The following is a 72089-nucleotide window of genomic DNA, read 5'->3' as shown; positions in this document are numbered from 1 at the left end:
GTGGTTGGTTAGTAGTAGGAATTGTTACTGATTTTTGCATTGGTTTTCATAGATAGCCATTGCTGAAACAAGGAGGCAAGCCCATGGAAGTCTTTGCAAATGTCTCCAGTATAGATTTTAGAGTAATAAATCTATCTAGAAAGTATAGTTTATGCATATGTGAATTTTGAAACAAACTGCATTCAGTAACTGGGGAAACACTCATATATTTGGTGGTAGCCTTTTAGGCAAACAAAATGCCTGGCCTACACTGGGTCCACTCTTGGCAGATCCAAAGACATTTGTATTCTATACCTAAGTAATATATTGATACAATGTATTGAACAATACTATTATCAGACAAATAAGAGTCCAGATTCCAAGAATGTACTCCGCAGTCTTCTGAAACACCTTATTGGAAAATTTCCAGAGATGAAATAAATATCAAGTATATGATCCTTTCTGACCTTTAGAACTCATAAATAGCCCAGGTATATCTTAAAAGGTCCTTGATTTGACCCTGAGTTACCCTGGACTTTGGGGTTTGAAATCTTTAATTTATATGATAAGAGAATGTTTGTTCTTCTTATAACATGGTCAAAGGCTGGACTCAAAAGTTTTTTTTTAGAAAAGCAAGATAAATTCCTGGTCTCCAAGTGACTCTCTTGGTGTTTCAGGAGCTCAAGGTAATAACCAAGAGTCCACTCTCTTGGGGTCTACTATCTTGGAAGTCTGCCAGCTTGAATTGCTATAAGCATGTGGCTATAACACTTCTGTAAAAATCTGGAGTAGGGGGCCAGAAATATGGGGTCGAATGTCAGAACACTTGCTACTAAATCTGATGACCCAAGTTCAATATCCAGGGCCCTCATCATGGAAGAACAGAACCAGCTCATACAAGTTGTTCTCTAGTCTTCTGACCTTTAAATACACACACACACACACACACACACACACACACACACTACCGAAAATAAATATTAAAAATATAAATGATTATCTTCAGTGGGAGAACTATCAGGAATCAATTTCAGGTATAATAAAGCTATCCTTTTGTCATAAGGACTTTATTAATACTTTTTGCAAGGTTATTCTTAAAAGTAATCATAAAGCCTCTGGGAACTCCTCCTAAAAAGATACTCAGACCATTATTAAGCAGCTATTGCAGTCTTTTGTATGTCTCTATTCTCCTTCCCTGCAAAAGGCTCTGGGAATTTAATGAGATGTTACAGGATTATTTTGTCTCAAGCAGTTCCATCACCTGACCTGTCCTTTCTCAGATATCCAAATCAAGTCAGCCAGTAATGGGCTTGCCATCTGTTTCCACCACAGGAATCCCCAGTTATCTAACTAGCACCAATGGATCTTGCAGACCTCTTTGATTATCACATGGTGCCCGATGCCAATCATTGCAATCACATACATCTTTTCTTCTGATGATTGAGTGTGATCAATTGGTTTCTGTCACCCCGGGAACTTCCTTTGCCCATTGAAATTAGGGAGTATGTTCACTTGCAACATCTTCCTGCAGCTTCGACCGCAATCAGTCAGGAGAGGTCACGGCTCTCAGCAGTATAGTTACCATGGCAGTGATGGATAGATGCTGTTTCTTCATAACTTTCTGCAGATCAAAGTGCAGTGGGGAGAAGCCAGGCACCCATGTTAAATTTACTCTGTTTTACCGACTGATGTTTTGGGGGTTCCTTTACGGTTATTACTCCAAAAAGGTTTGCCTTCTCAGTGTGATTTAGCAAGAGTTGGTTGATGCCAAACAATTATAATTACTTCCAACTGTCGAGATCATGTCAGATCTAGAATTCTGGTACTCATATGGATAAATTTAACCCAGTCTAAATCCATGCTTTTCCCTCTTTGCCAAATAAATTTCCTCCAAGTCTTGCTAAATTTCCCCAATTTTTTGCTGGTATGAATTTGAAAACCGTTTTAGTTCCTTTGGTGGGTAAGTCACAGCCTTCTAGTCTTTATTATAATTTCTTCTCCCTGTCTTTACTCCTACTCCCAGGCAACAACTGGATGTATTTCACTTGAGATCTCTATTCAGCTTAGTGCAGTAGGGTTAACTGCTTCCTATTGAAATGAAACCCCCTGTAGCCAGAGGGATTCCGAGTTTTTAAGCAAGACATAAGAGCCTCTTAAAATGTGGAAATGGATTCTTTCAACTAATAGAGAAAGTTCACTGGGGTTAGGATACCTGAACTGCTTTTATCTCTAGATACTTCCCCTTTCAAGTCTGGTTAGAAGTTCCCTTACTATTAGCTATTAACCTAATATTCCCACACCCTTTTTGCTGAATCCATAAATTCAACTGTTGTACCAATTGGCAATATTATATATGAATATAAATGTATATTAGTGTGTATGTGTGTGTGCAAGAAACAAAAACCTGCAGAACCCTAATCCAAACAATTTCTTACAATATGTAGAATTGTGAGACTCAGAGCCACTTAATCACACAAAGTAGTCAAGCCACAACCCACATGGTCAGAATATTTCTGTTTTCTTTTGTTTATTCCCACATGATATCTATATTCTAAGGCCATTTCACCTCAAGGCTCTCGGACAGGCATGAATTGTAACAAACACAGGTAAAGTAGGAGAAATAGTGGCTCCCTATAGCCTCTTTCTACCATGTGGATGTTTCAGATAACATGCCTTAACAGTGATGGATTCTGCCTACATTGTCTTTTGCATTTGAACCATTATTCTGCTCTGCAAATTTCTGCTTTTACTCTGGGTCCTTTACTTGGTTTTAGAAGGGTTTAGAAAAGTTCTTTGAAGGCAAGCATGTGGTTTTACAGTCCTTTATTGTTGTCTTTCTAGTTTTCCTTGGTACTCAAAATCTATGGGTAGAGCAAGTGAGAAAAACTGCTACTTGGAGAGGTAAGTTACTGTGACAGTGAAAATCGAAAATAACCTGGAAGGTCTATATTAGTGAATAACTTCCCATCATACAATGTAAAATGCTTTTGGTATATCATTATCCAAGTTATCTATCCCTTGGTACAATTTTGGTAGGCATATTTTCTTTTGCATCTCATGGTCCAAGAATCTTCTTATTGGCTAAAGCTTAGATGTGAATGAAAAAGGAGGAAATAGGTTTATTTTTTAATCTAAATGATCCAAGTCTGATTACTTTATGGAAATGAGTTACCATTTCTGGCATGTTTTTAGCAAATGAGAAGTTGATTGTATACAGGAGAACTGTTAAGAGGGAAGCTCTAAAAATATGCATATCCTGATTCTGGCTTTGGCCAGTCATATATCCTCCTCATAACCCCTGGTGTGTGCACCCCTGGCAGAGTAGGAAGTGCTGTACTTTCTTACTAGCTGAACTTTGTGCCAAAGTTAAACTCCAGTGACTTAGGTTGAATCATGTGAATCTACTTTACTTTTCCCACATTTGCCAAGATCTACATAATCCTAAACAAAAGGACCTCTAAGGGCTACTCTTTTTTTTTTTTATCCAAATCTTAAACCAAAGTCTTTGAAGTGATGTAACAGTGATGTGCAAAGCCAGACTTGCCCAGACCAGAATCAGAAGGGATGCCTCCTTCCCAAGTAAGCCACTACAGCCTTTGTAAATGTGACTTCATTTATGGCCCAGGAATCCAGACAATTCTAAGCCTTGTCTTCCCAAGGAGAGAAAAAAAAAGAGAGAGAGAGAGAGAGAGAAGTGGGAAAAAGAAATGAGTTTCTCTCTCTAAATTCAGCGCATAGCTCAGCTAACAAGACAGGCTAGCTCTATCCTCAGTACAGGAAACTCGAGACTTACAATAATTAAATGATTTGGCTTTGATACCATCTCATGTCCACAACATTCTGTACCTCCAAATAACAAAGGAATTGGGGATTCTGGAATTAGAGTTGTCACTATATGGCTATCTTCTTTTATACTTAGACACATGTAAACAGGAGACACAGATTTCCATTGAAGTGCAATTAAAATATATTGTTACATATTTGGAAGTACAATATCAAAGCTTGAGACGAAAGTTAAATGTAAGCAGTTCTTTTTTCCTGCCTTGATAAAAAAAAATTCAAAAACGAAAACACTCCTCAAGTCTCCTTAAAATTACCATCATTGTTAAGTGGTTGGGGAATTTTGGAAAAAGACAATGCCTTGCTTTAGAATTTCTATGTGAAACAGATGCTTTGATTCAAATCAAAGAGCAAGCTGTTGATTTGGGATCTCAAAGGGAAATGGCAAGGCACACAGAGACGTGGCATGGAGGTAAAGCATCTAATAGGGGAAGTCTTTCCACCAGTTGGAGATGCAGAGATGTGCTTGCACCCCTTGGGTCTTCACAGTGGAAAACATAATCAACCATTGTCTGGGGTCTATCTCCACAGTAAGCAGTTTCTCATATGGAGGAATACCAGAGAAAAATCTCTGACCTAAGACTGCAGAAGTCCATATTTAGAAGGCTTAGTCAAGTGTAGGTTGAGAGCCCCAGGAGCACCGAGAACCCATGCCACAAACCTGTAAATGTCTGGTAAAGTTATTCTGGATTAACTGATACTCTTGACTAAGAGAACATCACCTTAAAACCTAACCAGTCCTTTTTGACGACTGTTATACAATATCTGGTGTCTTTCTGAGACTGTAGATGCTCTATGTTAATCTATATCCTAGAAATAGTACTATTTCTTGGTATATTATTCTTACAAATTTCTTACGGTCTGCCCTCATCCTTTGTGGAAACATTTCAAAGGGAGGTAATGAGGGCTCTACTTGTGTTACACCTACATTGTTGGGCAGTCAGCTTGGCAATCTGCCACATTTCACTCCCATTTCCTGGGAAGGGAGCATTACATAATATTTATTGAAAGTTGATTGGGTCTCAGGCATTGTTTTAAGTGTACAAATGTTTTAAATCACAAATTCCTAATAATAATCCTGTCAAATCAACATTATTATTATTATGGTTTGTTTACAGAGGAGGAAATATGGGCCATCAGCACACACGCGCAAGCCGCCATCCCGTGTGTGTGTGTGTGTGTGTGTGTGTGTGTGTGTGTGTGTAGCCTTTCTTTATGCGTGAGCCACAGAGTCTTCCATAGTTAACTGTGACTTAGAAAAGCCAGCCTTTTAGGACTGTATTTGTGTAGACTGATTCCTCTTTGGTCATTTGGTCCTTTCCCTTACATTTTATTTATATCAGACAAGGTTGTCAACACTCTGTTTTTACTGACTTTAATTTTGGTTTTAAATGTGTTTCACATTGGGTCTTTCTATTCTGTAGCAATGATTTAAAAAAGAAAGTCAACAGAAGATTACACTCCTTCTCCAACTGATCTTAAAACATAAGCTGCTGATATCTTAGGACGTTGCACTCAGATAAGAGAGGTAAAGTATTTGCCAAATTGCTCTGTTTCTTATGGATGAATCCCCAGAAACATAGCTAGTTTAGAAGATTCATGGGAATTGATTATTACAAATCCTTGCCTCCAAAGCAGATACTTAGTGCAAGAAATAATAACCTAATATAAAATGTCTCTAAACTATTATATAATTTAAAAAATCATCAATAACAAACATAGAATTACTCTTTAGGACTCAAAAGTTCTTTATATTTTTTAAATTACATTTGTTAAACATCATCTAAATTACCTGTACTATATTGAAAATCAAAGTTGGAAGTTTACAAAATCAAGCATAATTCAAAATAAATAAAATTATCCACTAATCTATTTCTATAATTTAATAATAAAAGTTTTAAACATTTTGGGAGATATCAAATATTTTCAAATTTCAAAATATTCTTGGCAAATGTACTTTAAAATATTTTGAAATCACAAATACTGTCAGTATCATTTTAATTCTGAATTTTTTATTATTCTCATTTTAGACTAAGGGAACATTAAAATTAGTGATATTCTTGACTATTTGTAACAAAACAAAAAAGTTTTAAAAGTTTCTACAGCTACAGAAGAGCAGCTTATAGGGAATTTTATCCTTGTATTTGTTTTCTAACTAGTGACTAAAATCAAAGTTCTGTGCGTTAAAGAGAAGGTAATGTTCAAATGATGATTGGAAAATAAAGTAAAAGTTGTTAAATATGACAAACTCTACAAATATAAATACATAGTCTGATTTTTTTTTAGCAACTCCACTTAGAGATCTTCTCATAAATGTACAAGAGCGTTTGTATGACAATGACCAAGTCTTCAGCTGCAAATGGCTAGCGGATCAGTGTACAGCCTGTGTTCGTTTTGACAACTGTCTTTACTATAGTTCAGCTTTTCAAAACTGCCAGCAATTCTTCAGCTACTCACCAAATATAAGCTGTAAATTATCATTTGTTGTAACATGAGGGCCTGCTCGTTGGGGTTTCTGTCCTGCCTAGTTCGTACAGCCAGTAAATTCCAAAGAAAATCACACAGAGGTCTACATAAGTTATAAACTGATTGGCCCATTAGCTCAGGCTTTGTATTAACTCTCATAATTTACATTAGCCCATTATTCTTTTCTATGTTATCCATATGGCTCAGTACCTTTTTCAGTGGGGTAGGTCACATCCTGTTTCTTCAATATCTGTGGAGAACTGCAGAGTTCCTTCTTTCCAGAATTCTTTTGTTCTCATTGCCCCACCTCTACTTCCTGTCTGGTTGTCCTGCCTATACTTTCTGCCTGGCTACTGGTCAATTGACAGAATACAGAATTGTCCCCCACCAATTTGTAGTGTATCCAATGCTGCCATTCTCTTTTCTTTATGTGTGTGTACTTGCATACAAGGTCTCATTGAGCACAGGCTATCTTCAGAACTTGCTATATAGCCCAGACTGACTTGAACTCCTAATCTTCCTGCCTCTACCTCCCCAAAGCTGAGATTACAGGCATGGTCAAGCACACTGTACCATCCTTTGTTCTATTTCTAGTCAATATTTTCCATTTCAACTTTATCACTCCTCAAAATATTTTCTTATATTTAGGATAATAAATACACTTAAAATACATTACTAATAATAATGGTTTTTAGGAGGCAGACACAATTTGGAAGACTTAGAATAACTACGAACAACTCCCCAAATTCCAAGACAGCCATCCAGGCACAGTAGGGAATGTTTATCAGTTTCTAGACCCAGGCAGAATCCTCCACCTCTAAGTGTTCGACAGCCACAAGTGAGTGCATGGGTCAATGGAGAGAGGAAGTTAAATCTGATATCTGAATAGATTTTATAGCCCTTGCAAGCAACCACTTGAGAAGAAAGGCAACCGGAAAGACAAATCACTCCCTCATTCACTTTGATTATCCTGTAATTATTGAAGCCTATGCTTTACATACTGTTTATTTTATTTTTATGCCTAGAGCACAAGAAGAGTTTTTATAATATTATATTCTGTTCATAGAAAACACCGAAACGCCAGTAATTCATTTACAAACTAGTGACACATACAGAAAAAGCTAACGTTTTTCGTCTTAGATGATTCTTCAAATAAAACTAAATTGACGCATCTATCTATCTCTCTGCATTACCTAGCCCTTCCGCTTTCCAGGCACCGCACATTGATTTTAGTTAAGTTTTCTTGGGGTGAGGAATAACCTACACATTTCCTTTTATCTTTACTGTTTTGTAAAATAGTACATAGTTCTGGAGCCAAAAATAAAAGAAAATTATATTTAGAGTACTTTTTCTGCTAGCCCAACCTCTGCTCTGTGTGCACTCCTTCCCCATATAGTGAGAACTCCATCTGCTTTTTGATTAGCCTTCCGTTATTTCTTTCTGACAGTATGAGCAAGTATATACATTAAATATACAGAGAGATGTGTCTATCTGCACATATACAGCACGATTATTTTACGAACACTTGTGAGGCTTGCATGCATCCTACGGTTATACATGGCACTATATAAAGAGACACATTTCATTTTGTTTTTTATAGCTGTATGGCTGCATCATAATTGACCTTATACAAATCCTAGTAGGGACATTTGAGTTGTTTCTGGCATTTGCTATTACAATTATTGCTGCAAGGAATAATCTGTAAAGATAGCAAGCACATTTTGTTAGTTTTCTGCTAGTTCTACCCTTATTTTAAAGGGTAAACCAAAATTAGCATATAATATATGCAGTTTGCAATTTATCCGTGATAATGATCTTTTCCTGCCTAGAGGGGACATTTCATGATTCTGTTCAGGTATGTCATGAGGAGCCTCACAGGGCCTATTCTGAGTGAGAAAGTGCAAAGCAAACTGAGTACAGAAAGGTAACCAAGACTCTGTGTGATACTCCTCACTGGATAATAAATCCTATGAAATATGGATCATTGGTGGCAGGCTGAAGACACAAGAGAGCTAATAAGCATTAAATAACAATTATTACGGCACAGATGCTGGAAGCCTGTTTGCCTCCTAACAGCCACTGAGTAGCAGACTGAGGTTCTTGGGATGAAATGAAAACTCTGTTGACAGACTGTGCTCGGGGAAGGTTGTAGGATGGCGTCTGAGAGATCCAGTTTATCATATTTCACTTTTACTCACTCCGTTCTGACATGGATTGTCAAGGAAAGCAACATGAGATATATGGCCCCATTTTTAGTGTGTTCTGAAAACAAAACTTCCGTTTCAACCAACCACTGAATTAAAGTGACTGAAATTAAATAACATGAAACTTCATCTAACAATTCGTTTTTTATAAGGTTAGGAAGCAGTTTGACTTGCTGTTTCCTTTTGTTGCCTTGTTTAGATTTAATGTCATTTGTTCTCCCTGAGGACTAGCTTTTGTGGTGCCAATAAATACCATGTAGGATTCCAAGAGAGGGAAGTAATCAATAGTCCTGTCCAACAATGATGCCTATGAACTAACAAGCGCCAGCATGATACCCAATGGTGCAGTAGAAGCACACATATTTTGGCGGTTTGCAACAATCCTCTAACAGGACTTAAGACCTAGAGTAGAAGGGAAAGCATGCTTAGTACTGGAAATGTAGCCCCCAGACTACTGAAGTCATGGGTCTTGGAGGAGAACCAGTAACTACCTCTTTATTAAACCAGCATAATTCCTGGATACACTCTAAATATTTGTGCTCATACAGAAGAGTATCGCTCTCACCTTGCGTTTAAAAAAAAAAGTCTCCTTCCAACAGAGAGAGATCACTACAGAAAAGCACAGCCAGTGAAAATGGAGAGACTTGCTCATTCTCACTGACACCTGCAGCTCAACTCATGCACCTGAGGCTCAGGGACCATAGTAAAAGAGAGGGCAATAAATAAATAAATAAATACGTCGGAAAGACAAGACTGCTATGAGATTTCATCCTCAGGAACATGTCAGAGAAGCTGTGCCTTCTCACCAACATGACTGTTTAAACAAGACCTCAACAAAAAAAAATACCAATTGATTTATTAACATGGAAGGGGGGATATCTCATGGGGCCTCAACCTTAAACAAAAAACAGCCAAAAACAAACAAACAAACAAAAAACAATAAAATACCTACAGGCAGCTAAGAAATGCTGAAAGCGAGAGGGAAAGTCTTCCTCAGAGTACCCCAGCTAATTACTATTGAGTGGTCAGCCCTGAAATTATATACATCTAAGTAACATTACACAAACTGAGCAGGTTGTATTTTTGCATTTAGTGTATGTGCGTGTGTGTGTGTGTGTGTGTGTATGTATGTAAAACAAAGAAATAACTGAGTCCATGAGTTTGAGACAGAGAAATGAGCAAACAAGATACATTGAAAAAGTTAGAGAGAAGAAACAGAAAGGGTAAATAATGTTATATTTAATTTCAAAAACTGAAAAACAAAATGCCACATGCTTGTCAGCCAAGAGAAAATACTCTCCAAAACAGCAACAATACCCTGAAAGGTGGGAAAGGCAAGATGACTAAATTCAATTTATAAATTGTTTATAACCAAACTAGTCTGCTAATACACTCTATTACAAATTAATACAATGGGCTCCAATAAACTAGTTCATGGACCCAGGATAAATCCTGGCCCCACGCCACCCCTCCCCCGCAACAGATCAAGCCACATAACTGTCACCCACATTCAGAGGGCTTAGTTCAGTTCCGTGCGGGATCCCCAGCCGTCATTCCAGAGTCTGTAGGCTCCCACTAGCTCAAATCAGATGTCGCTGTGGTTTTCCCAATCATGATCTTAATGCCTCTTGCTCATATGACCCCTCCTCCCTCTCTTCAGCTAAGCTCCAGGAGCTCAGCCCAGTGCTTGGTTGTGGATCACTGCATCAGCTTCCATCAGTTACTGGATACAGAGGGGAGGGACGTGGTCTGGCCTCAACCTGGTATACCAGACTTTGTTGATTCCCCCATGGAGGCCTTACCTCCTCTGATGAGTGGATGGGGGGTGGGATGCTGGAGGTGGTTGGGTGGGAGAAAGGGTGGAAGGGGAAACTGGGGCTAGTGTGTAAATTTTTTAAATGTCAAAAATTCATTAATTTCAATTAATAATTGATTTATTTATTAATAATTAATTATTAATCAATGCATAGAATGAATGTGGATTCTGAAGCATTAGTGACTCATGTCACAATGTTGTAGTTGTGACTCCCTCCAGTCCCATTCTGAGTGAACTTTCACCTGGATTAACATCCTAGTTTAAGACAATGTGTACCTCACTGTGCTTGCTTCTTCTATGTCAACTCGATACAAGCTACAGTCATGTAGTCTGAAAGTTCATTGAGAAATTGCCTCTCTAAGATAGAAAAGTTTTTAGGGTACGTTTTTAATTAATGATTGATGTGGGAGGGCCCAGCCTACTGTTGGTGGGGCCATCTTTGGGCTGGTGGTCCTAATTCTATAAGAAAGCAGGATGAACAAGTTATAAATCCCAGAAATTGGAGGCAGTGATAGGTGGATCTCTAAGAGTTTGAGGCTGGCTTGGTCTACATAGCAATTTCCAAGCCAGTCAGAGCTACATAGTGAGATAGTGAAACTGTCTCAAATATTAATCGATAGATGATAGATAGATAGATAGATAGATAGATAGATAGATAGATAGATGATAGTAGACACAAACAGACAGGTAGGTAGATGATGGATGGATGGATGGATGGATGGATGGATGGACGGACTGATGGATAGATGATAGGTAGTAAGTAGATAGATAGATAGATAGATAGATAGATAGATAGATAGACAGACAGACAAGCTTGTCTACTGTGAAGGAAAAGATGAACAAGCTAGGAAATTGAAAGTGTTTATTCTTGCTTGCAGAATCATGATAAAGTAGACACTGAAAATCTTAAGACTGATTTTCTTAAGAGATAAGAAGTATATTTTTGTTAGTTCCTATATAAAAGGCACTGGGCATCCTGGAGATTGCCCATGACTGCACCTATAAAAGGAGATTTGGTAAAATTATTAATTGTGGTGATTTATTCTCAAGTTAAAGTAAAATATGTCTTTTTCTACTAAAATGGTTTCTTCTTAAAACCAACAAACTCTCAAAGATTTATAAGCAACTCTTCTGATCACATGTCTTGGTCATTCAGTAGATATTCCTCTCAACATTTGAGAGGCAAAATGGAAATGATTTTTAGAAGAAGTATGATAAGATGGGATCTATTTAGAACTGAAAATTGACTTTAAACCTTTGTGTGAGGGAATCTATTGGCACTAGAATGGTAGGACAAGACAGGAAAATGGGAGGGACCCAGTCCCACCCAGGAAAGGTGCTTTCTGCCACACCTCATTTTGATTTTTCTTTCTTCTTTCCTAACAGCACAATGCCCAGGCATGAGTAGCTACTCTGTTCTATGTTAATTTTCTTACTCTCCCTAGCATGGTCCTAATCGTTAAACTAAAGTCCTCTTAGCTATGGTTTATGTTGCCACAACAAAATGACATGAACAAAACAAGAAGTTGGGGAGGAAAGAATTTATTTGGCTTTACTTCTGCATTGACATCCATCACTGAAGGAAGTCAGGCAGAAACTTTAGGCAGGGCAGGGTACTGGAGACAGGATCTAATGAGAGGTCATGGAGAGGTGCTACTTAATGGCTTGCTTCCCATGCATTGCTCAGTCTGCTTTCTTAAAGAACCCAGGACCACCAACCTAGGGTTGACACCACTCATAATGGTCTGGGCCCTCCCCTCATTGATCACTAAATGAGAAAATTCCTTACAGCTGGATCTCATCGAGACATTTCCTCAACAGAGTCTCCTTTCTCTGATGACTCTAGCTTGTGTCAATTTGACACACAAATCCAGCCAGTACAAGTCCAATAGGTTCTGTGATATTATGTTTATATCTGTTCCTGTAAAGAAACTTACAGGTAATGGCTGCTATGCCAGTTGTCCATGAACATGAAGCAGAAAGGATGTTAATAAAATTTACAAAAAAAATATTTACAGAGAAACCCTGTCTTGAAAAAAAAAGTACAAAAAATATCTGGAATTAAACTGTATGGTAGGTAACTCTCTGAGACCAGGTAACTGCGTAGTGTACACACATTCAAAAGCAACTGTTAAGATTTACCCCACAGTGAAATTTTTTTTGATTTCTCTATCAGTAACCTTTGTTTTTAATGGTAGAAAAATTTTACTTGTTACAGTTTATGTCTTTATTATCTGTAGGCCTATCCATCTATTGCTCAATCTCTCTCTCTCTTTCTCTCTCTCCCTCTCTCCTTCTCTCTCTCTCCTTCTCCATACACACATGTGTGTATATTATATATATATATATATATATATATAGAGAGAGAGAGAGAGAGAGAGATCTTATCTATGACTTATCAATCTACCTATTGATTTCTCTATCTCTCAAAATATAAAATAGCTAGAAATATATCAATGTACTCTTGATCTTCAACCTTCAATAGATACTAGGGTATTTAAAATGGAATGGGGTGTAGTAAATAATTATTTTTATACTATACTCCTTTCATAAAAATAGAAAATAAAGGGGTTAAAATGAAGCAAAAGCAACTCATAGTATTTTAATTAGGAAAGAAGCATATAATGATGACAAAACAGTATTTGCTAATACTAATTGAAGTATTGTGTTTAGCTCTTTTATGCTTGTTTGAAATGTTTATTAGGGATGCCATTTGAGAGTTTGTTTTTAATTTGTGTCTTTAATCATGTATGCCATCTTATCAAGCTAAAAGGCAAGCATAAGATACAAGCAATTCCCAGAAATATTTTCAAATCATAGAGAACTGAATCCATCAGCACTGCTGAAAACAAAAGACAGTCCTAGACTTTTAAGCAAAGAAACATTTTTGGAAAAGTAAACTCCATGGGACTTCAACAAAAAATACTAAAAATGAATTGTCTGCTTTGTGAAGTGATTTGGTTTAATTCAGAAGTGGATTCTAATCTGCATGTGGTTCTGGATACGGGTTCAGGGATCAGTTTCATTTTTCTCCATGAACTGTTTATGTATGTAATACTTCCTAGATGTTTGCTATCATCAGGTAATAGGACTTACTCCATACTTTTCTTCTCTGAGACCAATTAGAGACTTTTGGTTTAAGATTTTATGTATCTCAGGAGCTCCACTTGCATTCTACCTTGTTTTCTGAAGATGTAGCCTTGGTCCTTCAGGCTCTGAATACTTGGGTAAGCCAGGACAGCATCTCGATATTTTGCCAGTGCATAGCTAACCTCTCTGTGTGGATGATTGTTTAAGGCATCAGATACTCAACGAAATGTGCTCTTAATGAAAATCCAAGCCAAGAGTTACCATGAATTTTTTTTGTTATGACCTGGAAATGGTAATCGGATCCTTCTGTGCTGGTTTCCTTGGTAGCTGGGAAAGTAAACCTGGACTACCTCACTCTGTTCCTGACACGGATAATGGCGAATCTTTGTACAAAAAGTACATCTCTGTTTGACATGGTTTTAAAAAAATCAAGGTTAACCTCCATCAGGGTGAGAACACAGAGTTACGACAACCCTATTTTCCAGTGCAACAGTGTACCTTTTCAATTAATTTAACCATCAGCTCACCTCAATTCAATGCTGCTGAGAGCCAAGACTTCTGACCATAGCAATTCAATTTGTCCACTTCTTTTCTCATTTCAATGACACTTTCTCTTTGGCATTTGTCCTCAAGAAACTTTAGGGACATTGTTAAACCTGTGTCACGTCAGATCTCTGTGACTGTCATTAAGGTGGTGCAGTAGACAGATGTGACTCAGCAGCTGGTGAATGCAATGTTTAAAGTCAGCCATTGAGAAAAGAGTTCCAGTGTCATAACCTTGACAACAAATGAGTGTTTAACCATTTATCCTAGAGGACTTTACCTTGATACGTATTGGCTAAATTCATCTCCAGGAAAGAATGGTGAATATCACCATGCTCAAAGTTTAAATATACTGAGTCAGATACCAATTATAGTTCAAGCAGTACAGACTGCAACCCCTTGTAAGTTGACCAGAACCCAGTAGAAGAACGTACATCCAAGAATATTTGTCCAGCCTAAATTGGTCTTGAATATATTTTTAAAGAAAAAGTAGGGTACATAGGGAAGGGGAAGTAGAACTGGGAAGAGTTCATGAGGGAGGTAAATATGACCAAAACAATTATGCAAAACTATATATACAAGAACCAATACGATGTTTACTTGGATTTTCATAGTGTTCATTCTCATAAAATTTAAACAAGCAAACAAAAAAATTTACATATGCAATAGGTTAAAATCAGACTAAATCTCTAATTATATTTTATAATGTTTACAACTATGTTTATGAAGTGCTTTTGAATAATTTGAATTCTGGCATATCAAATTTCTAAATTCAAGTACAGAAGACAATGATGTCTAATGCCTAGACTGAGTGATCTACTTTTCAAAGGACTGCAATAATAAATACTGAAAAATATTTTTTTTAGGAGTAGAAAACTTGATGTTATACATGTATATTCCCAGCATCTAGGGATGCTGAAGGGAGGAGAAGACTTAAACTCAACTATTAGGTGAATAGTGTAAGGAACATAGGACATTGTTTCTGAGACAATAAATGGAAAAGAGAGAGAGAGAGAAAGAAGAACAGGAAGGAAGAAACAGTGGTGATAACTAGGAAGCAAACTGATATATTCCTTGCATTCTCCATATTGATTTTATGGTACATATTTTCCTTTATCCACTACATATTATCAAAATAATGGTACAGAGCAAACAACTATAAATCCTCAGTGAGGTATAACATTAAGCAGTTATTGTTCACATTCGTTAGAGTTTCTTCCTGGCCCGCTGAAGTACCCACAGTGACTTGTCTCTGCATTATCTTCAGATCTGCTCCCTTGGCCATTTCTCAAAGAAGTAGCAAAGCCCTGAGAATCAAAACACTAGTTACAAGTGGACTTTAATTTCTATTTGCCAGTAGCATGTCTACTAAGGCTCCACTGATCATAGTAAATCGCATGACTGAATCAGGATGAGATTCTCTATTCTATTTGGGAATACACTGGGAAGTCATATGAAGTCAGATAACAGAGAAGATGAAGGAATGAAACCATGATTGCTGTCATCTGCAGTAGTCTTAAGACTCATGCTCCAAGTGGGGATGAGACAAACTTTGAATGCTCTTTTTACTTTTAATTGTATAAAGTTCTGCCAGCCAAAGAAACAAAGCATGAAATTTAATTTGATGATGGAAGAACCTAAACTAATTTTTTAATCAGATTGTTATGACTGTTGAGATACTTATAGCTCTTGTCAATGGAGTGCACAAACCACAAACTAAGAGGATGGGCTCTGTCTTCAGAATTCCTGGCTTCTACCGCAGTCTCAGCTTATTCTCTGTGTGGCACTGAAAATTTAATTTAATCTTGGAAGTGCCATTGGTTTGTTTTGTTTACAAACTGGATGATATAGCAGCTTCTTATGTAGACGGCAATGTGTATATGAATATTACTTCTGTGTGTGTGGCATCATTGCAAGCTAGGGTTTGGTAAGCTTTTAAGTAAAAGACTATATTGTAAATATTTTAGGCATTGCCAACTAAGATGCACTGCTATAATATTTAATATGTAATGTAAAAAAAACCACCAAGTAATTAAATGGACAGTCCTGTGTACCAATAAAATGTTTTTTTTTAAATGTCAGTGGGCTAGATTTAGATCATGGATGATAATTTGACAACCAGTGTTATGGATTTTGCTTTTTATTATATCTAATTCCACCTAAAATTCTGGAGAAACCATATTCTTATTTTCTTTAGATTTATTTTATATTTCTTTCTTAAGACTGTCATAAATTTGGGGCTCAATAATTGATGTTGAAAAACGCTTATGTTTCTAACCTTTACAAATATCAAAGCATTAGCAAAATGCCTGCCTGTGTTTTGAGGTCATGTTTGCATAGTCTTGCTTTTTGGCCCATGGAGTCAGAAAAGACAGAAGGAAATGCCAACGCTGAGTGAGGAAGGAGCATATATCCTTTAGTATAGACCGTCCTACTAAGTCATTATATGTTTTTTTTTTCCACCATAGGATCCCTTAGATTTCCTTTGCACCTTGCAGAAGTATGATAACTTATTTATAGTATCAAGAGACCATTTCTAAAACTCTTCATTATCCCCCTCCCATTCTCTAGACAGAACATTTCAGGTTTCCTTGTGTGATCTTTTTACTTTGAACCTAATGGAAGGGCGTGTTCAGTTTACGATACCCTAAGTGTTTGAGCTCGGACAATTTGTGTGACTCACTGAGCTCCTGATGAGGAAAGCAATGTATAATGTTTGATGAAGAGGATATCCTGCCCTGCCCTATCCCCATCCCTGCCTTCACACACCCATCACGCAATTCTGCCACTTCAAGAAACACACCCTGATGGCATTTAAGCTCCCGAGGTTCATCCTCTGCATTGGCACATTTCAGGTGGCAAAGGAGAAAGCCCTCATCACTCTCATGTTTTGCTTTCCTTACAGATTAAGATAGTGAAAATGCCATAACCTATCATGTTAATTCAAGCTGGGAGAAAATGAGAGTCAACATCAAACATCAAATTAATTTTATTATAATTCTGGCTGATAAGACATTGATTTTTAATTCCTTGTAAATACTCTGTGTGTGTTTCTTTTGAAAAGCATAGACAACTAAATTAGGAGAAAACAGTCTTAGTCTAACAGTGCCAGTGTGTGTGTCTGTATATATATATATATATGTATATATCATACACGTGCACAGGCATGTGTATCTGTCTCTCTGCTTGTGCATGAGGGGTGGGAAGGATCTAATATAAACACATTTAAAACGCACCGTATCTTAATTGAGGTCAAGTTAGCACCACTTAACTGATATGAGCCGCGTGGTAAAAATAACTGCTTGCCTTGTTTAAAGGCAGAGCTTCCGGTGTTGGCTGCAGATTCAGATTCCACCTCTTGAAGCAGTAACAGTGACCTGATAGCTGAGACATTAGGGATGGGTGTTGATGAAAAGATTTCCTTGTATTATTTTCATTAGGCTTCCTGTTTGCCTCATCAATGCTTGATGAGCTTAGGTGCCAGAAGGGTAGCGCTTACGCTAATGGAGCGTCTTGCAGATTTATTTCCTCTCCAACCTGATGATGTTTCTCCTCCGTGATACAACAGACTGCAATTAGGAGCAAAAGGGTTGGGATGTGCGTAATCACAGATGCCTCCAGAGACGTGGGAATGAAGTGGGCTGAGATAAGCTCCTGTCCATCTGTGGCCATTGTCTTCCAAGTTCGCAGATGATGCCACCCACGTCTGTAGTGATATTCCTATTATCAGTGTCCCTCGGTGATGTTTGTTCTCTGATAAAAGAACAGGGCATTCATTTTCTGCTCTACATTGGCAGCTTCTGTCTTCACTATTTTCGTGGTGTTGTTCAAGGTACGTTTTCCCGATTGGTCTCATACTAACATCTGAGCAGTGCCGTTTGTTTTATACTTGGTCTTCTCAACTTTCACATTTTTTACATGTTGAGTTGGATAATTCTGTGCTGGAAGGAGAGTATATTGTTTTTTATTTATTTATTTATTTATTTATTTATTTATTTATTTATTAAAGATTTCTGCCTCCTCCCCGCCACCGCCTCTCATTTCCCTCCCCGCCTCCAATCCCCCTCCCTCATCAGCCCCTAGAGCAATCAGGGTTCCCTGCCCTGTGGGAAGTCCAAGGACCACCCACCTCCTTCCAGGTCTAGTTAGGTGAGCATCCAATCTGCCTATGCCCCCAGAGATGCCCTATCATACAACAAAAGTATATGCTCAACTATGTTCATATCAGCATTGTTTGTAATAGCCAGAACCTGGAAACAACCTAGATGCCCTTCAATGGAAGAATGGATGAAGAAAGTATGGAATATATACATATTAGAGTACTACTCAGCAGAGTATATGGTGAATGTTCTGCAGCATCCCTAACCGCTGCCAGTGAGAGATCAGCAACACTCCCCACCTCTGATTTGCAACATCACTGTCTTTAGACATTTCCAGAACTTCTCTGACAGGAGCGGGAGTAGAACATCATCCTTGCTTGAGAACTTATTGATGTCTATCAATTTGACTTTACTGTCAGCCATGTGCATAACCTTATCAACTCTGTCAAATTTTATATCCGTTGTGCCTGTAAGGAAAGAAGCCTTTCATTCAATATACAATTTTATAGAATATACAATGGAGGCTACCCTCAAACTCACTATGCGGATGAGGAGGATGGGATGGATTTACAATGCTTCTTTGCTTCCCTGTCTAGAATGTTGGGATTGCTGGTCCACCAACACACCAGGTTTTATGCAGTGCTGATGACCAAATGTAGTGTCTCACAAACCCCTAGGCTCACCTTAGCTATATCTACATCTCTCCAAAGTTACGAATTCAACAAACAACATAGTTACAAACAAAACAGCATAGCACTCTGATGATCATACCTAGACTTCAGGATGCTTCTCATCTGTCACTGCTCACATTGTTACATCGTGGATGGCACTCAGAACACAGATGTACCACATCTTCTGCTCTATGCTATACAGGAAACTCCCTCCACTAGATGTTTGAATAATTTAGTTGCCCTTGCATTCACATGCTCAATAGTATTTTGAAGGTTTCTCCATAGGGAAAAAACTGCTGTAGATTCACAAACTACTGATACAGAATATTCCTCATATTAAAAACATAAATACACAGAACTTTGTTGGTTTTGCTTTACAATGCAAGTTGTTTGTGTTTCAATGAATAGAAAAATAATGTTTCCAAAGTTGTCTGTCTGTATTTTCTCCCTTTTTTGACCCATTCTCTCTTGAACATAACTAGTAAAGAATTTATTGGAGCATTAATTTGTTCTTCACATTCTCCTACTACAACTTTCATTTGAGATGAATTAATTTACTAAATGAATAAATGAACTAAGGAGTTAGCTTGACATGTGTAAACAGACATGTTTATGCCTGGTAAGAAAAAACAGGGGTGAGGTAGTACCAGTTGTTACAAGAAATTCGATGATCAGTACATAGAGTTTTCAGTAAAATGTTAGCAATGCAAGTCCAGAAACACAAATAAAGATTTATGGGGCTTGCTCACAAAGTGAGGTTCCCTTCTAGTTAAAGAGAAATGTAGCTTATGATTTCAGGCCAGTAATCTCTGATATCTGCATTAATGAGGTCACAGTTTGACATACTGCTAACCTCTCATCTTGAGATGTTATTATTACAATCTCTGTTATTTAAAAAAATCATTAAAATTTGGCAAGAAGCTAGAAACAATGCTGCTGGATTGTACCTCTTTTTAAGTTCTGCTAAGCACCTTTGGTTTCTGTGTTCAGCTGTTTATCGGTATCCAGGTAGTTATTTAATTACCGACTTGGTTTAATGAAGCCACTTATTACTGTCAAGGTAGCCATAATCAAAGGCATAATACAAATAAAGTATGAAAAAGATTAAAATTAATTCATCAGCCAGTATGAATGCTTATTACAAAGAAGACATTTAGTTGTTTGGGGTCTGGTTTTGAGATTAGCCTGATTGACTTTCTGGCGTGGAGTCAATAATCTATTATCTCGTCTTGAAATAAAATAAATCTAGGGAGAAAAAGTCATTCAACTGTTTGTTTTGCAGGCACAATGAGAGGAGGGTGTATTTATTCACCCTTTAAAACACCTGGAAAAAACAAATTACTGAGGCAAGCCAGAATGTGCTATATTGTTATTGCATTCATTAAGTTTAATTCTGCACTAAATTTCTGTGTTGCCGGAGATTTTTAAAGACTAAGGTTTGGAGTTGTCTGATCGTGTTATTTAGCTGGGAAGTCGTTTCCTTTACATTAGAACCAAGGCAATATAGAAGAAGGCTTAGAGACCGCTTACTTATAAGTTTAAGAAGGGTATCCCTTCACTTTTTTCTTGGCTTATTTGTTTGTTTTCAAAAGGAGAAAATGAGAAATAAAGACTGAAGATTTTTTGAATGGTACAGTTTCTTAAGAGTTTTAGAACCACAATACATATATATATACATATATATGTATATATATGACTATAAAGCCAAGTTACCTACAAAATAATCTATATTTATTATTATTATTAGCAGCAGCATTGATATTATCATTATTGTCCTTATTAACTTTTATTGATTTTATTGAGCTATATATTTTTTCTGCCCCCCCTTTCTCTCCCCTCCCCTTCAACCCTCTCCCAAGGTCCCCATGCTCTCAATTTACACAGGAGAGCTTGTCTTCTTCTACTTCTCATGTAGATTAGATTCATGTGTGTCTCTCTTAGGGTCCTCATTGTTGTCTAGGTTCTCTGGGATTGTGAATTGTAGACTGAGTTTCTTTGATTTATGTCTAAAAGCCACTTATGAGTGAGTACATATGATATTTATCTTTCTAGGTCTGGGCTACCTCACTCAATATGATTTTTTTCTAGATCCATCCATTTGCAAAATTTCAAGATGTCATTACTTTTTTCTGCTCCATTGTGTAAATGTACCATGTTTTCATTCTCCATTCTTCAGTCAAGGGGCATTAGGTTGTTTCCAGGTTCTGTCTATGACAAACAATTCTGCTATGAACATAGTTAAGCAAATGTCCTTGTGGCATGATTGAGCATCCCTTGGGTATATACCCAAAAGTGGTATTGCTGGGTCTTGCAGAAGGTTGTTTCCTAATTTTATAAGAAATCGCCATACTGATATCCAAAGGGGCTATACCAATTTACACTACCACCAGCAATGCAGGAGTGTTCCCTTTACCCCACATCCTCACCAGCATAAGTTGTCATCTGTGTTTTTGATCTTGGCCATTCTTACAGGTGTAAGATGGAATCTCAGAGTTGTTTTGACTTGCATTTTTTTGATGGTTAAGGTATTGAACATTTCCTTAAGTGTCTTTCAGTCATTTTAGATCGCTCTGTTGAAAGTTCTCTATTTAGGTTTGTACTTCATTTTTTATTGGATTATTTGTTCTTTTGATGACCAACTTCTTGAGTTCCTTTTATGTTTTGGAGATGAGTCCTCTGTCTGATGTGTGGTTGGTGAAGATCTTTTCCCATTCTGTAAGCTGCCGTTTTGTCTTGTTGATCATGTCCTTTGCTTTACAGAAACTTTTCAGTTTCAGGAGATCCCATTTATTAATTGTTTCTCTCAGTGTCTGTGCTATTGGGTTTATGTTTAGAGAGTGTTCAAGTGTTCTTCCCATTTTCTCTTCTATGAGGTTCAATGTGTTTGGCTTTCTGCTGAGGTGAGGTCTTTGATCCATTTAGACTTGAATTTTGTGCATGGTGATAGATATGGATCCATTTTCATTCTTCTATATGTTGATATCCAGTTATGCCAACACCATTTGATTTTTTTTTTGCTTCTTTATCAAAAATCAGGTGTTCAAAGGTGTGTGGTTTAATATCTGGGTCTTTGATTCAGTTCCATTGGTCCTCTTGTCTGTTTTTATGCCAATACCAGGCTGTTTTCAGTACTGTAGCTCTGTAGTCGAGTTTGAAGTCAGGGATTGTGATGCCTCCAGAAGTTCTTTTATTGTACAGGAATGTTTTGGCTATCCGGGGTTTTTTTGCTTTTCCATATGAAGTTGAGTACCGTTCTTTTGAGGTCTGTGAAGAATTTTGCTGGGATTTAGACTCATGCTCATTATTGTCATCATTATTATTGTCTTGCACACGTTTGTCTCAACCTAACAATAGAACAGTCTGAAAAAGGTTCTCCAAAGAATTATTGTAAATATTTGAATAGAGCAGACCATTGCAAGGGAACTATACTTGACATTATAATAGTAAAACATTAATTTATCCAAAAATTTGTTGTATTATTAAAGACAAAATGAGTAAGATTACACTAGGTATTTTGAAACAATAATCCTACAGTAATTAATAAGAAGAGCATAAGCCCCAGGCTGAATAAATATTCCTGAGTGAATAACCTCACTTCCAGTTGCTAGGCAGATGTCCTTGTAGAATATACTTAAGCATTTTCTGTGTTTGTAATATGCATCATGTCTCTGATCATCTTTTATGATAATCACTATCAAGAAGTCATAAAAGAAAAAAAACTCTATTTATAACTTTGTTTCTTTTTTCTTTCTTTATTCCCCTCTTCTTGTTTCTTTTTTCTTATTTTCTTTCTTGTTCTTAGGTTTGACACAACTGATTCCATTTTGACTCTGGCCATTTCTACATTTCTTTCATATATACTAATCGTTATCCAAAAAGTAACTCTTGGAGATAAATCCTATGGTTATATTGATATATAGTGAGAAAAACAAGGCCTAGAGAAAGTATGAAAAGTGGGCCAGAAAAATATCTCAGCTGCTAAAGGTGTATTCCTCTGACTCTAGTTACCTAAACTCAATCCCCAGAACCAATGTAGTGGAATAAAATAACTCTTTTCTGCAACTCTGACATCCACATACATGCCATGTTAAGCAGGTACACACTCATGTATTTGTGTAAGCATACACCTATGCACACACAAGAAAATTAATAAATATAATTTGGATATTTTCTCCTTTTTATTAAAAAATTTCCACATAACCAGGCAATAGTGGCACACATCTTTAGTCCCAGCACTTGACAGGCAGAGGCAGGTGGATCTCTATGAGTTTGAAGCCAGTCTGTTCTACAGAGCAAGTTTCAGGACAGGCACCAAAGCTACACAGAGAAACCCTGACTCAAAAAACCAAAACCAACAACAACAACAAAAATCTATACGTTTCTATTATGTTTCCCCTCCACCACGAACTTCTCCTAGATCCTCCCCACCTGATTTCTCACTCAATTTTATGTTTTTCCTTTTACTTTCTCTCTCAAAACACGCAAAAAAAAAACACCCAGAAAAACAAAAATCAAAACAAATAAAAAAATAATAATATAAAAAAAAAACACCCAAAGAAATAACAGTTCCACACAAAACAACGGCAAAACCTGGTATGTGATGACAATCTACACCTGTGCATAGGGCCTGCCCTGGCACTGATATGCTCAGGAACATTCCTTAGAAAAGCTGATTTTTCCTTTTGCCAGCAGTTCTCAAATACAGATAGTATTTTGGTTAGGGGTGAGATCTTTTGTCCATTTTCTCTTCTCAATGCTGGCAATCTGACTCTAGATATGCACATTATCTCTAGATATGCATTAGACTGTATCTGTTAAAATTTTAATTTCTCCTCAGTTTCATAATGAATCATCAATATTGGAGTTATTGAAAATAGAAAAGACACCAGAATTTTATTTTTGCAATTAAATCAAATGAGAAGGTCTGCTGAAAATTTGAGAATCGTATTTCTTAATTTTTGTAAGTGGCCAACAAAGTCTATAGCCTTTAGTTAAGATGGGACCCTTCATGCACATCATAAATTATATCCATACAAAGTCTTGTAAAATGGGAGCTACATCGGGATAGGAATGTATTTTAGATATTCAGAGAAGAGCCCCATCCCCTCATTAGGTAGACCTCCATCTGTGAGATATTGAGAGGGAGATACAAATAAAATATAACAGGTCCCAATAAAATAAATGAAGTAAAATCTTTCCTGTCACAACACTTGAAGACTGTACTTCAACCTTAAAGCTCTGAAACATTGAAAAGAAATCATGTAGGTTATGGAGGGGTGATGTCTTTTTGGTCCCTGTTGGTTAATAACAGCCATTCATTTCTCTTCTGTTTTTGAGTTTGTACAATCAGATAGTAATACAATAGAGAAGTCTTCTTTTTGATTCACATTTGTTACTTAACTCTTTAATTTCAAAGTTTAGATTTAAAATTAAATGGATTGGGGAAGGGAATAGAGGGGAAATGGGAAAAGGGATTGGGAGGAGAGAAGGGAGGGAAAACTTCAGCCAGAATATAAAGTAAACAAGCAAACAAATAAACAAATAAAATTTTAATTAGATTCCTCCCAAGATTTTGAGGAACTGGATTTTTAGTGTAAATTTCTTGTGATTGGTGAAATTAAATGGAGGCAGATCAAGTTGGTTTTGGCAACAACATGGATCAAATAAGATACAGTTGATGCATCTGTGTCCAGCTGGAGATATTTATGGTATTTTTGGTTTATATTCATAGGTCATAGGTTCAACTGCATGGATATTGTCTAGATATGTTGGCACACAAAGGGATACGTTGAGATAGTACAGGCAGTAGTGAGACCCTGTCATTACTACTGGGAAATCAGTCAGAATTACTAGTATGGGTCAAGGCATTTATGTGAACAACAATGCACTTGAAACGCCAAAACGGGGGCACTATAAGGTCACAGGATTGAACGTTTCTGACGGAACCCAGAGCATGTTAAATCACAAAAAGCATGTGGTTCACATTTTGAAGAATAAGACGGTCTGCATATTTCAGCATTTTCTCCTTAGATATTTTCCCTGTTAAATGGAACATTGGACACAGCAGGACAACCTGTGCAGGCACAGCACAAACAGAATGCCGTTACTTTGAATTAGCTCTGACAAAGCACACAGTTCTCTTTAGGTGCCCTTCCTGGTTGCTCGAAATATCAGGTCTGGAAACAGAGTTTCATGAAGGCACCAATCGCTTTATCTAATTCAGTTCACTTAAAAAAAAAATCAGTGCCTTTCGTATTCAAGTAACAAACAAAGCATCAAGAGGAGAGCTGTATCGATGAGTTAAGAATCACGGAAATTAGATCCAGAAGTCAATGGTTCAAGGGAAACGAGTGCAGAGGGAACGGTGTGCAATAATTTTCAACTGAGAAATCACAGTGAGAAGTGAGAAAGCTTTTAAAGAGTAAGTGAACTTAAGTGGCTTCATTTATTTATCTACACCACAGTCAATTTAATTAATGAACATTTTGAATTTTGATGCTGCATAAATTATTTTATAGGTGCTGCACTAAAGGATCAATCAATTATGTGGTTAAGGCAGACATAACAATAAACAACACATGAATATGAATTGATATGTTCATTAAGGGAAAATAAATTGGCCGCATGAAATGTAACAGAAAAATAACACAAATGTAAACTCCATTCTCAAAGAATCAAACATTTATGCTTCCAATATATACCATTTTATATCTAAAATATGAATAGATGGGGGAGGGGGAGGGAGGAGGGCTCAGATGCTCATTTCTAGTAAATGTCAAGGAAAATCAAGCTCCGTTTTACACAGCTGGTTTTGAAGCATGGAGGAGAATACATATATGAGAAACTTCCAGATCAATACCCAGACCATGAATTGGTCCTATCATGTTCTTTAATAGTCTTTGTTTTAGACATCAAATTCAAATAACCAGTGTATCGCTGTGGTTCATAAGAATAGTCCAGGACAATGCAAAATAGAGAGACTGAAAACCCTGGTGCCGTGTGCAGTCTGGAAAGGCAATTTGCAGCATAGCTGGGACTATAATCCGGGCAGTTTTTCTGCTTTTCTGCTGTGCTGAATTACGGAGTCCTTCTGGCACATTTGAAAATCGTTCTAAGGGCCTCAATTTTAAAACCTTGTCACATAACCCAGCTTAAACAGACTGGCAACCTGCAATCATTACACAATCGGAATAATTTAAGGCTTACTCTTTTAGATACCATATTATAAGGTACCAAATATTTTTGTTTTAAATATTAGAACATATGATCTGATGTTAACAGAAAGTTCATTCAAGTGTGATACATAATATATCACTCTTTACTCAGTTCAGCGAAGTGGGGCAGTGAAAAAATTTATTTGTGGTTGGAACTTAGAATTTGTGAGTCATTCACCACAGTCTATTCATGTCACACGATGAAAGAAACTGTAGAATGTTATTGTAACAAGCGACAAATAGCGGTGTCTACAGAATCATCTCTTTTCAACCAAGTATAAGAACCACTCTGTCAGCATTAATAATATTTAAAAATCCAAACTGCATTGCGTCACCTTATTTTCCGGTCCTGTAAGAACTGGTGAAAATCACTGGCTATATTATGGTTTGCTTTATCTGTATTCACTGCCATAAACAGATTTCCTTCAGAAAAAAATAAATTAATTAAGCATGGTGGGGATATCTTAAGTATTACAAACTGATTTATGATAAGTTCTCTATGAACTGTTGAGGGAAATATTGGCTGGTATACAAAGGAAGTAAAAAATTAAAAGGCAGCTTCATATTTCCTACTTTATCAGCCAATCAAAATATTTTGGTCATTAAAAATACTTCAAAATTATAAACTCAGAGGTGAAAAAGATTAAAACAAAATTACATAGAAAGTGAATGAATGATAAATATTTTGCTTTTGAACTTTTAATTTTACATACGTATGTTAATGACCAAAACTTAATTTTGATAATGGTTCTGATATAGTTAATCCCAAATTATATGTGTCATTTCGATCAAATGATCTTAGTCAGCCAAATGTCCAAATGATTAGTAGCTACTGAGATCAGGGGCTTTCTTGTATAATTTAGAAATGGCCCATTATCAGATGCTTTGTTTGCAAGTATTTCCTCCAATTCCATGGGCTGACTAAATTTTTTGCTGTACACACTGTTTTAAGGTTGATACAATCCACCTTGATTATTTTCCTTTGGGTGGCTGTGTTTATTGTTATAACTAAAATTCATTCTCAAGAGCAACTTATTTGAGTACTTTTGCTTTCAGGTTTTTTTGAATTTTAATTCATTGAAAGTTGACTTTCATGGGTGATAAAGAACCTGAGTTGATATTTTGCCAGAAAAGAAGTGTATCAGTATACAGAAATAAATGAGCAGCGAATTTTTGAAAAGATATCCAAAATCTCTAACCATCAGGGAAATTGAACCTAAAACTACTGTGAGATATGATCTTACACTTATTAATATGTTTATTATAACAAGGATATTTTAAAATGTGAGTGCTGGCAAGGAGGTGGTGAAATTAAAGCCCCTCTACACTGTTGGTTGAAATGTAAAATGAAGTAGCAATGTAGAGGTTTTTCTAAACATTAAAAATAGAAGTAAGGGTTTGGCTCAGTGACAGAGTGCTTATCGGGCATGCAAGAAGCCACGGTTTAAGCCCCCGTACAGCAAAAAGATCAAGTAAATAATCTACTACAAACTCTAGAAATACCATTCTGTGTATTCAAAAATATTAAATTATTGTAAAGGAATTTTGCATTATTTGATTTATTTAGTCACTTTTCACGATAGATGAAATATGAGAACAGATTAGCTATGAAATGGATAAACATATGAGTATATTTAGATGCCGGAATATTATTCAGCCCCATGAAAGAAGGAAATCCCCCAATTTTCAGCAACGTGAATAAAACTGAAGGTAATGCATGATCTGAAGTCCGTCAGTGATAGAAAGAGAAACACTGTTTGATCACATGAAGTCTCAATAACTGGCAGACTAAGAGGAGCAGAGACTACAGTAGTGGTTTCCAAGGTAGAGAAAATGAAATGCTGTCATTCAGTGGTTCCACTTGTTCGGTTCTGCTATATGAATAAAGTGTAGAGACTTGTCCAACCCAGTGCCTACAGGTTACAGAACAGGATTGCAAATTTGGAAGTCTATTAAGCAAGTTGGCACCATATTAGGCTCCTATCATATAGATGCGCACAAAAAGGAAACTATGGAATGTCATTAAGTCCATCATTTCAGTTGTGGTGACCGTGTCTCAAGTTTTGCATGTGCTCCAGTTCTGTTGAATTTGAACTCTGTACCCTGGCGTACACAAAGCTCTCCGTATTTGAATTCTTTCTTTTTTTAATTTATTTATCTATTTTACATCTTGAGGGAAGTTTTCTCTCCCTCCCCTTTTCCTGTTCCCTCCTACCACCTCCCCTCTGACCCACCCCATCCGCTTCTCCTCCATTTCTCCCCAGAAAATAGCTGCAAGCCTTTTACAGATATCAAACATGTCATATTAAGTTGCAATAAGACTAAATACCTCTCCTCATATTAAGGCTGGAAAAGGTCTTAAGAGCAGGCAAAAGATAGCCGCTACTCACACTGATAGGAAGCCCACAAGAAGACAAGCTACACACAACTGTAACATGTGCAGAAGGCCTAGGTCAGTACCACCGAAGCTCCCTGATTATTGGTTCAGTTTCTGTGATCCCCTATGAGCCCAGGTTAGTTGATTCTGTGAGTTTTCTTGTGTTGTCCTTGACCCCTCTTGTTCCTATAAGCTTTCCTCGCTTCAGAAGGATTCCTCAAGCTCAGCCTAAAGTTTGATGTGGGTCTATGCATATTTTTCCATCAGTTGCTAAATGAAACCTCTCTGGTGACACTTGGGCTAGACACCAATCTATGAGTATAGCATAATATCATTAGGCATCATTACATTGACATTTTTTTCTCAGTTGTGTATGGTTACATTCAAGGTCTCTGGGACGTTCAACCTTTGGGTCCTGGCATTCCAGACAGTGTCAGGAGTGGGCTCACTCTCATGGTATTGATCTGAGACTGGGCCAATTATTGGTTGGCCAGTTCCACAATCTCTGCATCATCCTTACCCTAGCACATCCCATAGGCAGGACAGACTGTATGGTGAAGGTTATATGTCTGTGTTAGTGTCCCAGTCTCTCCTCTGGAAGTTTGGACTGTGTTACGTTCTTAGAAATTGTATTTTTGTTGATCTATAATAAAGTATTGATGCATAACCTTTTCCACAAAGGATGATACCTCTTGTTCTAAAATTAAAACAATGGAATTCAGCAGAAAGCTTTCAGTAATGGCTATTAGTGCCTACATTTCCACATTTTATATATGGTAAATTGATGGAGTAATGAATAATGATAAATATTTAAATGCTCATGGCATTGAAAAAGAAATAGCTCATGGGATACACTGAGAATTAAATGAGATAATATATTTAAGTTTCATGGAAATATCTGCTATATATAGTACTAAATAAATGGTCACAAACATTTTCACTATTTTTTAATTTCATATATTTTATGGCAGATATGCTCAACTGAATGACTAGAAGGAAGGTAGATGTGAAGTAGATCTTAAGACAGAGAAGGAACATTTTCTGTTGGTTTTACCAAAAGGATTTTGTCTATCTCATTGGACTTGAAAAAATCATAAACATATATCCTATAGAATAAACATTTCCAGCTAGATATTAGTCTGCAAAGTCCATATAAAAAGTGAAAAAGGAAAGATAAACTCAAGGAGGAAAGCTGAATAACACGTAAGCAGAATAACCAAAATTTTGTTCAGCAAAAGAAGCAGTCCTATCTTAGACAGTGCTTTATATTTTTTCAGCATGTACCCAAATATATATCATTTAATATCCCCGTGAAAGATCTCTATGAGATATGTGAGCCTGTCTCCACTCAAATATACCACATAAGAGGTGTGGTTGACATTTGGATTCCCCTGAGACTTTCATACTCCCCCAAATGCAACCAGCTTAAAGATAAGAAATAATGACCTGTATTTGGTGAATTTCACTATTGCTAATTCAGTCCAAAAGTTCTGTGTTTATTTGTGACTATCCCAATAATTCATAGCTACATATGACCCATTCTTTAAAAAGTAATACTTAGTATAAACTCTAAGGTGTTATGACTTTGGCATAAAACTCATTCACATCCAACACATGCATATGCTTCTTCCTCTCAGGTCTGGAGAAAGACAAATGTTTCCAAATGCTTTGAGTTTTGTGAAGGAAAGAGAGAACGATGTCAGTAAATTCAGAGAACAGTGAAAGCAATTAGTCACAAATTGTAACTCTGCGATGGGGCATAGGAGACTGGCAAGGGCTTATATAAACATTCCATGAGCATCTTGCTGACAACCTGTCAAGCTTAGCTAGTCACATTGCTATTTAAAATAAACCTGCTCCTAATGTTGATTCAGATCTCTTTTTTTTTTTAAAAAAAGAGACAATTCTTTATGACATCAAATCATCTTCACTTTTAAAACAAAATTTGCTGTTGCAGTTTCTCCTTTAGCAATGGGAGCAGAGATAACACTGAAAATCTTTTCCAAAGAAACGAGATTTCCGCTTATTGTGAAGATGAAAACACTGCCTCTTAGTCATGGTTAAGAGGGGAAAAAAGTCAGTGACTTGATTGTTTCTTGGTTTTAGGTGTGCCTTTAAAACTGGATGACATTCACAGACACTCAGGATGTAAGACAAGGGCTTTCTCTAAACAGTCCTCAAATAGCCAAATGATATAGCCCTCAGAAGATGCAGTTGACCCTTTTGGTTAAAAGATATATGAATAACATTTATAAAGGAGAACAACATTTATAAAAGAGAATGAGCAACATTTATAATGGCTCCTGATAACAGCTATCATTAGTAAACTCATCCCAAAGAACTAAGTGAACTTTACTTTTCTAAGATAGAGTATTAGCACTAAATGTACATTTGCATTTTAAAATATATGGAAGTCAACTCTGCAGAAAAAAGAAACTTTATTTCATAATGTGAAGTAGGCAATAGCAGTAATGAATTACATCAGTTTTAAATTAGCAAATAATACAGACTTATTTCCTAAGCAGAAAATTCTAGCTTCTAGAATTTTTGTGAAGTAATATGTATCTGTACATACATATAGATTTCATAATATATATTTATATCTATATACACATGCATCATATATAATGCTCCTATATGATTTATGAATATGATTTACTTGTGATATATCTTACAGTCACATACTATATTATATATATATATATATTCAGAGAAATCAACAACAGTGCATACATATAGATTGTTTTCTAAAAGGAACAGTGGTTTTGTATTAACTGAGAGAACTGAACAATGGAAACTTGTTTTTAAAATGTATCTTTTGGTCATCACACCCTGGAGCTCACAGCAGCTCTGGCTAACTATATAACATCAAGCCAGTAAAAATTCCAGCATGAGTAGAGGAGGGTTTTATAAGGGTCACCTTCAGCCCAGAAGATATCCACAGTAGATAGATGCTGGGGAAGTGTGGCCACCAGTATACAGCGCATATCCCAGTGGAGGACTCCATTCCTGTCCGTATAATTGGACTCAGGGAAAAGAAAAGGACCTGAAATTTGGAGGAGAGATATGGCAGGGGTGCATAGAGGGAGTTAGGGGAGTGAGTTGTATATGATCATGATACACTGTTTACATGTGTGAAATTTGGAAAGAATAAAGATTATTTTCTAAAAATAACTCTTGCATTTGGTGCTGTCAGTGATACTAGTATCTGTTGGGAGCAATGAGACCCCAGATCCTGAATTTCTTGTAATCCCATGATCTGAGTGCCTACAGCTGCTCTGAGCACCAGACCTTCAGGAGTTCCTGATGGCAGGAGAGTGGTTTCTGGTGGGTTTGGCTGGGGCATGGCTATCTCTATATAATCTACCCCTGAACACAACAACGAGGGCATTCTTGGGGAATTCAAGGATGACCCTTGTCACTGTCTGTCTGTGTGTGTTTGTGTATTTTAACCTATAGCCCCCTTGCCCGAAGCTCAGGAACTGGGTGCCAACGCACAGAGCACAGTGACGTGGTGCACGGCAAGCATCTAATGTGCTAAGGGCCCTGTATTGAATTCTCAGCAATACACACATACTCACAAGCTCCTACCTATTATTTTGCTTATTAAGTGATTTATTTAAATATATACAGTGTGTATGCATGCATATGTGCACTATGCAGTATATGTTTATATGTGAATACAAGTATATGCAGGTGTGTTCCCCTGTTTATGTATGTGCAACGGTGTGCATGCCAGAGGTAGACTTTGGATTTTAAGCCTTTCCGGGTTAACTTTCTTGAAACCAGGTTCTCATCTGGAGTTCACTATTTTGACTAACCTGGATCCAGTGAACACCCACAGTCTATTCTCCATGGATCCTTATCCCATGCCCAGTGATGGATTCCAGACATTTGCCGCTGGGTAAGTTTGATTAAGAGTGCAGGGGATGTGCATGTGAATCCTCTTGTTTGTACCTCAAGCATTTTATCCAATGAGGCATCTCCCATCCCTCAAAATAACTCATTTTTGAAGGGCAATCTGGGGCCAATGAAAAAACACCATTTTCAGGCAGACGATTAGATCTTGATCATTAACTGTGTGACTGTAGCCACATCAGTAATGATTCTGGTCTACTGATCATGAGCCTGCATTGCCACAAGTCTAACTGCAGATGCCTAACACAGATTCATCCTGAGAAGCAAATAAAATGAATGTGGAAAACACTTGAGTCACATCTAGTTTCATAGACTCTTGGCAATTCAAGGATTATTGGAAATACTATTTTCTTTAATATGCAGCAAAGCAGAAAACCAATAGCTCTAAATGATAAAAGTGAGATCAAGAATGCACAGGGATGGGATTGGATTCATCAGGATCTTGGCAGCCTTCATGAAAAGAGGGATCCAGCTTATCAGAGAATCACAAGGTGTCTGATGAGCCACGAGGGCTGTCGAGTTGTGCGCAGCACATCCACACACATGGGTTTCCCTCAACACCTTTGAAGAAACTTGGAACTGTCTCTTTGCTAACATGCTAATTGATAGTGCTTCATTTCCTGCTCTAAAATTGGACCCACTTAATATTTCACTGTGTAGCCTTGATGGCTACTTCAAATGCTATGTAATCTATTGTGATCACAGGCCTCTCGCAGATAAATCAGAAACAACAATTTGCTGAGTCTATCAAATACATTAATGCCATCATTTAAGGAAATATATATATTTACCTAGTAACCATGGATTTTTTAAGCTTAAAGTAACTGGACTTTTTCTAATACTGCTAATAGACACTATGACTCATAATATTTATACTTCCCTGATTTTTAATATAACAGAAAAATTGAAAGGATTCAATGCATTTATTTAGTCATTCATTCAGAAAGAACATTACATACCTAATATAAGATATTTTTCAAAAACCATTTGTACCTACTTTTTTTTGAAGAAATGTTAATACAAAACATAAGGTTTTTATACAATATCAGGGAAAAATACAAATCAGCTTGAGACAAAGATGAAATAACGGTCCTGGTTTGTGTCTCATTTAATGGAAAAGATGTCTAACAGGCAGTCACAAATTCCCCACGTAACCACTGCCCAGGCACAAACCAAAAACACTGTTTTTCTCTATTCAGCACTGGAAAACATTCATGGATTTTTAAACCACCCCAATTTTCTATTCTGGAAATTTCAGGTAAGCAGAATCATGAAAGTGTGAAAACCTCTACTGTCCTCTTTGGTACTCCATCTCCTCACTTCCCTGATCTCAGTTCCTTGTCTCTGCCCTTCCCCCACTAATATGCAGGAATAATGTTTTCTCTGAGACAGAATGTCTCTCTATGCAACCCAAGGTGACCTCAGATTCACATGTACTGATCACGGTAGATACATGCCATCCCACCTAGAAATGGGAATCTACCTTTGTGCACTATAATTTTTCATGTTGATGTGACCGTGTGAAGAATCTATGGGGAGATGAGGATACAGGAGAAGGAAGGCAATGGTCTACTGAGAAGAGAGCAATGACAGGATGCGCTTCAGGCAAACCTTTAAAATGAAATCAGTACTTAGTGCAAGTCTTTTTACTCATAGACATATATCACTCTATATTTTAAAAAAACTGAAAAGATTTTCACAAGTTTTATAAATGACATTAATCTCGGCAGTAAATTAAGGAAGCCTGAGCAAGGCTCTATTTCAAAGTGAGAAGTGTGTATCTGAGCATGTTCTGGATTCAGATGAGCTCTGGTGAATTAGCATGTCCCCTTGTCTGAGGAATTGCCCAGAAGTTCTCGCTATGAAGAATCTTTAGATCCCATAGATACTACTTGTCCTTTTCATCTCGTCCATGAAATGTTGGATGAAGTCCAAGGATGCATCATCATGAGGCCAAAGTTATTAGTGAAGCCATTCTGCTTCCCATTAGAGAACAATGTCAGCCTTATATAGTCACCTGTTTAAGACTTCAAGTAGGAAAATTTTCCAAGGCTCAGTGAGTTAATACCTCTAAAACTACAGTTCAAGAGTTTGTATTATTTCCACCCCTCCTTCAACTCCCTCCAATTTCTCTGGTGTCCCTTTCATCCCCTTCTTCAATTTATGACTTCTTTGTCTTTACTCATTATTGATACATATTTCAATAATATATGACATATATTTACACACATATATATGTACATATGTATGAGTTTATTTAGTGGTGCTAATGTGTGTGCTTGTGCATATATAGGGATTGCCACTTGTAATTGGTTAACATCATGGGACTTGCCCTGGATAAGACCAATTCTCCCTCCCTCAGCAATCATTAATTGCCTGTACCTTTTCATCTAGAGATGGGAGCCTGTGAAAATGTTCCCATCCATGTTGACATAGCAACTGGTGTTGTCATTATGCTCCTATTATTTAGGCTACCATGTTGTTGAGATGTTGCAGATGCGTGTTTCCATGTCATATAGAGAAGACACTCGCTCACCGTTGGCATGCGGGCTCTCTGATTTTTACATTCTTTCAGTCCCCTCTTCCATCATGTTCCCTGAGGCATAGGTTATAGTGCAGATGTACCAATTGTGGTTCAATGCCTCGCTGTCAGTTAGTCTCTGGAATTTTACCAGTAGGAGGTTCCTGTAATGGTCTCAGTTGGCTGCAAAAAGATGTCTCTTTAATGCATGGTGAGAGTTACAGTTGTCTGGGGGTATAAGGACAAGTATTTAGAATATAATTAGAAATTATACTGGTTAAGAAAATGGCACTAGTAAGTTTTTTTTTCTGGAGTCTATGGCATTACTGCCCATTAGCAGTAAGTGGTTAGGTTTATTACATCCTCCCTCCTGTTGAATGGGGCCTTAAGTTCAATTAGACAGTTGTTGGTAATCATCAAGACATTAAGTTCTGCTTATGCACCTCTGAGGGTATATGGCCATGATGGTCATTTTGTGGTTCATAATTTACAGCTGGATAGAACTATTGATTGCTTTTCTCGCTTGGCACCTTGCATACTACCTTTGGATACAGTGAGAGTTAGTCATCAGGTAGGAGGTTTCCATATTGGTTGCAACCCAATTCATCCGTATCTGGTGTTCCAAGTGTATGGTATCTTCAGCAATAGAGTCTTATCTCTAAGTCCTGGAAGGCAAACAAGGGCAATGGCAATAGCATATATGTTTTGGGAAGTCCCTTAGATTCCTCTGACTGGCCACTCAAAGAAGATATTCCATGCCTAGTATTGGAGTTTTTATTAGATAGTCTATGGCTCTTGGGAGAAATCTATTGCAATATTGCTATAACTGAAATAATTTCATTTTATATATGTGTGTACATATGTGCATATAATTTATTTTAAAGTAAACATAAAATATGTTTACTACTGCTTTTTCAAGCATCCTTAACATTATTTATCTCTTCTTCGCTTTCCCTCTGTTTTGTCCTCCTTGTCCCCTAACCAGTTAAGCACCCCTAATGGACTGGGTTACCTCATTTGGGATAACCTTTTCTAGTTCCAAACATGTACCTATAAATTTCAGTCTTTCTTTTTTTTTCTTTAGAGACAAGCAGATTTCCATGGTATATGTGTACTACATGGTCATTATCCAATCATCAATTGGAGAACATTGAAATTGTTTCCATTTATTATATCCTATTTATTATATTTCTATGTGTTGTTTCTGTTTATTCTAGTCCTAGGTACTGTGACTTGAGCAGCAATGGATATGACTCAGCAAACATCTTTGGCATAGAATGTCAAGTCCTTTGGGCACATGCCAAAGAGTGGTATAGCTGGACCATATGGTAGATCTATTTTAGATTTGTGAAAATTTATCACTTAGGTTTCCAGAGTAGCTCATGCAAGTCCAGCAACGGTGGATGAGAATTCTCTTCTCTGCACACCCTTGTCAGCATTTTGTCATTGTTTTTCTTGACTTTCTCCATCCTGACTAGATACGATTAAATTTCAAGATAGTTTAAATTTGTATTTGAAACCCAAAATGTTTTGACTAAGTAGGTTGTGGGGGTACTGAGTTTGGCTTTTTGTTAAGCATAGCCAATGCCAAACAGCCTTCAGCAGGTCACTCTAAGTAACACTGAGTTAACAGGAGTGATGCCAAGAGGAAAGACAGGGAATAGGCCAATGTTGCAAGTGTACTTTGTTCCCAAGCTCTGTGATCAGTTAGGAGAGAGATTATGTACTTCAGAGAACGAAGCTTGGGGGCTTTGCTATCAGAGGTCTTTCTTTGTAAAAGAGGATAGCAAAGTCTGCAAGAGTGACTTTTGCTCTTTAGCCCTCCAGAGACTGTCCTCGCCCACCTTCAGCAAGTGGCCTCTCTGATGCACCATGGAACCACTAGCTTGGTATCTCCCAGAAGCGCCTATTAGGACATGAACATTTTCCCAACAGTTTCACAAAACATTAGAAAACTATGCCTGTTAAATTCGCTTAAAAGAAAACATTTTTCCACAGCCAGGGGCCCGCTCTCTCTTTCTATGTCCTACCCTAAAGCATATGCAGCTTTCTTTCCCAAACAGAAAGGATGGCATAAAGAGACTCTTAGGACAGATAGTGCCAGGTAATCCAGGACAAATTGGTCATCTGCAATGTCATGGAATGACAACAGAAGCATGAGTTGGCCTTGTTTTAATATGAAACTCCAGCTAGTTATCATTCCAAGGAAGAAATTTACCCAAAAAAATAAGAAATAACTTTTAAAAATTTACTCTAGTTCATATAAAACCATGAGTTAAAACTTAAGAAAATTAAGCTCAAAATTTTTCCCCATTTTTATTGCTTGAGAATTTCACACAGTCCTATACTGTTTTAGTCAACTCCACTTCCTAATCCCTTCCTCTAATCCCCCCCCCCATTCCCCTGCCACTTTTCCTTTCAAATACATGTCTTCTTTTTACCCCACTGATTCTTCTTGATGCTTCCATCCACTGGAACAGGATAGTCTCTAAGGGGCTGCATCCTTGAAGAAAACTGACTCTTACTCACCCAGCAACCATCATTTCCCACCTTCCAAATCCATGCTGGGATCTTGTCTGGCTTGGTCCCTCGTTTCATTCTGTGTGAGAAGAGCCCTTAGCGATACCAAGATTTCTTCAGTACACAGAGCCAGAAAAGCTCCCTGCTGGAATGAATCAGAATCCCCAAGAGATTCAGAATTTGTGTTTGCTGATTTCTAAAGCTGTTCTGATGCACTATATAGAGAACCCAGGGATTCACATGATTGCATGTAAGATGAATAATGGAACAGAGCCATGCATCACACACATACAATTTAACAAACAAGATAAGATCCAGACTCAAAAACAATTATATGAAGAGAAAGCATATTCCCCGGACCCAGGAAGTTTGTTGATCAGTATCATAGCAGTATCTTACACTTAGTGCAGGCCAGAATTGTGACCAAATCCTTTTTCTGATATCTTCCTAAAAGAAGGTACATGGAGAAAAGCTAAATGTTACTTTTCTTAGGAGAAAACCCAAGCCTTCAGATAAACTCCTCAGAATTCATAATCTGCAGTCTTGAACTTCACTAAGAGCAAGAGGAAAGTTTTGACAGACAAACACAGTTCCTGAGTGAAAACCCACACAGGTACTGACTTTCCTCTCAGAGAGAAAAAAGGCATTAGTGTTGTATAGCGGGGAGAAAAAGAGACACAGAGGAAGAAATTTGCAAAGAAGTAGTCTGGCTTCTTTTCAGTTGAAGTGCCTTGGTTTTTCTATCCATTACGTTAAAAGTTGTTTAATTTCCCTTTCCTTCTGAGTCCAATGTTACTGGCTCCCCTATAGAGTTAGCATGTACGTTTTGTTGTAATAGGTTTTTAGCAGCATACTGCAAAGACTGTTTCCATCACCCCATGCTGCTGTTGCCTTGGCCTACCACAGCTGTCTGAGGGAAGATTACTCTACTCAAGGGCAATTCACCATCTCTATTTAATTTGAGAATACAGAGCAGTACCTGACTTGAGAGATACCACCCAGATGCAAAGCTAAACTATTCTCCTTCATGGCTCCTTCCTTCACCCAGCATGCAGAATAGTTTCCGTTACAACTGATGTGTCGCTGCCAATGTAGGCCTGGCACTACTTACTTAAAATTTAATCCTCACTGTAGCTCTATTCCAGCAAGGTCTGGCTTCTACAGTCTTGGCTACTAAAACAGCCGTTCTACTGTGGATAAGTCTGTCATCACAGTTAGTAGCTGAAACCAAACATTACATGGCTTTGGAATTAAAACCACCTACTTGGGCTTTTGTAGAAGAAACCAACTGTAGAACTCTGATTGCACTCCAGCGAAATATCCTCCGGATATTTACTGAAGGTAAAACCATGGCCTTCACTTAATCCAGCATAATACAAGTGGCCACCTTGATTTCCTAATTTCCCCCCAACTACACCTCAAGGTCTCTTGCCCCAGATGTGGGAAATCCAGTCAGTTTCCCAAACTGTTCATTCCCTTCAAAAAGTTGCATGCTCACATGAGGTTTATTACTGTGAGGTTTACCACTTAGAAATAGCAGAGCATAACTCAGACAGAAAAGATACGAAATATTGTAACCATCTCAAGCAAAACTAACCCAAAAGGTCAGTTGAGGGAACTGAGAGGACAATTTAAAGATCAGAATATGGATACATCATATGTCCTCTGTCAACATCACTACACAGTTGATAATTAAAAGTCACATATGTGGCCAGTCATGGTAGTTACACCTACAACCTCAGAATACACAAGGCTCAGATGAGAAGATTGTGAGTTTGAGACCAACCCAAACTACACTGAGAAAATCTATGTCAAATAATTGTAAATATTTAAGATGTGTACTATAAAGCTTTCACAATTTCACATGTCAGATTATTACCACAGTTAACATAACTAATTATGAAATGCCTTATGCTTTATCATATGAATGATGTGGAGAGAAGTGGGGGAAGGACTTAGGATGTGCTCTGAGTGAATTTCAAGAACACAACACAGCATTATTAACAGGTTATTTTGTTCATGTTAACTCTCTAGAGCTTATGCATCTCACACAATTAAATGTTGTATCCTTTAGTGGACATTGTTCATGCCTCAACTCAAGTCTAATAACAGCCACCTTATACACTGCTTCTATGACACTCTTAGATTTAACATATGCATAAAATCATTCAGTATTTGTCTTTGAATATATTGTTGTTACACTTGGCTTAATGCCCTTAAGGCCTATCCATGTTATTTCAAATAATATTTTGTTCTTATGATTTAGTCATATAGAATTGGATATATATAATTATATATGCATGTATAACAATTTCTTTATATATTCATCAGATGCCAAATATTTAAGCTTTCTCACTTTGTTTCTCTTTCTGCCATGTGTGTGTGTGCGTGCGCGCGTGCACTGTGGTTGCAAACATATTCCATAATCCCATAATTATAAAAATTGCTGAAATAAAGATGAGAATGCAAATATCTTTTTGAGATACCTGCTTAATTTCCTTGGATAGATACATACACAAATGAACGATTTCTGGACTGTATGTAGTTCTATTTTTTTTTTAAGTTCTGTTTTGGGGAAGCAGCTTTTAGTTTATATCACCTGCTATAATACTACAGCAATTTACACACCCACCAGCAGTATTGCAAGATTAGTACCACGGGCTTTTTTTTCCCCCACATCTGTGATACTTGCTACCTCTTGTCTTCCTAATAATAACCATTCAAGCAGATGTGAAGTCGTAATTCACTGCGGTATCAATTTGCATTCCTCTTGTGCTGAAGTCTGCTTTTCTGTTGCTATGATAAACGAAGCCAAAAGCAACTTAGGGAGGAAATGGTTTATTTGGCTTAAACTTCCAGGTTACAATCTATCACTGAGAGAAGTCAGGGCAAGAACCCAAGGCAAGACCTTGAAGAAGAAGACATAGAGCAGCATGACTTGTGGTCTAGCTCCCAGGATGGTGCGCAGTTATCTTTCTTATACAGTCCAGGCCAAAATAAACTCTTCCTTCCATAAATTGCCTTTGGTCATGATGTTTGATCACAGCAACATAGAAGTAACTAACATAACCCTTTCTTATATAAGTGCTTTGCAATACTTTTGTCCATTCTATAGACTGTCTTTTCATTCTTTTGACTCTACTGCTATTCAATTCTATTGTTCTATTTTTGTTTTATAACAATATAATAAGAATTGTCTTTTACTTACCGAATATGATAACAAATGTCAGTTTCTCATAGGTGACCTTCATTGTATTTAGGTCAAATTTCTATAACTATTTTGTTGAGGATTTAAGTAAGGTATGGCTGTCAAGTTTTATCAAATGTTTTGTCTGTATTGGTAAAATGTATATGATATTTTTATTGATTTTATATTTTGATAAGCAAATGGTAAAGTGGAATGGGTTTATATCTTAATTATCAACTGTGTAGTGATGTTGATAGAGGACATATTGACAGTCCACATCAATGAGAAAGAAAGAGAGAACTACAAAGACGTAGGGGGAGGAAGAGAGAGACTAACACATTGATATTTTTTAGTGACTACATTTAGTGTTGCAGAGTGACATGAGCCAAAAGTTGCAAATTCCCTGAGAAGGGGCTCTCAATTCTGCATACTTGCAGTTTATCGCTTATGTTTTTATATGCCATAACAATTAAATGGCAAAAATAAACTTTCTACCAGAGAGACCAGTGAGAGGAAGGGGGTGGGAATTCAGCGAGAAATAGAGTTGAGACACCTAGGTAGTAGTAACCTTTTTTTTTCTTGTATTACTCACCATTGTCACACATGTCACCTGTGTCACTACACAGTGGAGGTGGCAGGTCCCACAACCTCCTATAAAGCACATACCCAGAACATAGTGGCATTCAAGTATAGTAAATTAGGTGTAACACAGTTATCTTCCTCTTTATAGGCAAAATAGAGCAGGAAGAGAAAATGTAGGCAAATAAGTATAATCTATTTCTCTCACGACACATTATGAAAATTCATTGTTTTTAAATAAATAATACATGCAATCACTTCTTTCTTGTGGCAATTCAAGAACTTTCAAATGTATAATTATGTGAAGTAACCTTATAAATGTGCCTACCTTATAATTTCTCGTTAAATGAAATTTATTTTATTTTTTTTATATTTACAACTTAATGAATATTTGCTCTATTTTCTCCAGATTCTCATTAAGGGCACCTCTATTTTTAATAAATTGGATACAATATTAGTGTAAATTAGCACATTCCTATACCAAAAATTTGGTCATCATTTGAACAACTACAGTTTGCCTAAATCACTTTTGAATGCAATTGTGGGGTTGCTTTCTGGACATGTTCTTGCTAAGAGTTTATTTTTCATAATCAATCCTTGTGAAAATCCAATGGTACCATTTTATTCACTCTCTAAACTCAAATAACCTACCATGAGTTATCTTCCCATAAGAAATAAGTGTCTAACATGTTTACAAGCCACGTTGTTTAAGTTTCCTCGGGAAACCTCTCAGGAAATATGTATGTTCAACAGTACTACAGTAAGAATACAAAGTGGTTGAAAATAGTACAACCTACAATTTTATACTTGACTCTACAAGAATTAGAATATGATCCCTCTTTGATTCAAAATCCCAGAGTTGTTTGATGATTATATACTCTGTTTTAAAATTTGAATTTAGAATTCAGTATTAATCAAGTTTTGTAAGTTTTCCTTTCAGCAGGATACAGAAGATGGGGAGTAGAGGGAAACAAATGGAAAACTGATTCTGATTCTCATTGTGCTTGTGAGAAGCTGTGGTGGCTTCCTACTGCTTTCAGAAAGTGAGTGGAAAACGGCCTTGCCAGACCGTGGGAGTCGCTCTGCTGATGACATTCTTCCGTAAGGACTAATTCCAGAATATTATACATACGGCAGGGAAGAATATGGGATGCACTACCCCAAAACGTAAAGATTGTTAAAATGCTGGCCAAAGTCCTCCCTCCCTCCCTCTCTCTCTCTCTCTCTCTCTCTCTCTCTCTCTCTCTCTCTCTCTCTCTCTCTCTCACACACACACACACACACACACGTACACAAACCAAACTGCATTCATTATCTGGCAATCCTCCTAGAATAAAAATCTGTATCGTGACCACAGAAAAAAAAAACAAAAAGGAGTTCAATAGTCAAGGTTTTTATATTTTTAAAAATTGCTGACCGTGACAATGACACTGAAGAGTAAGTGTCTAAGCATCTTATCACCCAGTGTGAGGCAGACTACCGATAGTGAAGGACGGGATCCATTGACATGAATCACCCTTGCAAGTTATTGGCTTTGAATACTTGTCTGGTGCACAGCCCATGGTGTTTCAAAACTTATAGAGAACTGGTTTTGTATCCTGTCAGCTTTTCAAGGCATAGCCAACAGCATAAAAATTGTGTGTGTATGTATGTATGTGTGTATACTTTTGACTTTAATGTGAGAATTTGGCATAGGTGTGCACTGTATTGTGATTATCATAGTTAATTAAATTAGTATATTCACCACTATACATAGCTGAGAAGACTTAATATTTGCTCTCATCAATTTTTGATACAAAGTACATTATCGTTAACTAGACTGACACATATTAATGACCTAATTTGTATATCAGAAAACTCAAAGAAAAACTACTTTCAAAATTATGATAATGAGCTTACACAATGGGAGTACAGTTAATTAATAACACTTTCAGTTGTTCTAGTTCACTAAAAGTTATATGACATATCATAGCCTGTTGGGACTTACATTGACTCTTGTCTTCCATCTGATGCACTGGTAATAAATCATCTGCTTGACAACTATGTATTTTTAAGTAAAATGAACTGCAAATATCTTTAAAGCAAAAGGGCTAATTTTCCCAAAGTGTACAGAATACTCCATAATGTTAGTCATGACTAACAGCAATGTTCTGAAATCAGAGTCTCCAGCTTCAAATCTGGCTTTGAGTCTTCTTAGTTCTACTATTTGAGGAAGAGGTTAACATTCTGATTTCTTCATCAGAAAAACAGTGCTAATCACATAAAGACATTGAGAAGATTGTCTTGAAATTAAAATAAACAAAGGTTCAACTAAATTCTTGAGGAAAAAATATTAATTTAATTTAGTATACAAAATTATAAATATGATTAATACATCATTTTGCTAATATCACTTTCTGAATTTCTAATAAATACATAAATGACGATTTGTACTAATTGTAAAATTTTGAAGGATATTAGTCATAACTGAATTTTATCATTAAATATACTTATAAGCAATTTTGAAAATTATTTTACAACAAAACTATTGTTTTTTAACCTGAGATATGGGACTATTTCAACATGAGTTATACATTAAGAATTATAGTTTTTAACATAATATTTTTATTGATTATTTGGGAATTTCCCATCATGCACCCCAAGCACACTCACTTCTCAGGCCTCCTGGTCTGACCCCTACATTAATGATCTCCCTCCCCCAGATAAAATGGGGTTTTGCCACAATGTAGATGATCAAAGGTAATGGTGGAGTGGGTGGGAAATACACTTATACCCAGAAATGCAGGACTCAGTAAGTGATGATCTGGGTACCAGAAGAAAGAGGAAGCGCTAATGGTAAAAGGACCTCCTTACCTTGAGATGAGAACAGTTAGGTAGACAAGAAAGCTGTTTATTATAAACAGAAAAAAAAAAACTAGAAGGAAAGAAGGGCTCTCCCTTAGTCTGAAACTTGTGAGATACACAAAGATCAGGTGATGAGTCAAAAATGTGGATGAGCTGCCCAGAAGGCACAACTGAGACATGGATAGCAACAGAACGAACATGCAACATGAAAGAATAAGCAAAATTACCAAGAAAGAGAAACAACGAAGAAGGGGGTGAGTCTTATAAAATCTAAGTAGATCCAGTTAGATATGAGGCTACTAAGAATATATAAAAAAAGATTCTGAGTAGCCATGGCAGCACCAATGCTTCAAAAGGAAAGAAGCAATAAAAAGAATTCCACCCTTCATAAACATAGGTAACATAACAGACAAATTAGAGATTTGATAACATGATATAAGTACTTCCCTAACACAAGGGAAATTTCATCTAGGCCATGGAATCGAAGGAAGGACTGATGAGATTCAGAGATGAAACTGATTGCAAGGAATGTGTAAATGTATGCAAGCAACTATTGGCAGCATTGATGTGAGGAAGCCAGGGAAAGAGAAAGTGACAGGCAACAATTTATGGACAGAGAAGTAAGCTGTTTCCTTTCTGTTTTTCTTATTTTTAGTGTTTGAAATTATTATTATATCATTTTCCCCTCCCTTTTCTTCTCCCTTTCATATACCCCATCTCACTCTCTTTCCAATTTTTTGCCAGATTTTTTTTAAATATTTATTTATTTATTATGTATACAATATTCTGTCTGTATGTCTGCAGGCCAGAAGAGGACACCAGCCCTCATTTCTCTTTCCAATTTGTGGTCTCTTTTATCATTAACTGTTATTGCATACACATATATACATATATATATATATGTTCCTAAATACAGAAATACAGCTTGCTCAGTCTGCATAATATTACCTGTGCGTATGTGTCTTCAGACCATTTTGGTGTAATCATCTCTGGAAAAGATTATTCCTCACTCTTAGTATTCCTTAGTGGCCTGCAGTTCTTTGTGTAGGGTTGGGACCTCCTGGGTTTCCCCTGTCCACATTACAAATGTCTATCTGTTTTCTTTTAAGATAAGAGGTACAAACACACTTTGGGCTGTAATGTTTTTAAGCAAATCTTACTGGGAAAAAAATATAGTTTTAACATCTTTTGATAAGATGGGGAAAACAAAACCACATTATTCACTTTCCCCACGGCTCTTCACCGCAAGATTTTAACTCCCCCAAGACAGAAACTGATTTTCCTTTCTTTTCTACCATCTTGATTTAGTGAGACATTTTCTCTCTAAAGTTCACTCCGAATTGCTGCCAGGAGAGGATGAAGAAGCTAGGTCCTCTGATTTAAATACCGCTCTACGCCAGGAAGCAGCTTCCTTCTACCTCTTTTGGAATTGTGAAAATCCAAAAGTAATCAATAAAATCCACAAATTAAATTAATGGAAGTTTCTTAAAAGGACATTGCAACATTACAATTATCATGTAAAGATACTTATGAATAGCAAAGCACCAACCTACCAAATTCCCATTATCTAATTGTTATCAGTCCTCTGGGATTTGAAAGAATTGCCAAGAACAAAACAAAACAAAAAAAGAACAAAAAAAATAGATCTAATCTACATGGGAAGTAGAAAAAGACAAGGTCTCCTGAGTAAATTGGGAGCATGGGGACCTTGTGGGAGGGTTGTAGGGGAGAGGAGAGGAAAGGAGGGGAGCAGAGAAAAAATGTGGAGCTCAATAAAAATCAAAATAATAATAATAATACCACATGCCAACAACATTTGCAATTACTGTTTTAATTAGTTAAATCCACTGTTTCTACAATTTTCTTTACATTTTATCTCTCTTTCTGCTAATCAAGCTATTCAACACACCATATGCTTAACTAACTCTTGTTTGTAACATGTTAATCTTTCCTTGTGGGATTCTTTAACAGTGGAGAGGAATCTTATAGACCACATTCAGTTGAGATGTGGTCTGATGTTTTCCCATGACTATAAAAGCAAAGACTCAGATTGAAACACTCCAGAAGTTAGGAGCTATTCCTTCACACCATACCACATGTACATAATGTGGCTTCTCAACACCCAACTGAGGTAGTTTCATGAGATGTCTTCCCTTTAAAGTTACTATTTTTCTCGAACTACATTCTAGAATCTTTAAATAAAAGCACCTCTATTCAGCCTCTACATGAGGATTCATTGGCATATGCATTGGCATTCAACTGGCATACTCTGATTCATTAGCATATGACTATAACTTGTTTGAAATTCTGCAAAACACTTTCTTTTGTTGCTACTTCTTTGCCCACTTAACATTTATTTACAATGAGGCGGAGTTGTGGCTATGTGTGTGCTACCTTTTCTTATAGGATCATGTAGTTTATTGTCTTTGTTACTCAGCTTGATCTTATTTTGACATTAGGAGTTCCCGAATTTAGAACTTTTGTCCTTCTGCCATAAATATGTAGGTGTGGAAACTTACTTCCTGTGTGGTTTAAATTTGCTCTTATTTTGAACCACTATAAAATAGTTTAGACTTATTTTAATTCATAACCCAGTTCTGTAATCAGCCATGTTCCAAGGAACCCTGATTTCTCTTTTTTCCTGTCTCTCTTGAAGAAAGGTATTAGAGCTAAGATTCGGTGCCCCGTGTACATGTTACTAGATTTATTGTTTCTAGGCTCTGTCAGTGGGAAGCATAAAGAAATAGATATGTATAAATAATAATTCATCTTTGCATACATATATAAAATAGGTCCGCTTGCAAATTTTTGTATCTAAATCAATCAAAGAATGATTTCGTATTGATTTATGCCACTCAAATCCATTGCTCACATCATTTGCTCCACTCTTCATGAATATTAGTGACAACTCCAAAAAGTCATGTCTTTCACCATTCTCCATCACTTCATATAATTTTTGATCTCTATATAATATTTCAGCAAAGTCTTCCTTATCCCATGGGAAACAGTATTATTATGAATGCACTGATGTGAAATTGTTTTTCCTCTCTAATGCTGCAGACTCATTTCTAAAGTTACTGTGGTACCACTTCCTGTTCCCTTACTTCAATATGTTTCACGCATTTGTAGTATAGTTAAATGGTTTTGTTGACGCCTACCAAATCTCATCCTGAAAATATCCAAATTTCTGAAATATGTCATAAAAATTTAGGGATATTAAGGTTCACTTTCTATGCATGAAATGGTATGAGTTTTAACAGATACAATATGATGTGCCCCAATTAAACTTCCACATAGAATTATTTAATAACATTTAAAATCTAAATATGTACCAGGCCTCTTCAACTTTCATCTTCTTCCCATTATTCTCTAATGATAGTGAAATATTTTTACCATCTCAATAGTTTTGCCCTTTTCAGAATGCCACACAGTTGGATATTAGATATCTTTTTAGATTGGTTTCTTTTACTGACAACATGAGTTTGAGACATAAGCATGCCTTTTCATGACTTAACAGCATTTTTCTTTCATGATTGTTTGTTTGAGACAGAATGTTACTGGATGCTAAAGGTTGCATTCCGACTCATTGTGTATCTCAGGCTAGCCTAAACCTTATAGTGACCTTCTCAAGTGCATGAATTGCATGGACCACTACCAAGTTCAGATTTTTCATTCCCCTTATAATGAATATTTTGGTTCATCACTTTGGTCATTATGAATTAAGCTATGTACAAATGTGTACATACAGACTTTGGGAAAACATTTTCCAAAAATGAATTTTCATATCTATTGGCCAATTACCAGAGAATGTGCCTTATGAATACATGATACAACTATGTTTAGCTTTGTAGAAAATGACAGGATCTTCATAGAGCTTGTACCACTTTATGTTGCTACGAGCAATGAACAGTAGTGGCTACAGTTTCCTGGGGACTGGTGTGTGGTGGCAATTTCTTGTGTGTCTACATCGGCACCTCTGTAATGAGACGTGATGCTTAGCATCTTTTCTTGTCTTTGTTTCCAGCTGTATTTTCATGAGGAGTCTTTTCAGTCAATTTGCCCATTTCTTAATTGAGTTGTTTGTTTTCATTTTGTTCTGGTTTTAAGAGTTCTTTGTGTCCTTTGGAGGCGAGTGTTTAATCAGATATTTCGCAAATATTTTCTCCCAATTTCTGGCTTGTCTTTTCTCCATTTTAATGTTTGCTCTCACAGACAAATAGTTTTCTCTCTCTTTTTCCTTTTCAGTTTTCTGAAGTCCAACGAAAGACATATTTTTCTTTCATAGGTCATGATTTTGGTGCTATATCTAACAACCACAAATCCAAGGTCATGTAGAACATTTCCTGTATGTGATTATAGAAGTCATATTGTCTTTTTTTTAAAAAAAAAATAAGGTCTACGGTTTGTTTTTTATTTTTTGGCATACTGTGTATGGCCTGTGTTGCAATTCTTTTTCTTATTAGATGTTCATTTTTTTCTGAGAACCATCCGTCAAAATTTTAATCATTTTTAAACTGCCAAGGACCATATGATTCTGTTTCCACTGGCAACTGTCTGTTATTATTTCATTGGTGCTATCTTTCTCTCCAATACTTCATCTTATGCATGGAATTGAGTAATATGAGCATTTCAACTTTCTATTACCTTTGGATTCGTGATAGGTATCTGGATATCTTCAGTCTTCTTATACTCTTTAATATCAGTCTGCCTGTTTGTCAACATCTATAAAGTCACTAGTGGTTGTGTTTAGAACGGTACTGAATTGTTTCATTCCTTTCACAAGAATTCCCAGCAACTAAACTTTCTCAAGTTGTATTCAAGAGCTAGCTTTCCATTTACTTAAAGATCTTTCATTTCCATCATCAGAGTTTTTGTAACTTTCTACATAGAGAAATGTATTTGGGCAGATTTATTTTCGTGCATCTCAGTTTAAAGAATGCTATATTAAAGTCTATTGTTTTTTAAATTTTTTTAATTCCTGTTTATTGCTAGCATGTAGAACCAGTTATGGTCACTGTTGCCAGTACAGATCACCCAGATTGTTGTGGCCCCAGCTGAAGCATATTCCTGGGTACCCCGCATGGCCATAGGTAGTGACCCAGAACCCAGGCATCTATGTGGCTCTTGGTGGTGACACAAGGCATGGATATCATCATAGACCCTGGCTGCTGTAGGGTCAGGAACCAAGACATGGTCCTCAGAAGCAGCCTGAGCCAGGATGCAACGATGATGTCCCCTGGTGGCATCATAGTTCACTCAGATAGACATCACCCTGATTACAGGGTAACACTTGGGCCCCCACACAGCCTCAGGTGGGGGTTTATACCCAAGGCATTCACATAACCTCTGATGGTAACAGGCACCATGGACATCAACCCATACCCTGACTGTGGTAGGGCCATAGACCCAGACATGTGTCTTGGCAGTAGTTCAAGCCCAGATGACTCCATGGCCCTTGGTGACAGTCCAAGCCTTTCATAGCTGGATGGAAACTGCAGCATGGCCCTCGAACACCTATGTGGCCACATGTGGCAACCCCAACCCCAGGCATTCTTATGGTCCTTGGTAGTACCAAAAGCCATGGACATCTACCCCAACCACAGCTACTGTAGGGCCACGGGCACAGACACGGCAGCATCCCAGGACCAGACTACACCATGTCCCCAGGTGGCAAGCATGCCTTCCACATCAACCTGTTTCTCTTGGCCTTCACCTCTTCAGACATGTCTCTCTGCATAGGACATAAACCTCTCTCTGCCTCTCTCTTCCTCCCATACCCCACAACATATTTGTTCCCCATAATGGTGCTCATATATTTGCCCACAATGGTGCTCTGGATGGTAGTATACATGTCCATCTCTGGTCGGTCAGTTTTAATGGAGCTGAGCAGACCAGTGACTTCTTCCTGCCTGCCGAGAATAAATTGTCCTATTCTGTTTTTTTATTTGTTTTGCTTTCTTTCAATGATTTCTTGCTTTCAGTTGTCTCTTTAGTGCTGGTTTGGTGGACATGAATTCTTTTACCTTGAACATTATATCACAAGCATTTTTTTCTTTCTCTTTCACCTATTGTACAGAGTTTCTCTGGGTGAAGTAATCTAGTTTGGCACCTATCATGTTTTAGGGCTTGAGTACATTGCTCCAAACCCTTGTGGCTTTTAACACTTCCGTTGAGAAATCCTCTGTTATTCTGATAGGTTTTTCCTCTTACGTGGCCTGTGTGCTTTGCTTCCTGTGGCTTTGCTCTATATGTTTAGTGTTTAAACTATGATATGACACAGAGAGCTTCTTTTCTGCCTGTGCCTCTTTGGTGCTGTGTGATTCTAATATCTATATAGCTAATATCTTAGGAAGCTTTTTCTATGATCCTGTTGAAGATCTGGTCTAGACCAGGAATCTAACATTCTTTCTGCTTTGAAGACTTTGTTTTTTCACAGTGTCTCAGAAATTCCTGCATATTCCTTTCATGTGGTTAATGTTTTTTTTTTTCTTAGATGGTCCAATTCCTCTATTTCATCAATTATGATATTTCAGTTTCTACTTGATTTTTTTTTTCTGCTAGTAAGGCTTTACCTGGGCTTTTAAATTGGCTTGTTGAGCTCTCAATTCTGTTTTCATTTTCAGGTTGAGTTGTTTCACTATTTCCATTTCTTTATGGAACTCTCATTTCATATCCTGAATGATCTTTATTATTACTTTCAGATTTATGGTGCTTTTTGAACTTCACTCAGGAGATTATTCCAATCATAAGCTTTTTGGTGGGTTAGTTCTATCTTTTGTTTGTTTGTTTGTTGTTTGCTTTGAGACGGGTTTCTCTGTCAAGCCTTGGCTGTCCTGCAATGAACTCACAGAGATCTGTCTACCTCTACCTCCAATTGCTGCATGTAAAGGCATGCGACACTGCTGTCCAGATTGGTCTGGTCTTCCTTAAACTTTAAACTCCTTGGACTATTTGATCATGCTCATGATTATTTTGCATTACTCTGTGTTCTGGGGTTCACTTAGATAGTTGTCATTAGAGAACATCCCTGTGGGGTTAGTGGGTTTTGCTTTGTTTTTTATCTGGGGGTGGGTGGGTATTGTCCTGACTTTCATTTTTTTTTCTGTGATGTGACCATGGCATGTGTGTTTCCTTTGTTGGCTGTGTGTCTGGTTTGAGGTTCTAACCTGGGACAGTTGAGGGTAAATTTGGTCTTCTATTGTTGCTGTTTTCTAAGCCAGGTTGATTTCAAATCACATAAGAAGAGTTGGTAGGTTAGTCCTTCCGATAGTTGGGTTCGGTATTTTATTGGAAGGACCGTGGTGGTTCCAATATAGGAACAACCAAAAAAGTATGAGCATGTGATTCAAGCCTCTGTGTAGACTGCTGTGAGTGTTTAGATACCTGAAATAGGCCTGGAAGAATGGATATGGAGCAAACTGGTGGGAATCTGGGGCACAGACCAGGGTGGGATGATGCATAGGCAGCAGTGCCCCAACAACAGCAGTGTTGATATAGCACAGGTGGGCAGGACTCTGGGTCACTTACCAGGTTTAGCCGACGCGCAAGCTGCAGGTCCCTAGCTAACCTGGGAATGTGGTGGATGTGATGGATGGTATGGGTGAGCAGAGAGTTTCATAACTGACAATTGAGCTTTACACAAACTCATCTAAATGCACTGAAAAATGTAGGATTTCAGAATATATACAGTAATGGAAGAGGCTAATCGTCTGGGTGCAGAACTAATGACAAGGACAAGACCAGAAAGAGAACACATTCAACAACTGTACTGGTTTATTTCTGTTAACTTGCCACAAATTTAGAACTCTCTGGAAAGAAGAATTCCCAAATGAAGCATTGCCTCCTTCATATTGGCCTGTAGGCAAATATGTAGGCCACTTTTGTGATTAATGATTGATATAGGAGGTCCCAGTTCACTGAGTACTGCCACCATGGGCAGGTGGTCCTGGATTGTATAAGAAATTGGGCTCAATAAGCCATGGGACACCAGCCAGGACAAAGTACTTTTCTGTGCTTTATGCTTCAGTCTTGCCTTAATTCTGCTCTAGTTCCATTTCATTATGGGCTATAAGCTATAAAATAAAATAAATCTTTTCCTCTCCAAGTTGATTTTGGCAGTGTTTTATCCATGCTATAGAAAGAAAACCAGGACAGTAATGAAAATAAAATAAAATAATAATACAGATTTTTCTAAAAAATGTAGACTTGATTTCATCTGTTCATACAGTAGACAGAAATAATAATTAATTAAAAGTTTAATGTTTGAGGTATCGCTAATACTATCTACTATTTATATGTTATAAGAATACTGTTAGAAAATCAATATCACTTTCAACATTTTATCTCTCTATAAATCCATGCACTCATTTTCAAGGTTGATCAGAAAAGTAAAAAACGGGAAGCTACATATGAGCATTAAATTAATGTAGCCTTTTCTATTATCATAGGGGCAATATCAAATCCCCACCAATTCTCCATTACCCCTTACAGATACAAAGGAAAAGAAGAACCCGTGTTTCCACACAGAAGTCCTGTCGATAGTTCATCACTGTTTTGTGTTGCTCAGTATTTCATATTACCACCAGACTTTCTAACAGCAGCTCCCGAAAGATGAAAGTGGACCCTCACTGAGAATTCCACACAAATGGATTAATTTGTGTCACCATTTTTGGCAAGTTGCCATGGATACGGCAATCTGAAGGTCTCCGTGCCACTGTGAGTTGTCTGACGGTCCATTCACTGTGCAAGGCTTTACAAAACCAGTAACATGAAAGGACTCTCATTAGTCGACAGAGGCTTTCTTTACAGGCAGGTTGGTGTGATGCTCTAAAGAATGAATGCTACCTTTCTGTAAATCTGACTTTTATATTTATATTATTAATGAAGTGCAGAATTGTAGCTTGAAAACAATTTTTAAATGCAGTCGTGATATTTATTTGATATCTAGTCTTCTTTTTGCTTTCACATAAATCTAGAGAAAAGACGGTGGGATAAATGAACAAGCAGAAGAGGATTGTGTTAGATAAAAATCCTGTTTTTTTTTCCTTTAAAAAATAAATTATTTCTCATAATGAACTTGTAGAATGTGATATACTTAGATTAACAAAGGGATTGATCCCCAATTGTAAGAAATAGATAAAAATGAGCAGGTTTCACACTCAACTTAATTTCTGAAGCATCGCAATGGAAATTCACATGGTCACATTTATTTCTCTGTACTTAAATTTCGGTCATGTGTCTCTATTGATTTTTGGTGATAAAATATCTTCCTCTTATGTTCTCAAAGGAAACTCTATCAACTTGAATTCAATATGCCAGGGTATCTCTTAGCTACTCTACACTGATTCCCATGTAATGCTTCTATTTCTTTCCTCATTGGGGTTCCAGAGAAGATTTGTACTTCCTGGTACCAAAGATGAGGAGCCTGGTTTGTGATGCCACTGGCTCCATTGATCTCTACAGAACAATCTTTTTAGTGAAAGCACTGGCTCTTTCCTTGTTACATTAACTGCTGATACTGATGTCCCACAGCTGGTTGTAGATACTGGGACTATCTACTTCTCAGAGTTTATGCCAGGATCTTTCATGCATTTCTTATAGTGCTCAGGAATTTTTGTCCATGTTTTCCCATGCCACATGAAGAAGACCGAGGCTTCCTGAAGTTGACTATAGACTTGACAGCATGGGTGACCAAACACATAGAAGCCCCATCCAGTTTAGCTGCATCTTGACTAACGAGCTAACTATTCTTAGGTGTCTCTGAAGACTGGGGAACTTGAATTAGCAGTTCACTGTGAAAATCTGTAACCACACGTCTCCATTTACTTCTGTTAAAGGGCCAGAAATAACAACTCCATTGGGGCTTTCAACTCAAGATCCTCTGTTTTCTTTGAATCAGAATGAAAAGTCATCAGTTAGTACATAAGCCACTTATAATATGAGCTATTCCACCAATCTGACAAAGGGAATGAGAAGGAGACCCTGCCGTCCTCTCCTTCTTTCAGTTAAATTGGGCAGAAAAGGCAAATCAAAATTAACACTTGGACCTGATACCTTAGAAGTATTTCATGTGCATTAAAAATTTAGTGCCTAAATGAATCAGACACTAATGAACCACAGAATGCAGGGATATTTACACACTTTTGTGCAGGTGCATCCTAAGGGAAGCTGTTCTCCATAGTAAACTGTCAGATTCGCATTTCCTGCAGAAAGGATGTCTGCTTGTTTGTCCCAGCTGCCCAGACCCGAAATAATCACACAGAAGTTGTATTAATTAAATCACTTTTTGGCCCATTAGTTCTAGCTTCTATTTGCTAACTCTTACATACTAATTTAACCCATATTTATTCATCTGTGTATCACCACAAGACTGTGGCTTACCGGCTAAAGTTCCAGCGTCTTTCTCCAGTGGGGCTACGTGGCTTCTCTCTGACTCCACCCTCTTCCTGCCGGCATTCTGCTTAGTTTTCTCTACCTAATTCTGTTCTTCCTTATCAGGTCAAACCAGTTTCTTCATTCATTACCCAATAAAAGCAACACATAGACAAAAGGACCTCCCACACCAATATTCTGTCTCCATGGAATTGAATAAAAAATAATCTGAGTCACAAATAAGCCATGTGGATGAAGTATGAAGCTGAATGAGGAAGTGTTATAAAATGAAAAGACTTATATTTTATTTTTTATGTGTCACAATTTATAATTTAGCCAAGCTCATTATTTTGTGACTCAGAAAGATACTGGAAAAGGAAGAAGGAAGCTGGTGAAGAGTCTAGACAATGTGATGAGATGAAGGATAATTAATTAGGGAAAACTAATTCTTAAGATAGAACTTCATATGGCAAAATGTGCAGTACTGCATTAGCATGCAGGCTGGTTACTAGGTAGAATAGAAAGTACAGGACTAAGACTTCAGTTAACATTGCTTGGAATATACTGCAAAAGCCTCTTTAGGTTTTAATTCTTCTACCTCTTTTTGGATAATACGTGATAGCATTGGGTCTACTTCAGTTTATTTACTTTTGTGTTTAATCCTCATTGATAATTAATTTTGTGATTATTTTGATCAGAAGCAGTTAAAAAAACCTATGTATTCATTTTCTGTGAAGCTTCTATTCCAAATCTTGAAAATAATTGTCAAGAAGAAGTCAAAATTCCCAAGCTTTGAACTTTTTCAAAGATAACAAAGAAAAAGTGAGTAACTGTTGAGAAATGTCTAACTATTGATAAAATTTGATTTCTTTTTTATTGATTTTTATTGAGTTCTACATTTTTATGAATATCTTTGAGTGTCATAAAAAAACCTTAGTTTATCTTTTATATGTGTGAAACTTTGGGTATTAACTTAAAATTAACAGTAGAGAATTTCAAGTGCTTTGCAAATATCAAAGGTATAGAGAAAAGAATCCTGCAGCCACTTCAAGACTAACACCAGTTAAGAAAAGAAAAATGTAGAATGGCAAAATTCTGACATTAACTTCCTCTTTTAATTTTTATTTCATAGCTTTTTATTTTGATTTTAAATAACAACCACAGCTCCCCTTCCATCCCCTCCTCCCACTCTTCCCAGCATCTTCCTACATCTAACTGCCCCCCATCCATTCCTCAGAAATGGTAAGGCCTCCCTTACCTGTCTACAGTGTCTGACACATCAAGTTGAGGCAGGACCAAGCCTGTATCTAGGCTGAATAGATAAACGGAATTCCTACATAAGGAATGGGCTACAAAAAGCCAGTTCATGCACTAGGGACTAATCTGGTGGCCCCACAGACTGTCAAACCTACAGAACTGTCACCTACATTCAGACGGCCTAGTTGGGTCCTATGCAGGTTCCCCTGCTATCAGTCTGGAGTCAGTGAGCTTCCACTAGTTCAGGTCACCTGCTTCTGTGGGCTTCTCCATCATGATCTTGATGCCTTTGCTTTCCTCCCTCTTTTCAAATAGACTCAGCCCAGTACTTAGGTGTGAAATTCTGTATCTGCTTCCATCAGTTACTGGATGAAGTTCTATGATGAGAATTAAGGTGACCATCAATTTGATTACAGGAAAAGGCCAGTTCAGTCATGCTCTCCACTATTCCTTGGAGTCTTAGCTGGGATCATCTTTGTGGATTCCTGGAAATTTCCCTAACACCAGATTTCTCCCTATAATAGCTCCCTCTATCAGGATATCTTTTTCCTTACTCTCCCTATCTGTCCCTCCCCCAACTCAACCATCCTCTTCCTTCATGTTCTATTCCCCATCCCCTTCAGCCTTTCTTTTCCCCTTTTCTCTTACCCCCACCCCTCACCATTCTAATTTACTCAGGAGATTCTATCTGTTTCTCCTTCCTAGGGGCAACATCCATGTGTCTCTTAATCTCCTCCTTGTTACCTAACATCTAAAGGGCTGTGGATTGTAGCCTGGTTATCCCTTTCTTTACATCTAATATTTATCAATAAGTGGGTACATACCATGTTTGTCGTTCTGGGTCTGGGGTACCTCACTCAGGATGATATTTTCTAGTTCCATCCATTTGACTGCAAATTTCAAAATATCATTGTTTTAGTGCTACGTAATATTCCATTGTGTAAATGTGCCACATTTTCTTTGCCCATTCTTCGGGTGAGGGGCATTTGACTCTGAGACACCATTTTACACCTGTCAGAATGGATAAGATCAAAAACACTGATGATAGCTTATGATGGAGAGGATGTGGAGTAAGGGGACCACTCCTTCACTGCTGGTGGGAGTGCAAACTTGTACAGTCACTTTGGAAATCAGTATTTAGGTTTCTCAGAAAATTGGGAATCAGTCTGTCTAAAGACCAAGCAATACCACTCTTTGTCATATACCCAAAGAATGCAAGTCATACCACATTGACATTTGTTCAATTATATTCACAGCAGCATTATTTGTAATAGCCAGAACATGGAGATTCTGGCTTCTTAAGTCAAGTCCATATGTGGAGATTGACACTGATTTCTATGTAGTTCTACTTGGTTCTCATGTATTCCTCATCAAGTCCCTAGAACTCTACATTTCATAGCTTTTTGTTCTGTTCTGGCTGCATTTTCTTGTGTATTTCCTTGAATTATACAAAAGACAAACACAAAATGCCAGCAAACACACTAACAGTACATATAATAACATGTCCATTTTCTTCTAGGACAGGGCCTCATATAATACAGATTTGCCATCAACTCTTTCAAATGACCTTGAAATCCACGATTCTACATCTCCTGAGTGCTGAGATTGCAAGCATAGAGCACCTTGCATGGATTTATGCATTGCTGGTCATCAAATCTAGGGCTTCAAGCATGCTAGGTAAATACTCTCCCAAATGAACTACATCCCCAACTCACACATGCAAAATCTTTGATTGATGACCATATACTAAACAGTCCACTACATACCTTATGTACTTAATCTCATTCAGAACTTGTAGCATATGTTTAAGTTGGCACTGTTAGCATAGTAAGTAAACTGAAGTCTAGAGAGCTTAATCAATTTTCCCTGTATCTAAATACTAATAAATGTCACTGTCAGGACTTAAGTCCAATTTTGGTTATACTTACCACTTTCAGACCATATTTTAAAGACTTAGATCCTTTTATATTTTATTAATATCATATGTTATTACTTTTTTGATAAAGAATTTTCCAAATAGCTTACTCAGACAAAATTAAATGTGAAAGTTTATTTGCAATTAATCAATTGTAAGGAGAAATTTCTTTAAAGGAATCAACTATCTAAGGAGGAGAAATTCATGAGTACAATGTTTGGACTGAGAGTGAGCTGCATGAAAGAAACATCTGCTGTGAAAGCACTATATTCCAGAGTTTCCAGTAGGATAAAAATGGCTCATACCAAGATAGCAGATTAGTAGAATAATTTTATGATCTAACAGTCAATTCTTACTACAGTTTCCTACTTCTAAAGAATTCAGGGCTGCACATAGTTTGCCTTTCAAGTTGCTTTCCAAAACATTGACTCAAAAGTGGAACACAGATTTTTTTTTGTTTTTAGTTCTACAAATAGTATGAATATTCATGTATGAATGTGATGGAACTGCACCGAAGATGTGAGAGGAACAGAAAAGTAACATTTTAATCATAGCAATCACATTTATAATAAATATTTTTCAGGATTGTGAGTGCATCAATGAGTTTTCTATGCTGATTACAAAAAATGAATTTGAACATGATAAATATCAACCTCACAATAATAATTTTTTCAACAACAATGCTAGTCAAATAACTAGCTCAAGATATTTTTAAAAAAAAATAGTACCATGAAAATAATTTGAAAGGACTAATATTAAGATTAATAGAATACATAATTAGGCATATGTCCATTTGAATGACTATACAAGATACTGGTAACAAAACAGCAAGCAGCAAAGACAGTTATGAGTGGAGATTTTATTCATAATATAAAAGACTAAAATTTTCAGTGTCTAAATTTTAAGACTTTATGATGTGATTATTCACATATCAATATGAGACCAAATCTAATTATATAATTAAATGACTACACTGAAGAATAACCATAGCCAGTCATGTACAACTAGAAGGATGGAAATTTGGGGTTAGAGTGATGACTCAGTGGTTAAGAGTCCCTGCTGCTCTTCTAGAGGACTCAGGCTCAGTTTGAAGCACACACATGGGCTAGAAGCCATTTGTAATATCATTCCTAGAGGATCCCTTCTGGCTACACATGGTGCACAGACTTTATATGTAGGCAAAGTCCCATACACATTAAATAAAAATGAATCTATTTTTAAAAAATGAGAAACCTATATGCAATAACATTTAGAGTTGTGAAATGTATTGACGGTTTCTTCTTTGTTATTGCATGTATTATCAAAAAATTTCTGTGAGAAAATTTTCTTCGAAAAATTTGTTTGAAATTAGGGGCAATAGTTCAAACTTTTGTGGGTTATTTTGAATTGTTCTTGGTATAGTAAAGTTACAATTTAAATATTTCTGCTCTGTGTTTTATATTTGAAAATTTTGTCAATAGCTAAATAGAAAGGAATTCAAAACATAATCTTCATACTTCATAATTTGTAGGTTTGCCATTCATTCACAAACATTCTAACTGTTCAGAATATCTGCAGCCTTTATCTGATCCTATTTGACATATACTTGCAATAAAATGAATAAAATGGCTTATTTTTTATTTAGGAAATATATATAACTTATTGATGTTCCTCCAAAAAGTGTTTCTGACACAGTTGCTACATAGAAGGATTATGTCAGTTTAGTCTTTACACTGATGGTATTTTTAATTTTTGTTTTATGCATGCGCACATGTGTGCCTGTGCACATGCGGAGAAGAAGATTACCACATGTGTCGTTCAAGTGAGTTCCACCTCTCTTATTGTTTTAAGAAAGGTTCTGTGCTGACCTGAAACTCTCCAAGTAGGCTAGGTTGCCTGGCCAACTAGGAATCTACCTATCTCCGTCTCTCACTGAAACTATTACACAAAGGACTGGACATGTTTTTATCACGGATTTGAAGAGCAAACTCAGGTTCTCATTCTGGGAATAAAACATTTTAAAAGTTTTCCATCTTTAATTTACCACAAATATTTAGTAACCTTTTACTTACTGAGCCACAAAAACAATCACACGGAAATATTATTTACCTGAATTTCAGCAATGTTCAGGGAGATTTATCAAGAGGAATAAGTTTTTTTTGTCAAGTACAGTAGGTTGAAAATTAGTATTAATTACCTGCTTTCGGACAAAAATGAAAGTAGTCAGTGCTTGTCATTAATCAATCTTAAAATACATATAACTATCAACACTTTTTAAACAATTCACTTAGTACAGTAAAGCATCCTAACTCAGAAAAAAATATATATTTTCTAGTCACTGCTTTCTGATGCCTGGTAAACATGTAGAGAAACAATCATTTTTAAAGAGAATAAACTAATTAGATTTTATGTTATACTAATGTTCTTTTAAATAAAATCTCCTATCAAACAATTCATGATGATTCATTCACACATACAAGAAAAAATCCAAGGGTAAAAACCCATGATATCATGGACTTTAAACAAATTTGTGCATTAGAAATGCATAAACTCATCTAAGTTCTATTTCACGGGCTCATCTTGGGAGCAATTGGCAAGTGCTATCAAACAGCCCATTAGAAGTTTCCATGAGCAACTTGGAGCCAAAGCACTGTGGTCTTGGCTCAAGGACACCCCGGTGGAATGTCTAGTCCGATCCGTCATGTGCATAGTCCACTTTGTTTTACATGACACTTGTATACTTCATCTAGGCAAGTGATAATCAACAAAAAAAAAATCATTTATATTTCAACATCCACAGCTCAGAAAGAATAAATCAGTAGTGGTTCTTTTAAATGATCCCCAGAACATAAAAAGGGGGGGGAGCCAGAATAAGCAATACAAACTTGTTGCCCCATCAATGACCTTTATTTCAAGCTAAAGTTACATTCTGATGTAGATGTTGGAGATGATTCAGTTGCAATGTGACTTTAATCCAAACCAGCTCCTAAAATTAGGTATTTAAAAAAAAAGTAAATAAGAGAAATTTTAGATGCCAAGGAACAAAGGAGAAGTAAGGTATGGTGTGCAATACTGCTGAACACAATTCACTAGCGAGACTGGCAGGGTTGCAGTTTTCTACTCTTGAGTGAAAATAAAGATGAGGGAAAGACTATGTGTTATGTACATCCAAAGTCAGTACAAAGTTTGAACAATAGCAATGATTTCATGACAAGAGAGTTCTTTAATGGGAACCTGACTTCCAAGCATTATTCTTAGGGTCTGAAACAAATATGTCTTTTTTTTACAATGTGTGCACTAGGGATGGGTACACTCACATGCCATGGCACCCTCGTGGAGACTGAAGGACACTTGCGCTTCTCTCCCACCACTAGGTGCTTTCCAAGGATCAAACTCAGCTTGTCGAGGTTGGCAGCATGTGCTCTTATCCATTAACCCTGAAAGTAAAGGTGTCTTTAAAGATCTTGTTATTACCTGTAGCAGAAGATCTGGTAAAATAATGTGGACAAAAGGTTTATTTGGGGTATGTTGCTAAAACTACTTTAAATCTGTGATATTCAAGCCAGCTAGTCTTAATAAATTTACTGTTGTGAAAAAAAAAATCCGTCATTGCTTAAAAGTTGGCATGATAAGCAACAGTGCTGAGCTTATTATCATAGCATGGACATGCATGAAATTGTGTGATTTGAATTCTCTAACCTTTCATAAGCCACATGGGCTACTTCTTAAAATCCTTCACTTCTCCTTTTACTCTCCCATCTTGGTCAAAGGAAATTCTCTCTTCCTTCAGAATTTGTTTTTTTTTTGTTTTGTTTTGTTTTGTTTTTCAAGACAGGGTTTCTCTGTGCTTTTGGAGCCTGTCCTGGAACTAGCTCTTGTAGACCAGACTTGTCTCTAACTCACAGAGATCCGCCTGCCTCTGCCTCCCAAGTGCTGGGATTAAAGGCGTGCACCACCACCACCCAGCCTTCTTCCTTCAGAATTTGGACATAACTTGCACACTTGTCATAATTTACCGAAAGTGTTACTTATGACATTAGATGTTGACCTCTGCACCCACGGTCTCCTGTATGAAGCACTTGTATTAAAACTCACAGTACATTTCAGTTGGATATACATGTTTACCTGTTTTCTTAATTATATAGGAGGTGGGATTATTTTTTTATTTTCAAATTACAAATATTTGTCATTTCATCTAATCCAGAGGAACATTTTTAGAAATAGTTTATTGGCTTAGTGGGGCACGATGGCCATGCCTGTAACTTTGGCACTTGCGAGATAGTGACAACATGATCAAAAGTTCCAGGATAACCTCAGCCATAGGATCCAAGCAAGCCTTGGCTACATGAGACCCCATCTTTCAAAGAGATGGAGAAGGAAAAAGAGAGAGGGAAAAAGAAAGAGACAGACCTAGAAAAAGAGAGAGAGAGAAACTTATTATTTGTAAATGATGTTCACAAACCAAGAAGTTTTTTTTTAATTTCCTTTAAGAAAGCTTTCACCAGTAATACAAGATCATTTAAATATAATTTGACTATAGTCTGATTAAAATATATGCTTATTATATAGTAATTAAGGAAATTAAGACACATACTTTATTTTATAATCATGCTTGAGACAAGCATTCTGCAAAATAATTCTTGGTAAGAGAAAAGACATAAACTTGACTTCCTCAGCCATCCTGTTTTAGTGAAAGCAGGGGGCCTGGGGCTCCCGGGCCACTTTGGGAGTAGCTCATATTGTTACTCCTTCACGTCACTCTACACTACACATTTCCTTCTTTCTAGATAAGAAACCCTCCAGCAGCTCGGCACTGGGATTTGGTTAAGTGGATAATCTAAAACACTGGATGCTCTCCTAAGTTTTATCTCAACAATCGGAACCTCTGGAGTTTACTATATTGGGCTAGAAATCTTAGAAGGAGACATGTTCTCACAATATTTTTCAGCATAATTTCTTTCTTGTTTTAGCCAAAAATAACGTAAAAGAGACGTGTCAACACATTGAGGATTGCCCTTAGGTTAGAGAAGGAAAAGAGGTGGAAGGCAAAAGTAAAAGTCTTTGAAAATCCACCAAGTTCCATTCTGACTTGTGGTTAAAAACAGCAACAATAAAGCCACAACCGAAGTGGGGAGCATGGCGGACACTCACCCCTTGTTTTAATAAATTGTTCTATGGTTTTCATTCACACATGAGACACCCATTCAGTTTTCTCTGCCTCTGGCAAAGTCTTCTCAACTACAGTGGCTAAACTGGTGATGGAAAGATAAGCATTCCAGTAGGGCAGCCTATAATAAGAAACACAATAACAGGAAATAGGTGGTGGCCACACAAGCATTAAAATGTACCTTAAGTGTGAACTTGAGGGGAAAGTGACAAGAAAGCAATGGCTGAGGCCAAGCAGAGAGCAGTTCTTCCACTGGGAAGAATCATCATGTATGTGTTTGTCATACGTTGTTTTTACTGTCAGACGGTCTGCATTGAATCTGCTGTCCAGGAAGGGAAAAAATAAGAGGGGGGAAAGATGGGAGAAGAGAGAGAGAGACAGAGAGAGAGAGAGAGAGAGAGAGAGAGAGAGAGAGAGAGAGAGAGAGAGAGAGAGAGAGAGAGAGAGAGAGAGAGAGAGTAAGAAACAAAACGGGAAACACCTGGACTTGGATTTAGAGTCTGTTTTGCACATCTGAAGATAATTCGACGTGTCCAAATGTGTTTTAAATGCTTAATTTGTTAATACAGAAGATATTTAGCTTTCTGTATTCTGAAAAAGTAAATTGCAATTTAATTATCTTAGCAATATTTGATATAATTAAATACTTGTTCACACTGAACTAGAATTTCAGGAAACCCAATCTATGATCTAAGTAACTCATTCCAAGCAACCTAGCCTAAATGAAACCATAGTATACAGAGAGTGCATGAAAAGATATGTGTGCCAAGTCTCCTGAAACTGTTCTTGTGTGGAAAATATTAACCCACAGAGGATCCAAGATAAAATTCATATGTAAAAATACCATTTACCAGGAGAGTCAACATCACCTGCCATGACCACTGCCTTATTCATTTGGTTCTTTCTGTCTTCTTTGTAGCTTTCTAAATTTACGGTCTATACTCAAAAGAGAACTTCTCATATCAGAGAAGCATTCAAGACTGTATATATTATTATAAACGTATAGTTTGGAAAATATAGAATATAGAAATATATTTAAATATACAAAATATATAAAAATATAGTTTGATCTGAACAGAACAAAATATATAATATTTCAAGGTGGAGAAGGTGTGCAAAATAACTTTAGGAGGTGACTGGTGGTCATTCTATTTTGATATTTCTTCATCCTCCACAAGCATATCATAACCATTTGCCATAAAGGTTGTCTTTAATCTTCTGATTTCCAAACAATCATTTTACCTTAGTTCAAAGGAAACAAAATAGCAGAAAGAAATATGCACCTGCTGAACTTGCTGGACCATTTGTGAGACACAATGCTCATTATTGATGCTGGCACTACTGTAGAATTTGAAACCTGTGTAGAAATGTCAGGAATTATCTCAGGAAGAGAAAGACCTAAATTGGAATAAGCAGTTTTCAAAAATCTGAGGGAAAAAGAAAAGGTCCAAAGCAAGGCTGGTATCTATATGCACGGCTTCTTCTCTTCTCAGTGAAGGAGTAAAGGGAGAGTTCACTGAGAACAGTGAAGAAGTGCTCTGTTACCTGCCTGCCCTTCTGGTCTAGGAGGAACAGAGGGAGCATTATAAGCCTGTTTATGGTAGAAAGATTTCTTCCCAGTACTGTTGCATATAGAACCATGAACCAACAGTAAGGGTGGGTGCCATTTCCTTATTTTGAATTCTTTTTTTTACCACCTTTTTTATAAATTAGTTTTGAGTTCTAAATCATATTGATCATATTCAACCTCTTCCCCAAAGTCCTCTAAGACCTACCCCCTTCTCTATGAACCCAACTTTATCCTCTTTTTGTTTTGGTTCTAGAGAAAAGAAAATTTGTTTTACTTTAAAAAGAATAGTGCATTTACAATTTTTACATTAATTAAAATCTAATCCTATTCTCATTTTCCTTTCTTACTTCAACCCCTCCGGTATCCCTTCCATCCATGCCCATGCATGTGTCCCCATTTCCTCTCAAACTGATGTTTTCTTTTTCTTTATTAATATGATTAATATATGTATATATACATAAATATATCAATACAACCTGCTGATTCATTTTATGTGGCTTGTGTATACATGACCTCAGGGCTAATGACTTTCAATTGTATAATCACCTACAAAACTCATTCCTGAGAAAGACTAATTTTCCCTTTCTCAACAGTCATAGGTTTCCAGTAATTCTTTATCTAGGGATGTGAGCCACTGAGATTTCAAACTTCCACACTGCATTTCCATTGTCATCGTTTAGGCCTTGTTTAGAAAACCATGTTTCCAAGGTATCAAGGGTGTCACTTCCCACTCATTTCCAGAACACACAATCTCACAGCAGACTTCCTGGTCCTCTGGGTTTTACAATCATCCCACACCTTCTTTCTCAACATTCCCTGACTTTTAGGTGCAGTAATTGTGTTTTAAATGTATCCACTGGGCCTGGGGTCTCCACAATTAGATGATGTATATATTATGTCTAGTCATGGTTTTCAACTATTTCAGTGGTTTCAGAATTTGACAAGGAGAAGTTTCTTAGACACATGTGAGAGATACATTTACCTTTAGGTGGGAGAAATAAAATTTTAGAATACAACTAGGAATGAGGCTAACCTGGTACTAGTAGTTTCTCTAAATTCATGACCTTGCTTGCCACACATAGTTGACCAGGTTTCTAGTACTAGTGAGAATTTTCCTTTTGTTGGGTGGGCCTTAATTATAATTAGACAACTGTAGGTTACAGCCAAGACGGGCATGCACATTTAGGGATATATTGTCATGTTGGTCACTACTGTGTTTCAGTATAACTGAATAGGGTTATTGATTGGTTCTTTCCCTTGAACAGTTTTTTACAGAATTCGTACTGTGAAAGCTGGACTACATAATAGAGACTTCCAACCTTGATCCTGCTCAATTTTCCAAGTCTCAAAAGCATGGAGTATCTTCCACAATAGGAATTTACCTTAAAACTTTAAAAGGCAACTAAGGGCAATGTAGCCTTATTACATAAGGAGTCCCATGAACTACCATGACTAACAACTCAAAAGGATGTTTCTCATATCCACTACTAGGATTTTTGTTTGATTATCTTTGACTTTGTGAAGAACATTTTTGGCCCATTTGATATGCATGCTATGAGAGGAGAAAAGTAACTAACAGTTTTGAATTCTTTTGAATTCTACGTGAGTTGGAAACAATATTGAAAACCAAAGAAAGAAATAAACATTGAAGAAAGTAAGAAAAGTCAGTGTAAGGCACTTGCTTCAAAGTGTTCAGATCTCTAATACAATTAACAGCAGTAGCAACTTGGACATAGGGTCCTAGAGAGTCCAGGCTGCCATTATGCCAAAAGAATAGAACAGGATATGATTGTGTGGTAACTGTAATCTGGGCCACACGTAAGAACAGATCAAGTCAGATTGGGTTAGCACTCCTTCCAAGCCACACTGGGAAATGAGGCATCCACTGTTTCCTGATTCTAACAGTTTGGGGATTCCCAGATAAAAAGATGTGTCATGACAGTCTTGTGGTGTAGACAGGAGGGCATGACTCAGGCAAAGCAATCTTTGGACTTTCCCTCTGCTGAATTTGAAGAACCTCTGGGAATGCTTCCTGGATGCCAGAGTTGGCAATCCTCACAATTGACATCAGCTGCTCCCATCTCTGAGACTCTGGAGTCTTCTCCCTTTCCCAAGGAGACACTGAAAGATAGTAGAGTAAAACAAGCTCACTGCACCAAAGGCACAGGAAAAAGAACATGAAGGCAAGCTGCAGGCGTTAGGTCAAACAAAGAAAATTCAAACAATTGCTTCCACTACAGGTGGGACAAAAAAAATGAGTATAAACCCAAAATATTAGGAAAATGCTGCTTGAACATTACTTAGCAGTCATTGAATGTTGTTGGGTGCACAGTGATTAATTACTTTCTATTATTATTGTTATTATTATTATTATTAATACTATATTACTTTAAAAAATACCAATCCAAATTCCCACTTCTTCCCCTTCTCCCACTTTCCTCCCATTCCCTCCACCCACTCTCTCCCTCAGTCCCTCCAATCTTAAGAGAGAGCAAGGCAAGGAAAGAGATATCTTGATTAATTGCTTTCTATTCATTGACTCTTCTGCTCATTTTGGCAAGTCACAAGCATTTCAAGATTGTACATTCAAATTCCCAGTAGGTGAAAACCAGTCCCAAGAAAACAGTGTTGCAGTTGAGAGCCTTGTCAATAGAGGTTCAAAATGCAACGTGGTGTCTACAGATACTCTGCCCAGACCATGTATGATCAGTTCACAAGAGCCTGAGGGCTTCCTTTTATTGACTGTACCATATTAAATATCACACTTATGTGGCAAAGAAGAGGGGAAGTTTTGCCAAGTCTACATAGGATAATGCCTGGGGATTGCTAGTATTATTGATGAAGAAAAAGTTCTGTCTGTATGCATATCGGTTACTATCTGAAATATTTGGGGAATAAATAGAAAGACTAAGTTCTCAAATCTTCTGCCTTCCATATTTCTATAAGTACACAGGTACACAGTTATTGTGAAACTTAGCAGGAGGTGGAAAGTTAAATTGTTCTACCAAATTGCAAATTTAAGTTACGTATGGGAATGAATGAAAAGAATGAAAGATTGCTCCTCAACTCTTTGTGCAATATATTTGATGTAAGTGAGCTTTGCAAGGGCCATCTGGTGACTTTTCCCGAGACAAAGACTGTCCAGTGACTTCTGTAGAGGCAGATACTGAGTTAATCCTGAATCATCCAAATGCCATGCATGTGTCAGGGCCTGTAGACCTTTCTACTCACTTTATACCCCTTCCTGCTGTTCTCTCCACCAAAGATAGCTTCTGGAAACACCATACCTGCAGGTCCCAACTCTGTGGGTATTGGCAATATAGTAGCAACCGGCATGCTTCTCAGACACCCTAGTTTCCTCTAAATAAGGACAGGAAAGGTCTTAGTTCAAAGAAATCATTCCATTATGGTGGATACTGGAAGTGAGGTATTTAACTAAGACTTCTGACCATTCTCAAATGACAACAAAGGTGATGTTAACACACACCTGCCCCGACTATAAAATATTAGTTCTGATTGCCTCACTCATGAAACCTCAGTATCAATAATCCAGGTTCATGACAAGCACATCAGCAAAGGCCCCTCCATATCTTCAGCCCCGAAGACATCTTGCAACTGCTAGAAATAATGCTTCTTTTCCCTGTAGCAATAAGAAGATTCAGTTCCAGAGTCACTGTCAGTGAATATTCAAACATTATGCAAATGAGAAAAATTTATTCTGAGCTTTGCTCCTTCATCAAAAACCATGACAACAACCACAAGAATTTTCCATAATTCTGCCTACAAAGCTCTCCAGAAATAGAGTGTCCATTAAGTTGGATTTCAGAGTGTAACATTAGAAAGATCAAGTCTTTTTTAAAACCACAAAGAGAATAGAGTTGCGGAGTCTGGTATTGCCAGGGCAAGACTCCAGACTCCCTGCAGGGTTCGACCCTGTGGTAATAGCTCTTCTCCTTTTCCATGTTGGCTCTGAACCACAAGACCTTTGCTGCACACATAATGTTTACCATTTCCTCCCTACCCCACCCGCAGCCCATTATTCCTGATTTAACTGCTCTGGAAGGCAGGTGTGGGAAATGAAATGTTACTGAAAGATAAATATAAATTGAGGTTAGCCATTAGATTTCAAGCTAGATTTTAAAACCAGTATGTAATTCATTTAAACTTCATACAGTTTCAGAGGCTATCTTTTTTCCTTATGAGAGAAAGAAAACACCTGGCACGTTATTGCAGAATTCTTAAAGAAAGAAGCAAAGAAAATTATTCTTGACTAGCTACAAGGATAAGCGGTTATATACTTTAACTATGGAATATAAGTATTCGTGTAAATCCTGAATGTCAATGTCAACTTCACCTTACTCCCCACGCTCGTCTAGCAGTCTCTTCCCCCTCCTCTGTGTGTGTATGTGTCTGTCTGTGTGTCTATCTCTGTTTCTATTTTCCCTGTGTCCGACTGTCTGTCTCTCTCTCCCTCTGTGTGTGTATGTGTCTGTGTGTGCCTCTATCTGTTTCTATTTTCCCTGTGTCTCTCTGACTGTCTGTCTCTCTCTCTCTCTCACCCTCTGTGTGTGTATGTGTGTCTGTGTGTGCCTCTATCTTTGTTTCTACTTTCCTTGTGTCTCTCTGTCTGTCTGTCCATCTGTCTGTCTGTCTATCTGTCTCTCTCTCACTTCCTTCTCTTCTGTCTCTGCTTCTGCTTTTTTGCCTGGTGTCTCTCTGACTGTCTCTGTCTCTACCTATGTTTATCTGTTTCTCCCTGTCTCTGTGTCTGTCTATGTCTACCTCTCTGTCTTTGTCTTTCTCCCCTTCCACATTTTCTTCTTCCCTCCCTCTCTCTTTCTATCTCACTCTTTGTCTATTACTTCACATCTTTTCTTAACTTGGGAAAGTATCAGCTAGAGTATGTGATGCTTGTTTGACTTAATATGGTCACTTATGAAATGAAATTGGGAAAAATAAAGGAGAATGTCTTGGATAGTTTTACAAAACAAAGGAGAATTGTAGAATATCAATGACCTTTCCAATAAGATAAAATTGAATCTAAATACAGAGAAGTTACTTTAGAACATGTGAAACTCTGACTTGACTAACAGTTTCTTCTTCATGTATGGACTTTTTCAAAAGCAAAATCAGATGGAACAAGTTGTACCTGCATACCACATACCACCTATGGCAAACCTAGACACAATTATAAAGGCAGCTCTGGTGGTTAGCTATTACTGTTCATCTTCTCTTGTCTACAGAATTGAAGTTAATAAAGAAGATAAGGGAATCTTAGTGGCTTTCAAACTGTGCCTTAATAAAACAAAACAGTTTCATAGTCAAGAGGGAAGAGTTCCTGACCCTCAGTCGTGTCTTCACTGCATCAATATTGATTTCAGACTGTTTTATATCCCATGCACAAGTTCCTTGAACAGTGTCCAGCATGTAGTTCATATTCAGTAACTACTTGTTGAACAACAGGGCGATAATTGCGTATTTGTTAAAAACTAAGATCCTGCTTAAGAATACATATTCTAAAGAGGTACTGCTTGGTTAAAAACAAAATTGAAACGAAAAAAGAAAAACAGAAAGGATCAAACACTCTAATCTAGTTCTACAGTCTGCAGAGTAAGGACTAGCTACTCTACTTGCTTGGAATATCCAGGGTACTTGCCATCCATCCTGTATATATGTCATACAGTTAAGATACTGTTTCCTTTTTGTCCCAAGAAAGCTCTCATCTTGCCTTTATCTTCCAAACTGTGACTCATGCACTTTATAACGGAATTTGGTCCAAGGTATGTTAAACAAGCAGGTAATGAAAGCAGCTAAATACAGGTTTTTAATATATGATAGGTTGAGAAACATACTCCAAAAGCCTTTAGTTTCAATGCAACAAATTCTAAAACACTGAAGTTATGGTTTGGCAGCTTCAGCGTCTTTTATCTCTTAGATTTAAAATTGTAGGAATAATCAACTAAATCTCTTAAAAGAGCCTGGTAGGAAAATTTACATTTGATTCAAACAAGAAATACCAGAAAACCAGGAAGCGGTGGATCCTAGAGAGATATGCAGCTCAGGTTACAAATCCCAAGGACATAAACGTATTGGATGATACTCAGAAGAAAAATAATGATAAATTATTTACTGTTGTCCAATGAAATCACCTTCAAATACTTTTTACTAGCATTCAGCTCTCAGTTTGAAAACCATCGGCTGTGAGGCCTCTATTTTTCATTTTTACATCCCATTTTACTTTAAAGTCACTCTTGTCTTGATTAGGAATTCTTATTAAACCATCTTAAGGCAATCCTATCATTGTGATAGTAGATTATTGCACAATTATCCTAAGGTACTGGTTGTGTAATGACTAGCCAGCATATAATGAACTTTCTTTTCCTGATTACATCTCATAACATTATCTCATACAATAATACCAATATAGTTACTAGTAAACAATATAATAGCTAAGAGATGACATAAGTATTAAAATAGTGCATTTCCTAAGCCTTGAAATGTAGCATGCCTTTCCGGTACTAGGAGCGTTAAATTTGTTGGTGCTTTTCTATGGGTGTAATATATATAGAGAACTGTTTATTGATGCAAGAAATACTAGTTTTAGTTATTTCCATATTCCTCAAAAATAAATAAATTAACCCACTCTAGAGCTTAGATAATACAAAATATAATAATTTAAATGTGCAAAGGAACCTGGAAGGACTACTTTCTGGCATTTTAGGGTATGGGAAAACATATTAATGTCCAGGTATGTATTTAAGCAGTGTTTTCATTAAAGGACTCTTGTTCGTGGATTGTGTATCTTGGCTAAACAGCTTGTGAACAAAGGAAACCCAACTTTGCTCCTGGATCCAATTTTCCAGTGTAACGCGTGAGTACAAAGTAAACCAATGTTGACCTCCCCAGTGTCAAGTAGCTAAAACTCCTACTAAGATTAGAGGCTAGCAGAGTCTCTCCCTTCCACTCTCCTTCCCTCTCCAAGTGACAAGGCGGTTGCAAGCTGTTTTCTCTAGTTCATTAAATGTCACTAGAGATACCATGATATAATAATAACATATTAACAGCATAATCACTGCTCTTAGTTTTAACAACTGCAAGGCCAGAGGCTCCTATGGTAGGTCTCAAGTAATCCAGATACGGAGCAGACTGCAGGAAACCAGGACACTTACCTATTGGAAACTAATATACTTATCTCCCCAACCTTTTCTTCAAATGCCCTTTACGTGGTTTACATAGGATTAAATTACGTGAAAGAATCATAAAGCCGTGTTTAATGGCGTGTTGATTAAATAACATTTATCAAGCAGACCCCTTCTAAGTGCTCTGATTATTATAGTGAATAATGGTTACAGTCTGGATGAAGTAACATGATGAGGAGAAGGAATCAGAATTGATGGCGAATGGTCAATTCCAATAAAACCAACAAGTTATATAATTCTGATTCCAAAACTAGTAATGGGTGCATAGAATATTCCATAGGAAAACAATGATATCAGAGAAGAATTATGGTGAAGAAAAAGAAACCGAATATAAAAAACAGTTTGCATAGCTTTAGCTAGAATTGTGTGTTTGTGTTTAATACAGTTTATTTGATAAATTTATCTCTTTATTATAAATACCCTAAGAGAAAAGATCTAAATGGGACTCACCTCACAATAATACGAAGAGTACATGATAGATCATTATCTAATAATAGACCAAGTGGAACCATTCCAAAAACTTTCTAAGATCCTAAACAAGACAAGGACACCTACCTTCAACACTTTCAAAAATATTTTTGAGAATGTCATGCATAATTCCATCATTGTCTTTCCCTGATTCCTCCCACACACCCTCAAATGCATGACCTCTTCTTTAGTTACTGTTTTATTCAATTTAATATTGGAATCTCATCCAAGGTAATCAAACGAGGGAGAGAAAGTAAAGGTATCTAAGTCGGAAAGTAGAAGTTTCCCTTCCAC

The sequence above is a fragment of the Alexandromys fortis genome, unplaced genomic scaffold (assembly GCF_014885135.2).
Source record: "Alexandromys fortis isolate MF-2015 unplaced genomic scaffold, M_Fortis_MF-2015_v1.1 scaffold_32, whole genome shotgun sequence".
Taxonomy (NCBI): Eukaryota; Metazoa; Chordata; class Mammalia; order Rodentia; family Cricetidae; genus Alexandromys; species Alexandromys fortis.
This window is presented reverse-complemented; position numbering follows the sequence as displayed.